Raw genomic sequence first — 72,089 nt, 5'->3', positions numbered from 1 at the left:
TAAAGTTGGATTGGCCCATGTTAGAGCCCACAGCAGAGGTGGGTTAGGAATATAAACCCAATAAATATACATATGTCACTGTCCTTCAACAATTAAAGTTATATGTCCTATAATATACATTACCCATTTAGTTATTGTCATCCAGGTTGACATGTCTGGGTTTTTTTCTCTTCAAGGGAATCCAAACCGAGGTTTTGTCATCTGCAATGACAAGAACAAAACTCCTACCCCCACACCTTTACCATTTCTGGTTTCCATAAATCGTCTTTAACATCTTTCCAATAGATTGGCTACAGCTGCAGTTCTGTTTGGGTTGTACCATTTTTCTTTCCCAAATTACTAAAATGTTGTTCTGCAGGAGTCTGTGATGAATTATCATAAATGTTTAAAAAATTTAAAGTAAACAGTGGTTTTGCTAATTGATCTTTTGGTGTACATATTTTCATAACATCATCCTGATCATCATCTCCCCCTTTTTGTTTCAAGAGCATAGACTTTAGCGTCCAGTTTGCTCATTTAATAATTCCTTGCCTTGAGGGATTATGAGGAATTCCTGTGATATGAGTAATATTAAAAGTAGTACAAAATTTATGAAATTGTTTTCCTGTATAAGCAGAACCATTGTCTGTTTTAATAGATTGAGGGCATCCCATAACAGCAAAAGCATTAAGTAAATGTGATTTAACATGGCAGAAATGCTCTCCAGATTGTGCGGTAGCCCAGATGAAATGAGAACAAGTGTCTATGATAACATGTACATACTGCATTTTATCAAAATATGAAATATGAATAACATCCATTTGCCATAATTTATTTACTTTTTGACCTTGAGGATTAATTCCTGATGCAAATGGGAGTGCATTTAAAGGTCCACAGGTTGGACAAGTGCTGACAACGTCCTGAGCTTGCTGTTTAGATAAAGATGGAAATTTCTTTTGCAGCCCTTTGCTATTGATATCAGTCAATTTGTGAAGTGTTGTGGGATCTTGAATTAAACTCACAAGACTATCTGCTTGCTGATTTTGTAATGACAAAGGACCCAGAAGACTGGTATGAGCTCTTATATGCATGATAAAAAGGATTAATTTGACATCTGACTAATGTTTGTTAATGTAAAAACATTCAGGAGAGTTCATCTCTTTCAAACAAAGAAGCTGTCTCAATGTGAGTAACTGTTTGGCAAACATATTCAAAATCAGAAACAATATTAAGAGATTGTGGAAAACTTTGCAACACTTGAATTACAGCTGCTAATTCAGTTCGCTGGGCTGAGGTATAAGGTATTTTCTAACTTGTTTTCCACTGGGGTGACATATGCAGCCTTCCCATTAATATTATCATCGGTAAAGACAGTAATAGCTAGCGGGGAAGCTGGAACTATTTTAGGCAAAATCCATTGCGTTCATTTTTAAAAATTGTAAAAGTTTTGACATAGCAAATGATTATTCATTTGTCCTTTAAAGTCACTTAATGCTATTTGCCAAGAGGTATTGAAAATATATAGACTTTGAACCACTTCCTTTGTGAGATCACATACTATGCAATTAGGATCATGACTTCTTAATTGATAATATCTTTGGTGACCTTTGGCTATTAAAGAAATAATCTTTTGCAAATATGTATTTAAACATTTTTGTCAATTGTTTGGTAAAAAATAAAAATCCATTTTAAAACACCATCTTGCTAAAATAGGCCTGTGGGAGATTGCAAGGCAAAGAAAATAAAATCAGCAGGCTTTTTTAGATCTATTTGAACAAGCTGTCCTTTTAGAATGCATTGTTCAATTAATTGTAACTCTCATTCAGCTGCAGCTGTTAATTGCCTTTTGCTTAATAAATCAGAATCTCCTTGTAAAACATCAAACAAGTTTTGTAACATATAATTAGGAATCCCTAAAGTGGCAGGTAGCAAAAATGAAAGCAGAGTGTCAATAGTGATATGTACCCATAGTAAATGACCAGATTTTTAAAATTGAATTCATTGGATTGATTGAAAAGGAATGCAGGAATGTGGGTTCTTTATAACTGATTGTGCGTTTTTGCTAATTTTAAATTTATTGCATGCAGTTTTTATGATATTTTCTCACAAAAGTGGCCAAATTCTGATTTGCTTACATGACTGGGCCCAGTTGGGTCCTCTGGGAACTGGCTAGGGACCAAGAGGAGCTTCCTGGGACTTAGAAATCCTTATTCAAGTACACCTCCTTCTGGGAAGATAGCCAGTCCTTCCAGCAAGAGTGCACATTTTAACTATTTCTTACCAAGGTCATGCAATAGCAACATCAGTTGCATGTAATGGCAACATCAGGTGAACAAAAAAGACTCCACAAGTATATTTTTCTTTGCATTCAGCCCTCAAATCTGATCTGCTTCCAATATAAGCCACGGTTATCCTGGGATAAATTTAGTTTATACATATATAGTTTATATAAACATTGGATAAAGCATTAAAGTATCTTGTCTTAAAGGAATTTAGGTATTTATATGATTTGAATATTATTTAGTCAGTAATAGATTCATTTATAGTATATTACTTAGATTAATAGATTAGGCCACCTGGTTTAGGGCAAGAAAAGAAGTTTTTTGCCAGTATAATGATACCCAGGAGAAAATCAGTATTTTTTATACAGATAACAACATGATAAAAGTTAACATAAATTATTTTGATAAAACAGACTTTTTGCTTTTTAACTAATTATTTAGAAAATTTTTTTAAATCTTTCATTAGAACAGGCTAAGAGTCCAAGAAAACATTGTTATTTTAGACTCATTAAATCTTTCTTGATTTTAACCATAATTTCCATTTTTACAAACCCTCAGCAATTATCATATTAGTTTAGGCTTTGTTCCACACTCCTCTTACTCTGCAACAGTCATTCATTTTATCTTAGGATAAAACTACTCTGTCTTCCTACTAATAAAAATACATTCCCCACATCTTTCATGCCCAAGCCATGAGTCCAAACAAATACTTTACCACACACAATTACCAGCAAAATCAAATGCTAGAATGTCAAATACTTAAAACACTTCAGTTAATGCACATTCAAAACACCAATATATAGTTTTTAATGAGAATCTTCAGTCTCAAAGTTCCTAAAATATATCTCTTCTTCAAACATGAATAGGAACTAAACTCATGGCCAGTCTCCAAACCACTGCCTGTCGAGAATTTAAGCCAACAAAAGAAGATGGGGCTACCATTCCCACTCTCTGTCACAAGACTTTACCTGTAGCATTGGTATAAATCTCATAGAATAATCATTCAGACTAAACAAAGGTAACCTAACAGAACACCTTGAGTCAGAACTACAATCCCAAACTGCATACCCCCTTGGGGACCAACCTACCACAGGAACCATCAATGAGCACTGACCCCCATTTGGTATGGCTCCTTTCTCACTGAATACTCTCTGACTCAGGTGCACATGAATCCCTATACAAAGGCAGCCCATCAAGAACAAGCCCAGAAACCAATATTTCTTTATCCTGCTTTGCCAAAGGCACGGCAAAGAAGCAATTTTTAAAATCTATCATAATAAAGCAGTTCTTAGAAATTACAACTGGTGTGGGCAAGCCAGGCTGAAATGACTCCATAGGCTGAACCACAGTATCAACTTTTATCAAATCAGTCAACATTCTCCATTTTCCTGACCTCCCTCCTGCAGTAAATATTGGAGAATTCCATGAACCACAAGACTCCTGTAAACATCCTGCTCCAAACTGTGCCCAAATCAACCGAGTCAGAGCCTCAAACCTCTCTATAGATAAGGGCCACTGCTCAACCCACAAAGGCCCACCTGTAGTATTTGTAGTGGATGTCCCTGGAGCATCTCCTCACTTTATGCTTTAAGAGTTCCCTTATCAGATCCCTGTTTGGGCACCAATTGCCGAGTCCAGCTCAAGCAACTGTCCAAACAGGGTAAGAAGGGGTAGTGGGAGATTGAGAAGAAACACAATTTAGAGTTTAAGACAAAGCATGAGCCAGGTAGTTCATTGCCTGACTGAACACAATAACCAAATAGAAACAGGAATATTTTCCCTGTTTTGTTATGTTCACTGCAAAGCCTTCATAACCAATTTCCATTACTTAAGATTTAAAACATTATGGCCTTAAGGCTGAAACCAAAAACAATGTTTTTGAATGAGATCAAATAAGCTTACTAATTCAGATGTTTTAACAGGCACCCCTGTAGCTTTAACACACACACATACTCCTCCAGCCACCTATTATGATTACCCATTACCCAGATGATCCAAGGAAAATGCTTACTTTACCAATATGACTCGAGTCCTCTTCTGTCAGCTGGACACACGTGCCTCTAATGAGACTTTTCCTTGGTTCCTTAATATTGATTTGGAGTCTTCTTCTTTGAGCCCCATGTTGGGCGCCAAATGTTGCTTCCTATTGAAATGGAACTTGAAGGATATTAAGGAATGATGAGAAAAAAAAAGGAAGAAAGAAAGAAAGACGCAGATGGGCTCAGGGGGTCTGAAGCTTGAGTTTACTTCAGACAGACTTCAGACAATTTTATTCTTAACCAGATCCTGGTTATATACCACAGGATGTCAATAGGCATGCATGCATTTCCTGAGGGAGCAAAGTTCTTATCTTTCAGTGTTCTTCATACTTAACATAACCATTTGGGGTAAACATTCTCTTCCTCCCAGACTGCTCTACATAACAATCTCCACAGTATACTGCCACCATCCTGAGGCCAGCTGCTCCCAACAGAACCTGCAGTTCTTGTTTTAACCCTTGGCTCCTACATTTGCCATGTGCTTTCTCACTTGAGAGAGAAGCCCTGAACTTCATTGGCCTTCTTGAACTAAGGTATCTTTCCCTGGATGGATGCCTTAGATTGGACATTTCTATAGACTGGTTTTAATTGGGACATTTTCTTGGCCTTAGAACTGTAAACTAGCAACTCATTAAATTCCCCCTTTTAAAAAGCCATTCCATTTCTGGTATATTGCATTCCAGAAGCTAGCAAACTAGAACACAAGAGACTCCTCTTAGACACAAGGATACAAATAGATTGAAAGTCAAAGGATGGAAAAAGATATTTCATGCAAGCTGCAATCAAAATAAAGTGGGAGTAGCCATACTAATATCAGACAAGATAGATCTTAAATTTAAAAACATCATAAGAGACAAAGAAGGGCACTATATATTAATGAAAAGGACAATTAACCAAAAAGAAATAGCAACCATAAATATCTATGCTCCCAAACAAGGAAATCCAAAGAACATGAGACAAACATTGTCAAAACTAAAGGGAGCTATAGATGTTTCAACAATAATAGTAGGAGACTTCAAAACACCACTCTCCTCTATAGACAGAAAAACCAGACAGAGGATCAGTAAAGAAATAGAGACCTTCAACAATTTGATAAATGAATTAGACTTAACAGACATACAAAGGTCTGTGCTGGTTTGAAAGGATTATGTACCCTAGAAAAGCCATGTTTTAATCCTGACTCATGTATGGAGGCAGCCTTTTCTTTTAAGTTCTATTCAGCATTGTATGTTGGAAATTTGATTAGGTTATCTTCATGGAGATTTGTCTCACCCAATTGTGGGCATTAAATTAGAGGGAGACATGACTCCACCCATTCCAGGTGGGTCTTGATTAGTTTACTGGAATCCTTTAAAGAGGAAACATTTTGGAGAGAGTCCCTTCAGAATGATGAGAGCCACAAGGAGAGCCCACATAGCCAGAGACCTCTGAAGATGAAGAAAGAAAACACCTCTGGGGAAGCTTCTTGAAGCAAGAAGCCTGGAGAGGAAGCTGGCAGATGTTGCTATGTTTGCCATGTGCTTTTCCAGTCAAGGGAGAAACCCTGAATTTCATCGGCCTTCCTTGAATGAAGGTAAATTCTTGTTGGTACCTTAATTTGGACATTTTTATAGACTTGCTTTAATTGGGACATTTTCTCAGCCTTAGAACTGTAAAGTAGCAACTTATTAAATTCTCCTTTTTAAAAGTCATTCTGTTTCTCGTACTTTGCATTCCAGAAACTAGCAAACTAGATAGAGGAAGGTCATTACACCACAAAACACCAGGGTATACATTCTACTCTAGTGCTCGTGGAATATTCTCCAGGATAGATGATATGCTGGGGCACAACATACATCTCTATAAATTTAAAAACGTTGAAATTATTCAAATAAATTTCTCTGGTCACAATGAAGTGAAGCTTGGAATCAATAATGACCAAAGAATAAGACCTTTCACAAATATATAGAAATTAAATAATGGTATCTGAATGAGCAGGCCAAAGAAGTTACTAGAGAAATCAGTAGCTATCTGAGACAAATGAAAATGAGAATACAATATATCAGGACTTCTGTGATGTGGAAAAGACTGTGCTGAGAGGGAAATTTATTGCCCTAAATGCCTATGTTAAAAAAAAGAAGCAGGTAGACCATGGTGGCTCAGCAGGCAGAGTTCTCACCTGCCATGCCAGAGACCTGGATTACATTCCCAGTGCCTGGTCATGCAAAAAAATAAAAAATTTAAAAATGAAGAAGAAAGAGCAAAAATTGATGGACTACCTGCTCACCTGGAGGAACTTGAGAAAGAACAGAAAACTAACCCCAAAGCAAATAGAAGAAGAGAAATAATGAAAATTAAAAGCACAGTTGAATGGGAGAACAAAAGAATAATAGAAAGAATAAATAAAACCAAAAGATTTATTTGAGAAAACCAATAAAATTGATGGGCCATTAGCAAGACTGACAAAGAAAAAAAGATAGAGTTTGCAAATAAACAAAATCAGTAATGAGAGGGGGGGTCTTTACCACAGACCCTGAAGAAAGAAAAAATATCATGAGGATACTATGAATAGCTATATACCAACAAACTAGACAACATAGATGAAAATAGGCAAATTCCTGGGAACTCAAAAACAAGCTATACTGACTAAATAAGAAATAGAAGATCTAAACAAAGAAGCCAGAAGTAAACAGATTCAAATGATCATCAAAAATCTTCTTACAAAGAAAACCCCAGGGTCAGATGGCTTTACAAGGGAATTTCATCAAACATTCCAAAAGAACTAACACCAATCCTGCTCAAACTTTCAAAAAAATTGAGGAAAAAGGAACACCACCTAACTCATTTTATAAGGTAACATCATTTTAATACCCAAACCAGGTAAAGATGCTACAAGAAAAGAAAACTACAGGCCAAACTCCCTAATGAACATACATGCAAAAATTCTCAACAAAATACTAGAAAATCAAATCCCACCACACATTAAAAGAATTATACACCATGACCAAGTTGGGTTTATACTAGGAATGCAAGGATGGTTCAATACCAGAAATTCAATTAATGTAAAACAATTAACAAATCAAAAAGGAAAAAAATCAAATGATCATCTCGATTGATGCTGAAAAAAGCATTCAACAAAATTCAATGTGCTTTTCTGATAAAAACACTTCAAAAGGTAGGAATCAGAAGTAACTTCCTCAACATGATAAAAGGCATATCCGACAAACCCATAGACAGCATTGTACTCAGTGGAGAAAGACAGAAAGCTTTCTATCCTAAGATAGGGAAAGAGATAAGGATGCCCTCTGTCACCACTACTGTTCAACATTGTGCTAGAAGTTCTTGCAAGAGGAATCAGGCAGGAAAAAGAAATAAAGCACACCCAAATTGGAAAGGAGGAAGTAAAACTTTCATTATTTGCAGATAACATGATATTATGCTTGGAAAATCCTGAGAAATCTACAAAAAAGTTACTAGAGCTAATAAATGAATTCAGCAAGGTGACAGGCTATAAAATTAATGTGCAAATATCAATAATGTTTCTATACACAAGCAAAGACCTGAGGAGTCAATTAAGGGAAAAAAAATCCATTCAAAATAGCAACTGAAAGAATCAAGTATCTAGGAATGAACTTAACTAGGGATGTATAGGACCTGTACACAGAGAACTACATAATACTGTTAAAAGAAATAAAAAAAAGATCTAAATAGGTGGAAAGACCTTCCATGCTCATGAATAGGAAACTTAAATGTGGTTAAGATGTCAATTCTACCCAAATTCATCTACAGATATAACACAGTACCAGTCAAAATTCTATCAACCTACTTTGAAGACTTGGAAAGCTAGTTACAAAATTCATCTGGAAGGGAAAGAGACCCTGAATAGTTAAAAGCATCCTGGAAAAGAGGATTTTAGTTGGGTGATTAACACTCCCCAATTTTAAAATTTGTTATAAAGCCATAGTGGTCAAAACAGCATGGTACTGGCATAAGGGCAGAAGTATTGACCAATGGAATCAAATTGAGAATGCAAAGAGAGACTGCTATATCAACAATAAACTGATATTTGACAAGGCTCCCAAATTCACTGAACTGGGACAAAATAATCTTTTCAATTAATGGGCATGGGAGACCTGGATATCAATAGCCAGAGGAATGAAAGAAGACCCTTACCTTACACCCTATACAACAATTAACTAGAACTGGATCAAGTATCTAAATTTAAGAGTCAGTACCATAAAGCTCCTATAAGAAAATGTAGGAAACATCTTCAAGACCTAGTTATAGCAGGTAGCTTCCTAAACCTTACAACCAAAGCACAAGCAACAACAGAAAAAATAGATAAATGGGAACTCCTCAATATCAAAAGACTTTGTCAAAAAGGTGAAAAGGCAGCCAATTCAATGGGAGAAAATATTCAGAAATCACATATCAGAGAAAGATTTAATATCCTGCATACATAAAAAATACAGAGAGAGGGCCATGGGGCTCAGCAGGCAGAGTTCTCGCCTGCCATGCCAGAGACCCAGGTTCAATTCCTGGTGCTTGCCCATGCAAATAGAAATAAAATAGAGGGTGGTGCAATGGTGGCTCAGTGGCAGAATTCTCACCTACCATGCTAGAGACCCAAGTTCAATTCCCAGAGCTTGCTCATGTCCAAAACGAAAACAAACAAACAGAACTCAACAATGAAAGAGCAAACAACCTAATTATAAAGTGGGTTAAAGATATGAATAGACATTTTTTCTGAAGAGCCAATACAGACAGCTAAAAAGTGCATGAAGAGATGTTCATTCTCATAAGGTATAAGGGAATTACAGATCAAGACTTCAATGAAATACCACCTCACTGTTGCTTCCTATGAAATGGAGCTCAAAGGATATTAAGGAATGATGAAAGAAAGAAGAAAGAAAGAAAGAAATAAAAGAAAGAAGAAAGAAAGAAAGAAAAGAAAGAAAAAGAAAGAAAGAAAGAAAGAAAGAAAGAAAGAAAGAAAGAAAGAAAGAAAGAAAGAAAGAAAGAAAGAAAGAAAGAAAGAAAGAAAGAAAGAAAGAAAGAAAGATACAGGCAGATGGGTTCAGGGGGTCTGAAGCTTAGCAATAAAGACAACAGACAACTTTATTCTTAACTAGTTCCTGCTTATATACTGCAGGGTTTAGGTGACTAAAAGCATGCATACATTTCATGAAAAAACAGAGTGCCTACTTATCAGTATATTACTCCCTACATACAAGAGATAGCTAACAAGGTCTTGGGGCTTAAGAAAAAACAAACATTCTCTCCCTCTCAGACTGTCCTCCAATTAAGCAGATAGCAGTTTCAACAGTTTATTGCCGATGTCACTCCAAAGCCAGTTGCTCCCAATAAATTCCGCAGGTTTTCCATTAACCCTGGCTCCTACATTTCCCCCTTTTTATTTTATAAGCCAGGGTGACTGTGCCTGTCCTAGGTTGCCCTTAGGACCTGAAGTAAGGGTCTTAGCTGTCATTGGCTACTAGTCAAGCTCTCTGACTTCGTTTTGGGAGGGAGCCAAGGGCTTTCACCAGAATCACACTGTAAGTGTGGCTCTGCTTAGTGGCATGGCTTGCTGCTTTGAACACTTGTTGTTTAACACAGCTGAGGAGGAAGAGAAAGAGTATAAACAGTCCCAAACCTAAGCCTATAGTAGTCAAAAAATTATGTGATTTTCACCAGTAAACAGGATTAAGATTTTTTAGCTTTGGGTAAGTGATTGTATAACATCACCTCCATTAGTTATATGTAAATTACTTTGAGATGTTTCTAAAACCCACTTTTGTAATTTTAAAATATCAAGACTTAAATTATCCAAATGTCCCAAAATATGCCTCTTTACCTTTTCCTATTCTATCACAGAATGATTATATCTTAAAGGGGTAGTACAAAAATTGCTCTCATTCCAGTCACATTTAAACTTCATAAAAAATGTAAATTATACATTTGATCTACTATATGAACCAATGCTGTCTCTATATCATTTAGTCTATTATTAATTTGCTCATCAATATGAGATTGACTATGCCACAGTTCACTGGTGTTTTTATGCCATCCTCTAACATAATGCTGCATCTGTAGAATTTGATGCAACACAGTTCTAGCAACCGCAGCCACTGTGATAATTCCAATGATTTTAATAACAGCTGCAATAATGAGTCCAATTAGTTTCTTAGTCCTTTTCAGATATTCTTTTGCCAAATGGATCAGGATCTGTGTTTCTGGAGAGGATTGCAAAGATCTTGACATCTGCACTGGCAGACAAACACCTCTTCTTCTCCTTGCTGTTATAATCACCTCATTTTCCTGTAACATAAATGCTTGGAGACAAGTGAATAGAGAACAATTCTCACAATTAAAAGTTTTATTTCTTATATGCATATGACTTTAAACAAATACATATGGATCTCTAGTACATATTTGCGAATAATGTTTATGGCTGCTATTTAAAGAGAAGTTATAGTTATTAGAATTTGCTATAAAAATTCATCCTGGTACTAGGAAATTTTTCCATAAATTTCTCTGATTTATGTTATATTTATCATCCCATGGATTTGGCACAAATCATTCTCTATGTATTAAACTCTGATACACATATAGGTATATACATATAGGTAATTATGAGAATCATTCTGAATCTTAAACCATGTAGTTTAATTATTTATTGTCATACACAGTAATTCATTACCTATATATGTGGGTCTTTCTAAAAATGGAAGAGCTAAATTTGACACCATTTTTCTTCTTCTTTAAGTAGTTTTGGAAGTCTTAAATCTTCTGGACCTGGGAATCCTAAACTAGTATTCCAATATTTTGGTAAAGCTGGATCTGCCCATGTTAGGGCCCACAGCAAAGGTGGGTTAGGAATATAAACCCAATAAATATAAATATGTACCTGTCCTTCAGCAATTAAAGTTATATGTCTTATAATATACATTACCCATTTAGTTATTTTCATCCAGGTTGACATGTCTGGGTTTTTTTCTCTTCAAGGGAATCCAAACTGAGGTTTTGTCATCTGCAATGACAAGAACAAAACCCCTACCCCCACACCTTTACCATTTCTGGTTTCCATAAATCGTCTTTAACATCTTTCCAATAGATTGGCTACAGCTGCAGTTCTGTTTGGGTTGTACCATTTTTCTTTCCCAAATTACTAAAATGTTGTTCTGCAGGAGTCTGTGATGAATTATCATAAATGTTTAAAAAATTTAAAGTAAACAGTGGTTTTGCTAATTGATCTTTTGGTGTACATATTTTCATAACATCATCCTGATCATCATCTCCCCCTTTTTGTTTCAAGAGCATAGACTTTAGTGTCTGGTTTGCTCATTCAATAATTCCTTGCCCAGAGGGATTATGTGGAATTCCTGTGATATGAGTAATATGAAAAGAAGTACAAAATTTAGAAATTACTTCCCTGTAAAGTAGGACCATTGTTCATTTTAATAGATTGAGGGCATCCCATAACAGCAAAAGCATTAAGTAAATGGGATCGAACATGGCAGAAACATTCTCCAGATTGTGCGGTAGCCCAGAAGAAATGAGAACAGATGTCTATGATAACATGTACATACTGCATTTTATCAAAATGTGAAATATGAGTAACATCCATTTGCCATAATTCATTTGCTTTTTGACCTTGAAGATTAACCCCTGATGCAAATGGGAGTGCATTTAAAGGTCCACAGGTTGGACAAGTCCTAACAATGTCCTGAGCTTGCTGTTAAGATAAAGATGGAAATTTCTTTTGCAGCCCTTTGGTATTGATATGAGTCAATTTGTGAAATGCTGTGGGATCCTGAATTATACCCACAAGAGTATCTGCTTGCTGATTTTGTAATGACAAAGACTTTATTAATATGAGCTCTTATAAGCATGATAAAAAGAGGATTAATTCCACTTCTGACTAATGTTTGTAAATGTAAAAACATTCAGGACAGTTCATCTCCTTCAAACAAAGAAACTGTCTCAATGTAAGCAACTGGCAGACATACTTAGAATTAGAAACAATATTAAGAGATTTGGGAAATTTTGCAATACCTGAATTACAGCTGCTAATTCAGTACATTGGGCTGAGGTATAAGGTGCTTTTTAACTTGTTTTTTCTTGGGGTGACACACGCAACCTGCCTATTATTACTACTATTAGTAAAGGCAGTAAATGCTCTTTCTAGTGGGGAATCCTGAACTACTCTAGTAGCAAAATCCATTGTGTTCTTTTTAGAAATTGTAAAAGTTTGTTTATTTATTTATTTATTTTTAAAAAACTTAACAACAAATGAACAAAAACATTTCCAACATATTATTATTTCGTTCTATATATATAATCAGTAATTCATAATATCATCATATAGTTGCATATTCATTATTATCATTAAGAAATTATAAAAGTTTTGACATTGGCAAATATTATATTTGTTTTTTAAAATCACTTAATGCTATTTGCCAAGAGGTATTGAGGATAAATAGACTTTGAGCCTCTCCCTTTGTGAGATCACACACTATGCGATTAGGATCTTGACCTCTTAATTGATAATATCTTTAGCGACGTTTGGCTACTAAAGAAATGATTTTTTGCAGATATATATTTAAATGTTTTTGTCAATTATTTGGCAAAAAAATCTATTTTAAAACATTATTTTGCTAAAATAGGCCTGTGGGATATTGCAAGGTAAAGAAAATAATAAAATTAACAGGTTTTTCTAAATCTATTTGAATAAGCTGCCCTTTTTGAATGCGTTGTTCAATTAATTGTAATTCTTGTCCAGCCACTGTTGTTAACTGCCTTCTGCTTAATAAATCAGAATCTCCTTGTAAAATATCAAACAAGTTCTGCAACATATAATTAAGAATCTTTAAAGTGGCAGGTAGTAAAAATGAAAGCAGAGTGTCAATAATGACATATACCCTTAGTAAATGACCAGATTTTGTAAAATGAATTCATTAGATTGATTGAAAATGAATGCAGGAATGTGAATTCTTTATAATTAGCTGTGCATTTTTTGGTAATTTTAAATTTATTGCATGCAGTTTTTATGATATTTTCCCATAATAGTGACCAAATTCCAATTTGCTTACATGACCAGGCCCAGTTAGGTCCTCTGGGAACTGGCTAGGGACCAAGAGGAGCTTCCTGAGACTTAGATATTTTTATTAAAGTACACCTCCTTCTGGGAGGATAGCCAGTCCTCCCAGCTAGAGTGCACATTTTAATTGTTTCTTACCAAGGTCATGTGACAGCAACATCAGTTGCATTTAATGGCAACATCAGGTGAACAGAACAGACTCTACAAGTATATTTTTTCCCTGCATTCAGCCCTCAAATCTGATCTGCTCCCAACATCAGTCATGGTTATTTTGGGATAAATTTAGTTTATACTTTTGTAGTTTATACAAACACTAGGCAAAGCATTAAAATATTTTGGCTTAAAGGAATTTAGGTATTTATATGATTTGAATATTATTTAGTGAGTAATAGATTCATTTATAGCAGTATTATTTAGATTAATAGGTTAAGCCACCTGGCTTAGGGCAAGAAAAGAAATAGTTTCTTGCCAGTATAATGATACCCAGGAGAAAATCAGAATTTTTTTATATAGATAACAACATGATAAAAGTTAACATAAGTTATTTTTGATAAAACACAGACTCTTTGCTTTTTTACACTGATTATTTAGAAAAAAAATTTTTATATTTTTTCATTAAAACAGGCTGAGTCCAAGAAAACATTGTCATTTTATACTTATTAAATCTTTGTTGATTTTGATTATAATTTTTATTTTTACAAACTTTTAGCAATATTATATTATATTAGCTTTGTCCTGCATTTTTCTCATTTTGTAACAGTTATTCATTTTATCTTAGGATAAAACTATTCTGTTTTTCCTATTAATAAAAATATATCTTTTAGATTTTTCATACTTAAATCATTATTTTAAACAAATATTTTACCACATATAATTACCATCAAAATTAAATTTGTTAAAATAATGTTAAATACTTAAAATATTTTAGTTAATGCATATTTGAAACATCAATATATAGTTTTTAACAAGAATTTTCTGTTTTAAAGTTCTGAAGATATATTTCCTTTTCAAATATGAATAGGAGCTAAACTCATGGCCAGTTTCCAAATTGCTGTTTGTTGAGGATCTAAGTTAACAAAAGGACATGGGGCTGCCATTCCCATTCCTTGTCACAAGATTTTATTTGTAGCATTGGTATAAATTTCAGTAGAACTTAACAGAACACTCCAAGTCAGAACTACAATCCTGAATTATATGCCTTTTAGGGGACCAATCTGTTACAATTCAATAGGAACCATTAAAGATTACTGACTTTTGTTCAGCATGGCATTGTTCCTATTGAATATTTTCTGACTCAGGTGTATATGAATTTTTATATAAAGGCAGCTCATTAAGAACAAGCTCAGAAATTAATTTTTCTTTATCTTGCTCTGCTAAAAGTATGGTAAAGAAGCAACTTTTAAATCTATTATAATAATAGAGCAGTTTTTAGGAATTATAACTGGTGTGGGCAAGCCAGGTTGTAAAGACTCCATAGGTTGAATTACAGCATTAACTTTTATCAAATCAGTTAACATCTCCATTTTCCTGATTTCTTTTTTATAATAAATACTGGAGAATTCCAGGGACTATGAGATTTTTCTATATGTCCTGCTTTAAACTGTTCTTGAACTAACTGAGTTAGAGCCTCTAACTATTCTATAGATAAGGGCCACTGCTCAACCCACAAAGATTCATTTGTATTACTTGTAGTGGACATCCCTGGAACATCTCCTCACTTTATGCTTAAAGAGTTCCCCTATCAGATCCTTATCTGGGCACCAATTACCAAGTCCAGCTCAAGCAACTGTCCAAACAGGTTCAGAAGGGGCAGTGGGAGATTGGGAAAAAACACAACTCAGAGTTTAAAAGAAAGTGCAGGCTAGGTGGTTCATTGCCTGATTGAACACAATGACCAAATAGAAACAGGAATATCTCCCTGTTTTGTTATGCTCACTGCAAATGCTTCATAACTAATTTCCATTACTTAAGATTTAAAACATTATGGTCTTAAGGCTGAAACCAATAACAATGCTTTTGAATGAGATCAAATAAGCTTAATAATTCAGATGTTTTAACAGGCACCCCAGTAGCTTCTAACAATGTTTTCAACACACACACACACATACTCCTCCAGCTGCCTATTGTGATTACCTGTTACCCTGATGCTCCAAGGAAAATGCTTACTTTACCAATATGACTTACTTTACTAATATGACTCGAGTCCTCTTCTATCAGCTGGACACATGTCCCTCTAATGGAGACCTTTCCTTGGTTCCTTAATATTGTCTTGGGGTATTCATTTTCTTCTTCGAGCCCCACATTGGGTGCCAGATGTTGCTTCCTATGAAACAGAGCTCGAAGGATATTAAGGAATGATGAGAAAGAAAGAAAGAAAGAGAGAGAGAGAGAGAGGGAGGGAGGGAGGGAGGGAGGGAGGGAGGGAGGGTGGGAGGGAGGAAGGGAGGAAGGAAGGAAGGAAGGAAGGAAGGAAGGAAGGAAGGAAGGAAGGAAGGAAGGAAGGAAGGAAAGAAGAAGGAAAGAAGGAAAGAGAGAAAGAGAGAAGAAAGAAAGAAAGAAAGAAAGAAAGAAAGAAAGAAAGAAAGAAAGAAAGAAAGAAAGAAAGAAAGAAAGAAAGAAAGAAAGAAAGAAAGAAAGAAAGAAAGAAAGAAAGAAAGAAAGACATAGATAGATGGGTTCAGGGGGTCTGAAGCTTAGCAATAAAGACAACAGACAACTTTATTCTTAACTAGTTCCTGCTTATATACTGCAGGGTTTAGGTGACTAAAAGCATGCATACATTTCATGAAAAAACAGAGTGCTTACTTATCAGTATATTACTCCCTACATACATGAGATAGCTAACAAGATCTTGGGGCTTAAGAAAAAACAAACATTCTCTCCCTCTCAGACTGTCCTCTAATTAATCAGATAGCAGTCTCCACAGTTTATTGCTGATGTCTCTCTGAAGCCAGTTGCTCCCAATAAATTCCGCAGGTTTTTTTTTTCCTTTTCTTTCTTTTTTTTTTTTTAATACATGAGCAGGCATGGGGAATCGAACCAGGGTCCTCTGGCATGGCAGGCAAGTATTCTTGCCTGCTGAGCCACCGTGTCCCTTCCATGGGTTTTCCATTAACCCTGGCTCCTACACCTCACACCTATAAAAATGGCTGCTATTAAACAAACAGGAAACTACCAATGTGGAGGAGGATGTGGAGAAATTGGGCCACTTATGCACTGCTGGTGGGAATGTATAATGGGCAGCCACTATGGAAGATAGTCTGAAATTTCCTCAGAAAACTAAATATTGAGTTGTCCGATGACCCGGCAATACAACTACTTGGTATATATCCAGGAGAGTTGAAAGTGACACAAACAGAGATTTGCACACCGATGTTCATGGCAGCATTACTCACAATTGCTAAAAGTTGGAAACAATCCAACGTACCCATCAACAGATAAGTGGATTAACAAAATGTGTATTTACACATGATGGAATATTATGCAGCAATAAGATGAAATGATGTCCTGAAGCACATGACAAGATGGATGAGTCTTGAGGACATAATGCTGAGTGAAATAAATCAGACACAAAATGACAGATACTGCATGATTCCACTTTTATGACCATGGTAAAGGTAAAATCAGAAGCTTATAATACTGAATATAGGGGACCTAGAGATACACAGAAGCTTGAAATGAGTGAACAGTTAGCTAATTAGGTTGAACTTAATTGTAAGGGAATAGACAGAAGGGAGGGCTGTTTACTAGTGGTTCTATAAGTAGTATTAGCATATTGAAGGTGAATATGATTGAAAGGGGTTGTATAGATGCATGTGTCCCATCAATTAACACTACAAATATATATACTATATATATATATTGCATGAACTATTGTGAAGGTATGATTCTTGTACAAAAAGTGTACAATTTCAGGGTATGGGGGAAATGGTATTGCATGCTCCAGGTGGTGTTCTACAGAGAAACATCAACAGTATCACAGCAATACCAGGGGTACATGATGAGAGGAAGGACAAGAGTTAGAGGAAGGTTTGGATTTTCTATTTGGTGAAGGTGTGCTATTGGCTATCTTTCTCTTGGGAACAATGAAATTATCTAAAACTGAGAGTGTTGATGGACTGTTGACTTTGAACATTATATGAGGCCCAGTAGACAGAGGTTGCTGAAAGATGCAACTGAGAAGTAGATCAGCAAATGATGATATGAGCATATGATCAAACACAGTGCTGCTAAAAGTTGTGAGGCATGCAACCATGTGAATAACCCTGTGTGACATTTGTGAGCCAAAATAAGACAGAAATAAAAGAGCAAATATTGTATGATCTCATTTAGAAAATAGGAGAAAACTGGAGCCTGTAAGTTCCTATAGCAGTCACATTTAGTTTGGAGTAGTAATTGTTAATTTTGGATTTTGAAGGGCTGTCTTATATATGTATAACCTGGTATTTACAGATAAGTGTGAAGCCTATTGGGGAGGGGGTAACAAGATGATGATAGAAACGGTGGAGCTCCATAAGCTGAAGAGCACTACTTAAAGTTTTGGAAGTCACAGATATCTTTGAAGCTCTGAACTAAAGTAGGAGTGTCCTGCTCATGGTTTGGAAACTGAGGGAATAAAACAAGATCTCATCAACAGGGTCTAGACATATCTTGAAGAGCATGCTGAAGAGGAGGCAAATGAAGAAGATGTACTGCAAAATGAAACAGAGGAAGAACAAAGCCCTTAGAAATGCCTGTCAAAGAGGAAGACCCCTCCCCCCTGAAAAAACTATTGATGTGTAACTATTCCTTTTCTATAATATGCATACATAGTGCACAATTCTGGTCTTGCACCTTTGTGTTTAGTGTTAGGTTTAGTGTTTCACTCTGTGTACCTCAAGCGTTCCCCTGTCCTTTTCATTTATGATTAGATCATACATGTTCAGATGAGTCTATTTCACCCCAAGTACATAGTCCCACTGAAGCAAAGCAGTTGGTCTCTGGTTGTAGTTGATAACTAGGACCAGGTGACTGAAAGTCCAGACAGAAGTTTAGTTCTCCTAGCCTTTGTGTTCTTTTGTGGTATCACCATAATAGATGGTTCATATCTAAGGAGTTTTGTAAGGGAGAATGGTGTTTGGCAGATGTTGTGTCTATCAAATAACATTGTATTCTCCCTGCTTTTTTGTTTACAATGGAGGAGGAGAGGACAAAGTACTAGAGTGGAATGTAGATCCCTATTCAAACTATCCCAACAAGGTCAATCATGACATCTTTTATTTTGGGCTTTTTCCATAAAAGTTTGGCTATTTAATACTCCAGCACTTTAAGAACAGTTGAGTCCCTTTTAAAATATTTATTCTTTATAGCTGTAGTAATTCATTTAATTATAAAAGACAGTGGATGTGCTACTAAAAAAATCCAACAGTACAGAAGAGTATAGAGGAGTTTGAAAAGTAAGTACTTCTTGTCCCTTCCTCTATATCTCACTTCCCAGAGGTTTTTAGTATATCCTCCTGGAATATTTTTTATATGATGGGTGTATATACATGCATATTTTGAGGTATACATGTGTAGATGTCTATATATGTGTATGTATGGTGTATGCATATAACCACACAGATAAACATACACACACTATGTTATTGTTTCTTGATTTTTTCAACATCCGAAGATCTTTCTGTATCATCATCATAATAATAATAATTCTTTATTTAAATATTGTTTGATAACTTGCTAGATATGGTCCTGCACTTTTTAAAGTCTGTTCTTATTTAATCCTCATGTTACCCCTCTGAAATGGGGATAATTATCTTAGTAAGTGGTAGATTTTTTAATAGTTTGTTATTATGGAAAATTATAAGTAAATAGTATATAGACCTTCATAGACCCATTATTCAGATTTAGTAGTTATTAACTTGGAATCTTATTATTTCTAACAGCTAATAGTATCCCACTCTGTGGATTAGCTGTGATTTATACAGATTCCTGATAATGGACATTTAGATTATCCATAATAGCAAAAAAGTGCATTGTTGTCCAACCTTTTAAAATTTATTTTATTGTGGTTACATATTCAACATGTAATTTCCCATCTTAACTACCTATATGCATACAATTCAGTGGTATTACAGTCATAGTGTTGTGCTACCATCACTACATCCATTACCAAACCTTTTTCTCACCCAAACAGAGAGGCTGCACCCACAAAACACTAACTCCCATTTCCCCCATGCCCACTCCTTTTAAAAATTTATTAAATTAAAAAAGTAAATTTGCTTAGTTTTACATATTTTATATAAATGAAATCATACAATAAAAAAAGAATAAAGTCAACTGGGTTGGGTTTAAGGTAATTTAGAAAATAGGGGTAAGGAAGACATTGCCTGTATATTAGAACTTCACCTACCCTTTGAGACCAAAGGAAGAAAATTTTAGTATTTCCAGAACCTAGGTTCTCTTTCACACATTATTTAACTCAGCCTGTCTGGATAGATCATTTAAACAATCCAAACACAGGGATCCCAGAGTAAGATTGAGAGCCTTGAGTCCTGTATAGTTTTATGTAATGCCTGGATACATCCCAGTGTATATAAGCAGACAATAAAAAAATATTGGCAGGGTGAGCAACAGTGGCTCAGTGGCAGAGTCCTCAGCTGTCATGCTGGAGACCTGGGTTTAATTCCCAGTGCCTGCCCACATAAAAAATAAAATAAAAAATGCAAAAAAAAAAATTTTTAAGTACTGGCAAAGTCCTTTGAGGGGTGGGAGAAAAGCATGGAACTATTGAACTTTACCACCATGGAAACCCCAGATACTGTGCCAAACATTAGGGTCACCCAACTCAATAGGCTAAGTCCTTAATCTTGAGGCTTGCTCTTGTGAAGTTTATGTATGTGGTAGAGAAATTAAGCCTACCTATAAGTATACCTAAGACTCACCTCCAGAAGACCTCTTTTGTTGCTCAATTGTGGCCTTTCTCTTTCTAAGCCCAACTCTGCAAGTGAAATCTTTGCCCTGCCACCTACATGGGACATGACATCCAGGGATGAAAGTTTCCCTGGCAGCATGGGAGATGACTCCCAAGGATGGGTCTGGCTCTGGCACTGAGAGATCAACAATGTCATCCTAAGAAAAAGTGGGAAAAGAAGTATAATAAATAAGGTATCTGTGGCTGAGAGAATTCAAATAGAGTCAAGAGGCTACTCTGGAGGTTTCTCTTACACACACTTCTATCTATCATAACTTGTCAAACCCCAACCAAAACCATTCCTGCCAATCCCAAAGAATACCTAAGGCATTACATAAGGTTCTACAAAGGTTCCATGCACTAGGTTAACTTTCCAAAACCTGCATCCTCCAGATGGGTCCCTGGACCAGAAAACATCTGAAATGCAGAGGGGGAAGTTCTCCTAGAACATCAACTAGCTCCACCCCCCTATCCTTTATTATCAACAGCCCCTTCCAACATGAAAAAGTTAGAATGGGCACAGGCCAAATCCCCTAAAGAAAGGGATAAAGATCAAAGTTGATGGTGGAGTTATATAGAGAAGGTCGGGTTTAACAAATGAATATGAGTTCTGAATCATTATATTGATATTTCTTTTAGACTCCAATACTTTAGAGCAGCTAGAAATAAAAACCAAAATTGTAGAATTGTAACCCATACCAAACTCTGAAATCTGCCCTACCACTAATTGTTGTGATATACTTTGAAATTTATTGCTTTTATGTATATATGCTATTTAAAGAGAAGGAGAAGTATAACAGAAAAGATAGGATTTAACAAATGATTATGACTGCTGACATTTGTATTTCTATTGGTGTCCAGTGTCTTGGAACAGCTAGAAGAAAAAGTGAAAAACTTTTATCTGTTCTATAACTACTTCTTAAAATGTACTTAGAAATTTGTTGCTTTTTGTATATATTTCACAATAAAAATGTTAAATTGTTTTTAAAAACACAATGAGATAGCATCTTACACCCATTAGAGTTGCCATTATGAAACAAACAGGAAACTACAAGTGTTGGGGAGAATGTGGACAAATGCAAACACTTATTCACTGCTGGTGGAAATGTAAAATGGCACAGCCTCTGTGAAAGGTGGTTTGGAGATTCCTCAGAAAATGAAGTATTTAGTTGCTGAATACCTAGCAATTATGCTACTCAGTATATATCTAGAAGGTCTGAAAGCAGGGACATGAACAGACACTTACACATGGCTGTTCATAATGGCATTATTCACAACTGCCAAAAGATGGAAACAATCCAAGTGTCCATCAACTGAAGAATGGGTAAACAAAATGTGGTATATAACCATAAGTACATGGAACCTTGAGAAGGACATGAGATTTTGTTGGTTTGTCCAGAGTGATGCCCTGATAAATCCCAGAGTGATTTGAACAGTGAATAAAAAAGTAGTTGCAAAGTCTCCTTTGGGGAATGATGAGAAAGAGGGAAAATTCAATTTCCCCAAGTTGAATTCTTGATACGCTCACAAGCAATGCAGACAATCAAAGCTATAGGCTGAGCCCCCAATTTTGGGATTTGTCCATATGAAACTTAACCCCACAAACGATAGGTCAAGCCTACTTAAAATTAGGCCTAAGAGTCACCTCCAAGTGAACCTCTTTTGTTGCTCAGAGGTAGCCTCTCTCTCCAGCCAACACAACAAGCAAACTCGCCACCCTCCCCCTGTCTACATGGGACATGTCTCCCAGAGGTGTGGACCTTCCTGGCAACATGGGACAGAAATCCTAGAATGAACTGAGATTCAGCATCAAGGGATTGAGAAAAACCTCAGAATGAGCTGAGACTCAGCATCAGGGGATTGAGAAAACCTTCTTGGTCAAAAGGGGGAAGGGTGAAATGAGACAAAATAAAGGGTCAATGGCTGAGAGATTCCAAATAGAGTCGAGAGGTTATCCTGGAGGTTATTTTTAATGCATTAAATAGATATCACCTTGTTAGTCAAGATGTAGTGGAAGAGCTGGAGGGAACTGCCTGAAAATGTGGAGTTGTGTTCCAGTAGCCATGTTTCTTGAAGATGATTGCATAATGATATAGCTTTCACAATGTAACTGTGTGATTGTGAAAACCTTGTGTCTGATGCTCCTTTTATCTACATTATTAACAGATGAGTAAAACACATGGAATAAACATAGGGAAACAAATGTTAAAATAAATTTAGAGTGAAATGCTGGTGGTTGGTGAGGAGGAGGGGTGGGGGTATGATATGTATGAATTTTTTTCTGTTTCTTTTTATTTCTTTTTCTGAATAGATACAAATGTTCCAAGAAATGATCATGATGATGAATATGCAACTATGTGATGATATTGTGAATTACTGATTATATATGTAGAACGGAATGATCAAAAGTCATGAATGTTTGCATTTGTCTGGTGCTTTTTTTGTATTTAAAAAAAATTTAATGGAATGATTTCTAAATGTTGTGTTAGTTAATTTTTTTAATTAATAAAAAAACACATGCCAAAAAAAATTTTTAAATTAATTTAAAAACATGCTATATACATATGATGGAATATTACTCCATAGTAAGAAGGAATGAAGTCCTGAAGCATGCAATAACATGGATGAATCTTTACATAATGGTGAGTGGCATGTCAGACACAAAATGACAAATATTGTATGATTTCACTAATATGAACAAATTAGAATATGTAAACTCATAGTGGAAAAACTTAGAATATAGGTTACCAAGAGATAGAATGAAGCTAGAGAATACGTAGAAATTGCCTAATATATGAAGAATGTTTAATGAGATTGAACTTAAATGTTTGGAAATGGATAGATGTGATGGTAGCTCACAGTGATGACTAGGTTCTTGTGTCAATTTGGCCAAGTGATTATGCTCAGTTGCCTGGTCAGGCAAGCACTGCCTGACCACTGCTGCAAGGATACTCTGTGACTGGTTGATAAAACAGAAGGCTTGCTGATGTGAGGGGAAGGGCCAAGATGGTGGCTTAGCAATGTGCACATTTTAGTTCGAACTCCAGAACAACTACTAAATAACCAGAAATAGTACAGAACAGCTCCCAGAGCCACGTCAGTGACCGGATATACAGCGTACCCCAGTCTGGACCAGCTGGACTGGCTGCAAGCCTCCCAGAACCGTGAGTTCGCCAAGCCATGGTGTCTGGCACCCAGCGCCCCTCCCCCACAGGTGGCTTCCCAGTGGGAAAGGAAAGAGACTCTAAACCTGGTCAAGGTGGAGGTCACTCATTGGGCTCACAGAAAAAGAGGAAAGGGGAGGAAACAGAGGTTTTGTGGCTGTGTTTCTATGGAGACTTGGCTGCTGCTGGATTCAGCACTGGGACTTAGGCATAGGCAGAAAGGGACTGCTTTCAGGGCTGTCTCACACCTGTGCCTTCCCTAGGGGAGGGTGAAGCCCAACTCAGGTGGAATCCCTCCCTCAATGAATTCAGACCCCAGGGCTTGGCAATGTGAAGCCATTAAAACCAGCCTACAACCTCTCCTCTGTCTCCACCATGCCCTCAGCAGGGAGAGCCTTCCAAAGTTAAAGGTGCAGCAACATCTTTTGCTGGTGGGACCCACAGGAAGACAAGAGCCACATACTGGGCAGGATGAGAAAAACAGAGCCCAGAAACTTCACAGGAAAGTCTTTCAACCTGCTGGGCCTCACACTCAGGGAAAACTGATGCAGGTGACTCCTTCCCCCTGATAGGAGGCCAGTTTAGTCCGGGAAAACCTGGCTAGAGTCTATAATACCTATGTAGGCCCTCCTGAGGCTGGGGAGGGAAAAGGCACCATACAAGCAGGGCAAGAAACAAGAACACAAGAACTGAAAAATTATCCTCTGTTAAACAAAACTTAAGCTAGAGGCCCAGGAAAAGCTGAACTGAAGGTCAAAGAACAGATAGACAACAAATTCATCTAGTAAGAAATCTAGGTAGGAGAAGTGAAAGCAATCTCCAGAATAAACTAATTAAGGTAATTAAATGTCTAGATGCCAGCAATAAATAACAAATCACACCAGGAAAATTGAAGATATGGCCCAGTCAAAGGAACAAATCAATAGTTCAAATGAGATACAGGAGCTGAAACAATTAATTCAGAATATACAAACAGACATGGAAAACCTCATCAAAAACCAAATCAATGAATTGAGGGAGGATATGAAGAAGGCAAGGAATGAATAAAAAGAAGAAATGGAAAGTCTGAAAAAACAAATCACCGAACTTATGGGAATGAAACATACAGTAGAAGAGATGAAAAAAAAACACAATGGAATCCTACAATGGTAGATTTCAAGAGACAGAGGTAAGGATTAGTGAACTGGAGGATGAACATCTGAAATCCAAAAAGAAACAGAAAATAGAGGGAAAAAAATGGAAAAATATGAGCAGGGACTCAGGGTATTGAATGATAATATGAAGCACACAAATATACGTGTTGTGGGTGTCCCATAAGGAGAAGAGAAGGGAAAAGGAGGAGAAAAACTAATGGAAGAAATTATCAGTGAAAATTTCCCAACTCTTATGAAAGACCTAAAATTACAGATCCAAGAAGTGCAGCATACCCAAAAGAGAATAGATCCAAACAGACGTTCTCCAAGACACCTACCAGTTAGAATGTCAGAGGTCAAAGAGAAAGAGAGGATCTTGAAAGCAGCAAGAGAAAATCAAGTCATCACATACAAGGGAAACCCAATAAGACTATGTGTAGATTTCTCAACAGAAACCATGGAGGCAAGAAGACAGTGGGATGATATATTTAAATTACTGAAAGAGAAAAACTGCCAACCAAGAATTCTATACCCAGGAAAATTGTACTTCAAAAATGAAGGAGAAATTAAAACATTTGCAGAGAAAAAAATCACTGAGAGAATTTGTGACCAAGAGACCAGCTCTGCAAGAAATACAAAAGGGAGCACTAGAGACAGATTCAAAAAGACAGAAGAGAGAGGTGTGGAGAACAGTGTAGAAAGAAGGAAAATTAGATATGACATATAAAATACAAAAGGCAAAATTGTAGAAGAAAGTACTACCTGTACAGTAATAACACTAAATGTTAATGGATTGAACTCCCCAATCAAAAGACATAGACTGGCAGAATGGATTTTTAAAAAATGGGATCCTACTATATGCTGTCTACAGGAAACACATCTTAGACCCAAAGATAAACATAGGTTGAAAGTGAAATGTTGGGAAAAGATATTTCATGCAAATAACAACCAGAAAAGAGCAGGAGTAGCTATACCAATATCCAACAAATTAGACTTCAAATGTAAAACAGTTAAAAGACACAAGGATACGATGTACTAATAAAAGGAACAATTCAACATGAAGACATAACAATCATAAATATTTATGAACCAAACCAGAATGCCCCAAAATATGTGAGGCAAACACCACAAACACTGAAAAGGGAAATAGACACATCTACCATAATAGTTGGAGACTTCAATTCACCACTCTCATCAATGGACAGAACATCTAGACAGAGGATCAATAAAGAAACAGAGAATTTGAATATTATAATAAATGAGCTAGACTTAACAGACATTTATAGGACATTACACCCCACAACAGCAGGATACACCTTTTTCTCAAGTGCTCATGGATCATTCTCAAAGATAGACCATATGCTGGGTCACAAAGTAAGTCTCAACAAATTTAAAAAGATTGATTTCATACAAAACACTTTCTCAGATCATAAAGGAATGAAGTTGGAAATCAATAATAGGCAAAGCGCCAGAAAATTCACAAATATGTGGAGGCTCAAAAACACACTCTTAAACAACCAGTGGGTCAAGGAAGAAATTACAAGAGAAATCAATAAATATCTTGAGACAAATGAAAATGAAAACACAACATATCAAAACCTATGGGATGCAGCAACGGCAGTGCTAAGAGGGAAATTTATTGCCCTAAATGCCTATATCAAAAAAGAAGAAAGGGCAAAAATTCGGGAATTAACTGTCCACTTGGAGGAACTGGAGAAAGAACAGCAAACTAATCCCAAAGCAAGCAAAAGGAAAGAAATAACAAAGATTAGAGCAGAAATAAATGAAATTGAGAACACGAAAACAATTGAGAAAATCAATAAAACCAGAAGTTGGTTCTATGAGAAAATCAACAAGATTGATGGGCCCTTATCAGGATTGACAAAAAGAAGAAGAGAGAGGACGCAAATAAATAAGATCAGAAATGGAAGAGGAGACATAACCACTGACCCCACAGAAATAAAGGAGGTAATAACAGGATACTATGAACAACTTTATGCTAATAAATACAACAATGTAGATGCAATGGACAACATCCTAGAAAGGCATGAACAACCAACTTTGACTCAAGAAGAAATAGATGTCCTCAACAAACCAATCACAAGTAAAGAAATTGAATCAGTCATTAAAAAGCGTCCCAAAAAGAAAAGTCCAGGACCAGACAGCTTCACATGTGAATTCTACCAAACATTCCAGAAATAATTAGTAACAATCCTGCTCAAACTCTTCAAAAAAATTGAAGTGGAGGGAAAGCTACCTAACTCAATCTACAAAGCCAACATCACCCTCATACAAAAACCAGACAAAGGCATTACAAAAAAAGAAAACTACAGATCAATCTTTCTAATGAATATAGATGCAAAAATCCTCAACAAAATTCTAGCAAATCGAGTCCAGCAACACATTAAAAGAATTATACATCACGACCAAGTAGGATTCATCCCAGGTATGCAAGGATGGTTCAACATAAGAAAATCAATTAATGTAATACACCATATCAACAAATCAAAGCAGAAAAATCACATGATCATCTCGATTGATGCAGAAAAGGCATTTGACAAGATTCAACATCCTTTCCTGTTGAAAACACTTCAAAGGATAGGAGTAGAAGGGAACTTCCTCAACATAATAACGGGAATATATGAAAAACCCACAGCTGACATCATCCTCAAAGGGGAAAAACTGAAAACTTTCCCCCTAAGATCAGGAAAAAGACAAGGATGTCCACTATCACCACTGTTATTCAACATTGTGTTGGAAGTTCTAGCCAGAGCAATTAGACAAGAAAAAGAAATAAAAGTATCAAAATTGGAAAGGAAGAAGTAAAACTATCACTGTTTGCAGATGATATGATACTATAAGTCGAAAACCCTGAAAAATCTACAGCAAAACTACTAGAGCTAATAAACGAGTACAGCAAAGTGGCAGGTACAAGATCAACATTCAAAAATCTGTAGTGTTTCTATACACTACTAGTGAACAATCTGAGAGGGAAATCAAGAAACGAATCCCATTTACAATTGCAACTAAAAGAATAAAATACTTAGGAATAAATTTAACTAAAGAGACAAAAGACCTATACAAAGAAAACTACAAGAAACTGTTAAAAGAAATCACAGAAAACCTACATAGATGGAAGGGCATACTGTGTTCATGGATTGGAAGACTAAATATAGTTAAGATGTCAATTCTACCTAAATTGATTTACAGATTCAACGCAATATCAATCAAAATACCAACAACTTACTTTTCAGAAATAGAAAAACCAATAAGCAAATTTATCTGGAAGAAGAGTGGCCCACAGTGGCTCAGTGGCAGAGCTCTTGCCTGCCATGCCAGAGACCCGGGTTCGATTCCTGGTGCCTGCCCATGTATTAAAAAATAATAATAGAAACACATAAAAAAAACAATTTATCTGGAAGGGCAGGGTGCCCCAAATTGCTAAAAGTATCTTGAGGAAAAAAAACGAAGCTGGAGGTCTCATGCTGCCTGGCTTTAAGGCATATTATGAAGCCACAGTGGTCAAAACAGCATGGTACTGGCATCAAGATAGATATATTGACCGCTGGAATCGAATATATTGCTCTGATATAGACCCTCTCATCTATGGACATTTGACCTTTGATAAGGCAGTCAAGCCAACTCACCTGGGACAGAACAGTCTCTTCAATAAATGGTGCCTAGAGAACTGGATAACTATATGCAAAGTAATGAAAGAGGACCGTATCTCACACCCTATACAAAAGTTAACTCAAAATGGATCAAATTTCTAAACATTAGGTTTAAGACCATAAAAGAGTTAGAGGAAAATGTAGGGAAATATCTTATAAATCATAAAATTGGAGGTGGTTTTATAGACCTTACACCCAAACAAGAGCTTTTTTGTGCACCAAAGAACTTCATCAAGAAAGTAAAAAGACAGCCTATGCAATGGGAGACAATATTTGGAAACGACACATCAGATAAAGGTCTAGTATCCAGAATTTATAAAGAGATTGTTCAACTCAACAACAAAAACACAGCCAATCCAATTACAAAATGGGAAAAAGACTTGAACAGACACTTCTCAGAAGAGGAAATACAAATGGCCAAAAGGCACATGAAGAGATGCTCAACATCCCTGGCCATTAGAGAAATGCAAATCAAAACCACAATGAGACATCATCTCACACCCACCAGAATGGCCATTATCAACAAAACAGAAAATGACAAGTGCTGGAGAGGATGTGGAGAAAGAGGCACACTTATTCATTGTTGGTGGGAATGTCAAATGGTGTAACCACTGTGGAAGGCAGTTTGGCAGTTCCTCAAAAAGCTGAATATAGAATTGCCATATGACCCAGCAATATCATTGCTAGGTATCTACTCAGAGGACATAAGGGCAAAGACACAAACGGACACTTGCACACCAATGTTTATAGTAGCATTATTTACAATTGTCAAGAGATGGAAACAGCCAAAATATCCATCAACAGATGAGTGGGTAAACAAACTGTGATATATATATATATATATGATGGAACATTATGCAGCTTTAAGACAGAATAAACTTATGAAGTATGTAACAACATGGATGGACCTTGAGAACATTATGCTGAGTGAGACTAGCCAAAACTAAAGGACAAATACTGTATGGTCTCACTGATATGAACTGACAGTGAATACATTTGGAATATTTTGTTGGTAACAGAGACCATCAGGAAATAGAAATAGGGTAAGATATTGGGTAATTGGAGCTGAAGGGATACAGACTGTGCAACAGGACTGGATACAAAAGCTCAGAAATGGACACCACAATACTACCTAACTCTGATACAATTATGCTAAAACACTGAATGGAGCTGCATGTGAGGATGATAGAGAGAGGAGGGCTGGGGACATAAATGAAATAGGAAAGAAAGATAGATGTTAAAGATTGAGATGGTATAATCTAGGAATGCCTAGAGTGTATAATAATAGTAAAATGTACAACGTATAAATTTAAAAAATGTTTTTGCGTGAGGAAGAACAAAGGAATGTCATTATTGCAGGGTGCTGAAAATAGATGGTAATTAATATTTTAAAATGTCACCTTATTGTGAGACTAAAGCAAAAAATGTTTATTTGGTAAAAAAATTTATATTTTGACTAGTGCATCTCGTATTATAACTTATGCAGATAGTTGGTTGAACAACATAAGTACATGGAACCTTGGGCAGGATATGAGATTTTGTTGGTTTGTCCAGAGTGATGCCCCAATGAATCCCAGAGTGATTTGATCAGTGAGTGGTAAAATATTTGCAAAGTCCCCTTTGGGGAATGGTGAGAACGGGGGAAAATTCAACCTCCCCAGTTGAATTCTTGATACTCTCACAAGCAGTGTGGAGAACCAAAGCTATAGACTGAGCCTCCAGTCTTGGGGTTTTTTCATGTGAAACTTAACCCCACAAAGGATAGGTCAAGCCTATTTAAAATTAGGACTAAGAGTCACCCCCAATATAACCTCTTTTGTTGCTCAGATGTGGCCTCTCTCTCCAGCCAACACAACAAGCAAACTCACCACCTCTCCCCTGTCTATGTGGGGCATGACTCCCGGCAGTGTGGACGTTCCTGGCAACGTGGGACAGAAATCCTAGAATGAGCTGAGACTCAGCATCGAGGGATTGAGAAAAACTCTAGAATGAGCTGAGACCCAGCATCAAGGGATTGAGAAAACCTTCTCGACCAAAAGGGGGAAGAGGGAAATGAGGCAAAGTGTCAATGGTTGAGAGATACCAAACAGAGATGAGAAGTTATCCTGGAGGTTACTCTTACACATTAAGTAGATATCACCCTGTTATCCAAGATGTAATGGAGAGGCTGGAGGGAACTGCCTGAAAATGTAAAGCTGTGTTCCAGTAGCCATGTTTCTTAATGATGATTGTATAATGATATAGCTTTCACAATGTGACCGTGTGATTGTGAAAATCTTGTGTCTGATGCTCCTGTTATCTACCTTGTCAACAGATGAGTAAACATAAATAACAGGGGGAACAAATGTTGAATTTAGTTTGAAATGCTAGCGATCAGTGAAAGGGAGGGGTAAGCGGTATGGTATGTATAATTTTTTTCTGTTTTAGTTTTATTTTTCTCTTGTCTTTTTATTTCTTTTTCTGAATTCATGCAAATGTTCTAAGAAATGATTATGATGATGAATATGCACCTATGTGATGATATTGTGAATTACTGATTATATATGTAGAATGGAATGAGCATATGTTAAAAATGTTTGTGCTTCTTTCTTATATTTTCTTAAAATTAATAAAAAATAATATGTGAAATAAAATATAGAAAATGAGTGAAATATGATATGAAATATTTTTAAAATTTAAATTAAAAAACAATTATATTACTAATAAATAAAAATATATAGAAAGAATATGTTTTAAAGGGGAGGGAAATAAAAAAGGAATAACAAGAAGAAAAAAAGTTTTAATGAAATAAAAAATAAAACGGGGTACGAGGATAGTTTAGTAGAATTCTTGCCTGCCATGCGGGAGACCCGTGTTGGATTCCCTGCCCATGCACTTCTCAAAGAAACCAACAAAAACAAACAGAAAAACTCAACAAATGGTGCTGCAATAACGGGATACTCACATGGAAAAACAATGAAATGTGACCCCGCCATACAGCAAACAAAAAAAAGTAAGAATCAAAAAATTTAAAAAAATAAAGACTTAGGCAGATAGGGAGTTAGCTTGCCTACACTTACCACCTCTCCCCAGGACTTTGCGGCCATGAGACCCCTCCTCCCTGGAGCTTTCCTCTCCCTGTCTGGTGCAGCTGACCTGCACTTACCATATTTGGTTAGCAGGTGACGCTCTGGAGTCTCTTCCTTCCTCAGCCCCACCTCTCCCAGCCGGAGCAACTAGAGGTCGGTGGGCTTAGCAAGGAGACTGCTCCAGCAGAGGGGCTGCTCCGCCAGGGGCAGCTGACCAATAGGTTTCTGCTGGGGGACTGGGGAGCCAACCAGCAGCGCATGTGGAATCAGTTGATTTGTAGCGCTGGTGGGCCTGTCAGACAGCGGGGCTGCAGGCCGCTTTTCCTGCACCCTATGGGGGTCACGCTCCCCACACCGAGGCCCGTCCTGCGGTGGACAATGGCTGGCCTCCAGGCTCCCTGCAAGTGCTGCCCACCACAACCACGTAGGGTCAGTTCCCTCCTATTGCAACTCCCTCGTGCACTGCAACCTGCCTGGTGGGGATCCCAGACTCTGGTCCCACTCGCTCTCCCCTAATCATCCTCCCCCTCAAAACTGCCTAAAGACACTCCTAGACTACTCAGACCCTGGGACCTGCAGTCCTAGACATTTTCTCCCCGTCTTCTATCTTGTTTCACGGAGCAGGAGTGAACTCACTCCACTCCGTCTGCCATTTTCCTGAAACCATTGCTTAAGTCTTGATCTTACTCATCATTTTAAAATGTCTCTTTCCTGTGTAGCCTCTCTTGAATGTGAAACGTTAATAATTGGATTTCTCTTCTGTATGTTCTCTTGATAATTGTAACAATTAGACCTCTGCTTGAAGCACTGGCCATATTCCAACAACAATAGGTTTTTTTCAGTAGAACTGATCACTGGACAACTCAACTCATTCTTGAATTTTTAACGCTTTCAAATATATTCTTTGCTGTGTGGATTTTCTGATGAAAATGAGAACCCTAAGTTCTGAACCACACCTTTACCACACTCATTTTGTGTATTGGTTTTATCACCTTTAAGTACTCTCTGATGAACTTGAACACATGCTGACTAATATAAAACTTTTGTATGGTTTTCCTCCAGTATGGACACCCCAAAAGACTTGGAGTTGTGAACTTCAGCTGAAGCCCTTACCACAGGTCTCACTTTTGTAGGGTTTCTCTCCCATATAGATTCTCTGATGAACATGAAGATAAATATTCAAAATGAAGCTTTTCTCAAACTCTTCACATTTGTATGGTTTCTCTCCTGTATGAACTCTCTGATGAGCATGAAGATTTGAAATCCAATTGAGGGCTGTTCCACATGTGTGATGGTTTGAAATGGTTATGTACCCCAGAAAAGCCATACTCTTTTAATCCAATCGTGTGGGTGCAAACTCATTTTGGGTGGGATCTTCTGATTAGGCTGAATCCATGGAGATGTGACCCCATCTATTCAAGGTGGGTCTTAATCCACTCACTGGAGTCCTTTAAGAGAGGGACATTTTGGAGAGGACACAGACACTTGGAGATGCAGACAAGAATGCCCTGAGAGATTCTAAGCAAGGACCTATAGTAAATGAAAGAGCCAGAACCTGGACAAAGCCAATACAGAAAAAACAGAGATTAAATCCAGAGTTTGCCCCCAGAAGAGCTAAAACAGGATCCACAGATGCTTAGAGAGAGAGAGAGCCACTGGAAACAGAAACTGAATGCATTGAACCAGGAGCAAGAACTAGCAGATGCCAGCCACATGACTGCCCAGCTGACAGAGATATTCCAAATGCCAGTGGTCTTTCTTCAAAGTCTAGGTATCATCTTGTTGATACCTTAATTTGGACATTTTCACCACCTTAGAACTGTAAATTTGTAACCAAATAAATGTTTGTAAAAGCCAATCCATTCTGGTATATTGCATCTGGCAGCTTTAGCAAACTGACACAACATGTCTTGCATTTGTAGGGTTTCTCTCCTGTGTAGACTCTCTGATGGTCTTGAAGATGTGAATTCCAGCTGAAGTCTATATACATGCATGGCATTTGTATGGCTTTTCTCCTCTGTGAACTCTCTGATGAGCATGAAGTTTTGAAGTCCTTATCACATATCTCACATTTGTATGCTTTCTCTCCAGTATGGACTCTCTGATGAAATTGAGAATTCTGATTAAATATCCTGTCACATGTTTCCCATCTATATGTTTTATCTCCACTGTGGACTCTCTTATGAGCATGAAGTTGTCATATCTGACCAAAACCTTTATTATACATATCACATTTATAGGATTTCTCTCAATTTGTCCACAAAGTGAATGTTAAGATTTAAGGCTGAAGCCTTTCCCACACCTGTCACATTTATACAGCTTCTCTCCTTGTGAATAAGTTCATACACAGGACAGGAAGAGCTCTGATTGAAACTCTTAACACACACCTGACATTTGTAGGGTTTCTCTCATGTGCTCGCTTTCTGATGGGTTTGAAATTGTGACCTCTAACTGAGGACCTCACAACACCCATCATTCCTACAGTATATCTTTCCTGTGTGACACCTTGATGAATGGGAAGCACCGAGCTATAATTAATGCCCTTTCCACACTCAATACATGTATGAAGCTTCTCTCACAAATGCAATTGTTGATGAAATTCAAGACTGGAGCCACCGCTGATGCCTTTTCCATTCTCATCAGAGGTTGCTCTTCTGAATGGATTACACTTTGCTGTGATGATTTCAAGTCTTTTCCCAATTATTGTGGCTAAATGCTTTCTCTCTTCTAGGTACTCTGTGACAATCATGGTGACAACAGAACCTTATTACAATACATTGATCACATTTGCACAGTTTATACTTACATCCATTTGATAGTTTTGTGACTCAGGTATGTTTTCCTCTAAAAATCCCTGGTGGTTTTATTTGGAAACTGATTATTTTTATTTCTACTGAAACTATCCTCTGAAGCAAACATAGTTCTCATATTCAGAAACCCGAATGGATTACCCTGCCCACATCTGAGATGGGGAATCCCCTTGCTTTTTAGCAACTTTGAACTCTTACCTTGAGCATTTATTGTTGCATCTGGATTTCTGGCTAATTTGCTTGTAAATTGCTCCAACATCTGCCAGCATGTAAGAAGTTCATGTAAGAGGGATCTTAATGCTACTTCCTGAAGAGTCTCTATTTCCTTTTGATTCAGAGATGATAATCAGGACAAGTGGTTGCTCAGAGATAAAAAGAAATTACACATGGTGGTTCGGTGGTAGAATGCTTGCTTTCCATGTTGGAGACTGGGATTCAATTCCTGGACCATGCACCATCAAAATAAAAAAGACTACACATGTTATCCACATTAGGAGACCATATTCAGCCACTAGGAAATCCAGCTGACATTATCATTGATTTTCCATGCCTATGGAAGCAAAGATGTTGTCACTAGGCTCCTACCCACTAAGTGTTTCATGGGATTTGTTTAGAACTACACTAAGTCTTAAGTATGTGGTCAAAGTTAGAAATAAGGAGACTGAATTGTAATTAAAAAAAAAAGTCCTGCAGACTGACCAGTCCAAGATAGCAGCTTAGTGAGGTGTGCAATTTAGTTCATCCTCCAGAGCAGCTAGTAAATAGCCAGGAACAGTACAGAACAACTGCTGGGGCCATATCAGTGACTGGACACAGCATACACCAGTCTGGACAAGCTAGACCAGCTGCGATCCCCCAGAACTGTGAATCTCCCAAGACCCAGAAGCTGGCACCCCTCCTCCACAGGCTGGTTCCCAGAGGGAAAAGGAAAGAGACTACTAACAGCAAGGGGCTGAGCTCAATCAAGCTCCAATTGTAGAATTAATTAACAAATTCTGACTACTAAGGATAGACCTCCAGCTCAGCTGAACCTAGAGTAAAAGCTGAGGTTGCTGGGTATTGTCCCAGTACAGAGGGGGCAGGGCCGATGGAAAAAGAAAAAAAGAGAGAGATTTTTCTGCATTGGACAGCACAAAATACTTGAAAGGGTCTGGGCCCTGAAGGAAAGGAGGGGGCACATAGAACCTAGCAATGTACCAACTTAAGCTCTTGATTGGCAAGCCCGAGGAACAGGAGTCCTTCTCTGAAAAATATTTTTTTTCTTTTCTTTTGTGTGGCTGTGTATCTACAGCTTGACTGCACTTTGGATATAACTGTAAGACTGCCCAGGCTCCAACTGCAACCAAGGAAGGGCAGAATTAAGCTTGTCTGAGACCTTGTCTGGAGGCTATATCTTACCCAGGAGGGAGGTGGGGCCCAGCTCAGGTGGAATCCCTCCCTCAAGGAACTCAGACCCCAGGGTCTGGAAAACTGAAGTGATTAAAGCCAGCCTACAACATCTCCTCTGTCTCAACCACACCCCCAGCAGGGAGAGGGGTGTGCTGAAGTTAAAAGTACCACATCACTTTATGCTGGTGGGACCCCAGGCAGACAAGTGCCACATACTGGGCAGAATAGGAAAAACACTGTCAGGAAGCTTCATAGGAAAGTCTTTCAACCTGCTGGGTCTCACCCTCAGGGAAAACTGATGCAAGTGACTCTTTCCTCCTGAGAGGAGTCCAGTCTCCTCTGGAAAAATTTGACTGGGATCTATAAAAATTAATATCTAAGTAGACCCTCCTAAGGGGGAAAAAAGGCACCATACAGGCAGGGCAAGAAACAAGAAAACAAGAACTGAAAAAATCTGATCTGTTAAACAAAACCTAAGCTAGAGGTCTAGAATAAGCTGAACTGAATGTCAAAGAACAGATAGACAACAAAGTCATCCAGCAAGAAAATCCTAGGTAAAAAAATAAAAAAAGTGAAAACAATCTCCAGAATAAATTAATTAAGGAAATTAAATGTCAAGACACAAGCAAAACATAACAAATCATACTAGGAAATTTGAAGATATGGCCCAGACAAATAAACAAACCAACAATTCAAGTGAGATACAGGAGTTGAAACAATTAATTCAGGATGTTTGAACAGACATGAAAACCTCATCAAAAAATTGAATAAATGAATTCAGGGAAGACATAAAGAAGGCAAGGAATGAACAAAAAGAAGAAAACGAAAGTCTGAAAAAACAAACCACAGAACTTATGGGAATGAAAGTCACAGTAGAAGAGATGAAAAAAATGGAACCCTACAATATTAGATTTCAAGAGGCAGAAGATAGGATTAGTGAACTGGAGGATGGAACATCTGAAATCCGACAAGTAAAGCAAAATATAGGGAAAAGAATGGAAACTTATGAGCAGGGACTCAGGAAACTGAATGACAACATGAAGCGCATGAATATACATGTTGTGGGTGTCCCAGATGGAGAAGAGAAGGGAAAAGGAGGAGAAAAACTAATGGAGGAAACTATCACTGCAAATTTCCCAACTCTTATGAAAGACTTAAAATTACCAAGAAGTGCAGAGTACCCCAAAGAGAATAGATCTAAACAGACATACTCCAAGACACTTACTAATCAGAATCCAGATGTCAAAGAGAAAGAGAGAATTTTGAAAGCAGCAAGATAAAAGCAACCCATCACATACAAGGGAAGTCCAATAAGACTCTGCATAGATTTTTCAGCAGAAATGATGAAGGCAAGAAGACAGTGGTATGATATATATAAGACAATAAAATAGAAAAACTGCCAACCGAGAATTCTATATCCAGCAAAACTGTCCTTCAAAAATGAGGGGGGAAATGAAGGGGAAATTAAAACATTCTCAGTCAAAAAACCATTGAGAGAATTTGTGATCAAGAGACTGGCTCCGCAAGAAATACAGAAGTGACAGAACAGTCTTGTCAATAAATGATGGCTAGAGAACTGGATTTCCATATGCAAAAGAATGAAAGAGGATCCATATCTCACACCTTATTCAAAAATTACTCAAAATGAATCAAAGACCTAAACATTAGATCTAAGACCATAAAACTTTAAGAAAATGTAGGGAAATATCTTATAAATCTTATAATAAGTGGTGGTTTCCTAGATCTTACACCCAAAGCATGAGCATTGAAGAAAGAAAGAAAGAAATGGGAACACCTCAAAATTAAATACTTTTGTGCAGCAAAGAACTTCACCAAGAAAGGAAAAAGATAGCCTACACAATGGGAGACAATATTTGAAAATGATATGTCAGATAAAAGTCTAGTATCTGGAATATATAAAGAAATTGTTCAACTCAACACAAAAAAAACAAACAACCCAATTACAAAATGGGCAAAAGACATGAACAGACACTTCTCAGAAGAGGAAATACAAATTGCCAAAGGGCACATGAAAAGATGCTCAACTTCCCTGGCTATTAGGGAACTGCAAATCAAAACCACAATGAGATATCATCTCACACCCACCAAAATGGCCATTATCAATAAAACAAAAAATGACAAATACTGGAGAGGATGTGGAGAAAGAGGTACACTTATCCACTATTGGTGGGAATGTCAAATGGTACAACCACTGTGGAAAGTAGTTTGGCAGTTCCTCAGGAAGCTAAGTATAGAATTGCCATATGATCCAGCAATACCATTGCTAGGTATCTACTCAGAGGACATGAAGGCAAGGACACAGACATTTTTAAACAAATGTTTATAAGCAGCATTATTTACAGTTGCCAAGAGATGGAGACAGTCCAAATGTCCATCAACAGAGGAGTGGCTAAACAAGCTGTGATATATACATATGATGGAATATTATACAGCGGTAAGACAAAATAAAGTTATGAAGTATTTAACAACATAGATGGACCTTGAGGACATTATGCTGAGATTAGCCAGAAGCAAAAGAACAAATACTGTATGGTCTCACTGATATGAACTAACATTAATGAATGAACCTGGAGAATTTCAGTTAAGAAGAGAGGCCATCAGGAGATAGAAATAGGGTAGCTATTGGGTAATTGGAGCTGAAGGAATACAGATTGTGCAATAGGACTGATTGTAAGAATTCAGAAATGGATAGCACAATACTACCTAACTACTGTACAATAATGTTAGTACACTGAATGAAGCTGAATGTGAGAATGATAGAGGAAGGAGTTCTGGGGGCACAAATGAAATGAGAAGGAAAGATGGATGATAAAGACTGAGATGGTATAATCTAGGAATGTCTAGAGTATAAAATGATAGTGACTAAACGTATGTTCTAGTTTGCTAGCTGACAGAATGCAACACACCAGAGATGGACTGGCTTTTAATAAAAGGGGATTTATTTTGTTGGTTCTTCAGAGGAAAGGTAGCTAACTTTCCACTGAGGTTCTTTCTTACGTGGAAGGTACAGGATGGTCTCTGCTGGTCTTCTCTCCAGGCCCCTGGGTTCCAACAACTTTCCCCGGGGTGACTTCTTTCTGCATCTCCAAAGGCCTGGGCTGAGCTGTGAGTGCTGAGATGAGGAATGCTAAGCTGCTAGGCTGTGCTACATTGCTTTCTCTCATTTAAGCACCAGCCAATTAAGTTAAACGTCACTCATTGCAGCAGACAGGCCTCCTAGCCGACTGCAGATGTAATTAGCAACAGATGAGATTCATGTACCATTGGTTTGTGTCCACAGCAACAGAACTAGGTATGCTCACCTGGCCAAGTTGACAACTGAATCTAACTAGCATAACATACAAATTTTAAAATGTTTTTGCATGAGGAAGAGCAAAGGAATGTCAATATTGCAGGATGTTGAAAATAGATAGTAATTAATATTTTAAAACTTTAACTTATGTGTGAGACTAAAGCAAAAAAAAGTTTATTTGGTACAAAATTTATATTTTGACTAGTACATCTCCTAATAGAACTTGTATGGACACTTTAATTGAACACCATAAACACATGGGATCTTGAGTAGGGCATGAGATTTTGTAGGTTTGTCCAGAGTGATGCCCCAATAAATTACAGAGTAATTTGAACAGTGAATAAAAAAGTATTTGCAAAGTCCCCTTGGGGAAATGGTGAGAAAGGGGGAAAATTCAATTTCCCCATTTGGAGAAGTCCTAATATGAGGACAACAAAATCAATAGGTTTAACTCTCAATCTTGGGGGTTGTTCATATGAAACTTATCCCCTCAAATGATAGGCCAAACCTACTTAAAATTAGGCCTAAGAGTCACCCCCAGGGAACCTCTTTTTTTTTTGCTCAGATGTGGCTTATCTCTCAGCCAACACAGCAAACAAACTCATTGCCCTCCCCTCTCTATGTGGGACATGACTCCCAGGCATGTATACCTCCCTGGAAACATGGGACAGAAGTCCTAAAATGAGCTGGGACTCAACATCAAGGGATTGAGAAAATCTTCTCAACTGAAAGGGAGAAGAATGAAATGAGACAAAATAAAGTGTCAGTGGCTAAGAGATTTCAAATAGAGTCAAGAGGTTACCCTGGATGTTATTCTTATGCATTGTATAGATTTCCCCTTTTTAATTTAAGGTGTATTCGAGAGGCTAGAGGGAAGTGTCTGAAACTGTAGAGCTGTGTTCCAGTAGCCATGTTTCTTGAACATTAATGTATAATGATATAGCTTTTGCAAAGTGGCTGTGTGATTGTGAAAACCTTGTTCTTATGCTCTTTTATCTGCAGTATGAACAGATGAGTAAAAAATATGGATTAAAAATAAACAAATAATATGGGGAGCCAATGTTAATATAAATTGGGGAAAGGGAAACACTAGTGGTTAATAAAAGGGAGTGGTAAAGGGCAAGATATATATGAGTTTTTTATTTTTTATTTTTATTTCTTTTTCTGAAGTGATGTAAATGTTCTGAGAAATTATCATGGTGATGAATATACAACTATGTGATAATATCATGAGCCATTGATTGCACATGAAGTATCAAATGTTCAGATGTTAAGAATGTTTGTTTTGTATGCTAATTGGCTTTACTAATAAAAAATTTTTTTAAATAATTTTTAAATGACAAAAAAATGTCCTACAAGGATTTAATTGAGAAGAAGTCTTACCTCCTTGTCCACAGAATAATCACTTAAAAATTCCTTCCTCAAAAAAAAAAAAAAAAACAGATAAATTGGACTTAATTAAATGTAAAAGCAAAAAAAAAAAAAAAACCCTCTTTTTGCAGCAGGTTTATGAGATCTATATAATCCTGGCTAGTTATAAACCTCAAATCCAGGACTGCTTAGTACAACCTCCTCATCTGTATTGGCAAACAAGTGCAAAATATCTAGAAAAGCCTGAATTGATCTTTTAGTGTATACAGGTGGTTTATCATGGATGCCAAGTTTCCCAAGGAGAAAAGGGGAGATGTTCTCAAAAAAGGTGAAAATCCATTTGCAAAGGAAAATCTCTCTTCTATCCCATAATGAACCCATAAGATGGTGCATTTATTTCCTTAATTTAGTCATCAAAGCAACATGTCAAATGAACTACATTTGAGAGAATTTACCCTTGATTTCAATGAATTCCTACAATATTCAATTAGTGATATTCTTCAGCACTTGAAACAAACTCTTTACCCATTAAGCAATAACTCCCCATTGCCCTTCTCCCCAGCCTCTGCTAACTCTCCAGTCTACTTTGTATTATTCTGATTATTCTAGATATTTCATGTAAGGGGAATCAAACAATATTTATTCATTTGGCCTGGGTTATTTCATTTTGCATAATGTTCCCAAGTTTCATCTATATTGTAGGCTCTCCTCTTACTTCAATCCTTTTTATGGATGAATAGAAAGTATATCCATTGTATGAATATATCACATTTTGTTTCATTCAACTGTGGATGAACATTTCATTTGTTTCTATATTTTTGGCTGCTGTGAAAAAATGTTGCAATGAATATTTTATCTGTATGAGCAACTATGACTTTTTCTTATTTCCATTTTTGCTACTGTAGTATTTTAAACCATACACCTGACATCATGCCATTTCCCCCTAAGTATTTCCATATGTGTCTCTATAGAATAGACATGTATTGCTTAACCACAAGTACTAAATTACCACAAACAAAATTTAAAATAATTTTAACATTACATAAAACCCAGTCCTTGTTCAAATTACCAATGATTTTTCTTAAAAAATGCTTTTTATAGACAATGTTTAAATCAATATTTAAAACTCCATTCATATTATTATGTCTGTTGAGTCTTTTTAGTCTAGAACAGTCTCTCCAGTAACCTGTAACCATGGGATTGACTTATTGAATAACCTAGGACAGTTATCATGTAAAATGACCCACATTCTAGATTTATCTAATTTCTTCCTTGGTGATATTTAACTTTTATCATTGTTGGGAAAGAAAATTTGCCATGGGCCTTATATTCTTGAACATGCTTGTTATGCATGCCAAATATGCAAGCCCTTCAACAATTTTTTTAAAAAACATTTTATTGTAAATATAAAATATATACCTACAACTAAAAATTTCCCCATTTGAACCTCTTTCAAGTGTTAGGCTTAGTGAAGTTAATCACATTCATAATGTTGTGCTAATATCATCACCATCCATTATCAAGAGTTTTTCATAAGAGAAACCAAACTCTATAATCCATTCCGCACCCTGGATCCCCAACCACTAGTAACCTGTAATACTTTCTGACTCTATGAATTTGCATATTTGCATAGTTATTTCAAATAAGTAAAATCATACAGTATTTATCCTTTTGTGTCTGCTTTATTTCACTCAACATGATAGCTTTAAGATTCAATCATCTTGTAGCATGGATCAGAATGTTATTTCTTTTTATGGATGAATGGTCTAACATTCTATTTATATATCACATTTTGTTTATCTATTCATCTGTTAAAGGACATTTAGGTTGCTTCTACCTTTTGCCTACTGTGAATAATGCTGCTATGAACACTAGTGGTATACAAACATCAGTTATGATTTCGTGTTTTCAATATTCTGGGGTATATACCTAGAGGTGTGTTGTCAGGTCATATGATAATTCCATGTTCAACTTTCTGAGGAATCACCAAACTTTTCCAAAGCAGCTGCACAATTTTACATTCCTACCAAAAATGTATAAGAGTTCAAGTTTTTCTGCTTCCTTGGCAACCCTTGTTATTTTCCTTTTTAAAAAAATGAATAATAGACTCCCCCCATGGGTGTGAGTTGGTATCTGTTTTGGTTTGTTAAAGCTTCTGGAATGCTATATACCAGAAATGGATCAGCTTTTATAAGGGGAATTTATTAAGTTACACGTTTGCAGTTCTAAGGCCATAAAAATGTCCAAACTAAGGCATCTAGAGAAAGATTCCTTGACTTCAAAGAAAGGGCCAGGTGGCAACCAGGTTTCCTCTGCCACATGGGAAGGCATCTGGTAGTCCATTTTCAGATCCTCTGGGGCAAATCTCTGGGTTCCGGCTTGCTTCACATTTCATGGGAAGATATATGTCAACATCTGCTGGGCTTCTCCTGGCTTCTGGTTTCAAACAACTCTCACAGACCCTGTGGGTCCCCCTGGCATTTTCCTCTGCTTCTCCAAATATCTGCATCTGAGCTCTGTGTCAGCTCTTTTAAGAACGTCCATAAACTAATCAAGACCCATAATGAATGGGTGGAGTCTCATCTCCATTTAATCAAAAGATCACATGGACAATTGGGTGTGTCACATCTCCATGGAAACAAGCCAACTAAGAGGTCCCACCAGAAAGTAGGTCTGTCCCCAAAAGATTGGATTCAGATTAAAAGAATGTGGCTTTTCTGGGGGTACATAACAATTTCAAACCGGCGAAGCATCTTATTCTGATATCCATTTCCTTGATACCTAATGATTTTGGCATCTTTTCATGTGCTTATTGGCCATTTGTATATCTTCTTTGGAGAAATGTTTATTAAGTCCTCTGCCCATTTTTAAATTGGATGTTTGCATTTTTTATTTTTTTATTTTTGCTAAGTTGTGGAGATTCTTTATATATTCTGAAAATTAAAACCTTAACAGATATAGTATATCCAACTATTTTTTTCTATTCTGTGGGTTTTTTCACTTTCTTCATAATATCCTTTGATGTACAAAAGTTTTTATTTTGATGAAGTCCATTTTATTTTTTTTTCTTTTGTTTCTCGTGCTTTGGGTGATATACTTAAGAAAGCACTGTCAAACTGACAGCAATGAAGGCCTCCCCTATGTTTACTCCTTAAGAGTTTTATGGTTTTACTAATCTTTAGATTCTTGATCGATTTTTAGTTAATTTATGTATATGGTGTGAGGTTCTTTTTTTTTTTTTCCTTTTTTCTTTACCTGTGGGTATCCAATTGTCCCGGCACCATTTGTTGAAGAAACTAGTCTTTCCTTATTTAATGTATTTGGCATCCATGAAAAAAATCAATTGGCTGTACAGAAAAAGAATGAGAGCCTTTAATCCTGTACAACTTAATGTTAACGTCTAGATACATCCCCGAGTACATAAGCAGATAATCAAAAAGTATTGGCAAAGTCCCTAGAGGAATTGGAAAGAAAATATGGAACTGTTAAACTTTACCACCAGGGAAACCTAGGATACTGTGCCAAACATTAAGGACATACAAACAATAGGCCAAGCCCTTGATATGGGGCTTGCTCTTGTGAAGTTTATGTATGTAGCAGAGAAGCTTAGCCTATGTCATGGTCAGGTTCATGTGTCAACTTGGCCAAGTGGTGTTACCTGTTTGTCTGGTTGGGCAAGTGCTGGTCTGTCTGTTGCAATGAAGACATTTCATAGAATTAAATCCTGACCATGTCAGCTGCATCCACAGCTGATTTCATTTGTAATCAGCCAAGGGGAGTGTCTTCTGCAATGAGTGATGCTTAATCGAATCACTGGAAGTCTTTTAAGGAGGATTCAGAAGAGAAAGGCTCTCTTCCTGCTTCAGCTGGCTAGTCTCTTCTGTGGAGCTCATCCAGACCCTCCAACGGAATCGTCGGCTTCACAGCCTGCCCCTAGGATTTTGGACTTTGCATTCCCATGGTCACATGAGGCACTTTCATAAATTTTATATTTGCAAGTGTTCCTGTTGATTCTGTTTCTCTAGAGAACCCTAACTAATACAGCCTACCTATAGGTATGCCTAAAAGTCACCTCTGGAGGATCTCTTTTGCTGCGCAGATGTGGCCTCTGTCTAAGCCCAACTCTTCAAGTGAAATCATTTCCCTCCCCTATAGGAGGAAAAGACAACCAAGGGTGAAAGTCTCCCTGGCAGCATGGGAGATGACCCCCAGAGATGAATCTGGTCCTGGCACCATGGGATCAATAATACTATCCTGACCAAAAAGGGGGAAAGAATTATAACAAATAAGGTATCAGTGGCTGAGAGAGTTCAAATAGAGTTGAGAGGCTACTTTGGAGGTCACTCATGCAAGCTTCAGTTAGACATTGTTACCTATCATAGCTTGCCAAATCCCAAACAAAACCATTCCTGCCAACCCTAAAGAACACCTAGGGCATTACATAAGATTCTACAAAGGTTCCATGCACTAGAGTAACTTTCCAGAAACCTACAACCTCCAGATGGGTCCCTGGACTAGATAAGTCCTGAAATGCAGAGGGGCCAGCCCTTCGAGAACATCAACTAGTTCCATTCCCCTACCCCATATTACTGACAGCCACTTCCAACGTGAAAAAGTTAGAATGGGCATAGCCCAAATACCCCTAAAGAGTGGGAGAAAGATCAAATGTGATAGTATAGTTATACGGAGAAGGTCAGGTTTAGCAAATGAGTATGGATGCTGAATCATATTACTGATATTTCTTTTAGTGTCCAGTATCTTAGAGCAGCTAGAAGTAAAAACCTAAAATTATGGACTTGTAACCCATGCAAAATTCTGAAATCTGTTCTACAACTAATTGTTGCAATGTGCTTCGAAATTTATTGCTTTTTTGTATATGTTATTTTTCACAAAAAGAAAAAGTCAATTGTGATGATAAATGCACAACTATGATGATATTATGAGCCACTGATTGTTCACTTTGGATTATTACATTGTATGTGAATATATATCAATAAAAAAGAAAATATATTTAAAAATCATTGCTACTGGATTACAGTTCAACAATTTCAGATATTTTCTTCTGGTTATCCTAATACCCTAAAAACTAAAAAGAAATAAATATATAATGAGCCAGTTGTAATAATCATGTATTAAATACTAATTTCTCAGTTAAACCTCCTCCCTCTCATTTGATCATTCTCTCAATCTTTAGGGATATATGGTTAATGACCATTTTAACTTCATGATAAAAATAAGTGTTGACTTTATCAGGTAGAGGACTGAAACTGGGTGATGTCCTTTGAGAGACTGGTAACTGGATTTCAGGGATTCTCAGGCATAGAAACAATCTGGAAGCCTTAAGTTTCTAAAGGAAAAAAAACTTATTAAGTAAACCTTTATAGAGTTTTCATCTCAATTCTATTGGAAATCTCTTAGCCACTGAAACTTTGCTTCATTTCTTTTACCCCTTTGGTTCAAGAAGGAATTGCTAATCCCACAGTGCCAGATCCAGGCTTATCCTTGGGAGTCATATCTCATGTTGCCAGGGAGACTTACATGCTGGGAGTCCTGTAGCATGTATGGGAGAGGGTAGTGAATTTACCTACAGAATTGGCTTAGAGAGAGATGCTACATCTAAGTAACAAAAGAGGTCCTCTGGGGGTAACTCTTAGGCATAATTAAAAGTAGGCTTAACTTTGCCATTGCAGAAATAAGTTCCACAGGGGCAAGCCACAAGTAAATACTAGAGTATTAAAACATACTTTACTGTTATATATATTATATTATACATAATATATATAACAGTAAAGCCTCAAGTAAATAGTAAATGTAAACAGGGTTGAGATTAAGCTAGAACAACCATTGCAATGCTAAATATACACAAGGCTGAGATTAGTTTAGTTTTAGTGATTTCAAGTATTAACTTCTGCCTATGCTGCAATATAGAAAGAAAAAAATCTATATAATGATTCAGTAATCACAATCATTCATTAATTACTAATTTCTTGTTACAAAACCTATTAACTTGTGGCATATTTCCTTCCAAAATAGAATCCCTTTCTATTTATTTCAAACTTGAAACCAAATATATTTAAAATATATCTTTATTATAAATTATTATTATAATATACTAATTCAAATATATTTTATATTAGAAGACATTTACACAAAAGGATACTTTGCGACTGGTTTAGCCCCTTAACCTAGATAACAACAAAGAGTATCATACAGTCATTAAATAGCATGTTACACTTCATCCTAGTTTTAGGGTCTTGGTTTATTCCAGTTGTAATTCCTTTGGAAAAAGGAATTACATAGCTGCTATGTTTTACTTTAGTATCATGTTGTGATGTCAGCAAACTTGTGTTTACCAAGGAATAATCTCCAGAGATGTAATGTCATGAAGCAGAATGGTGTAATCTAAGTCAATCAAGTCACTTGCTTGACAATTTTTATTTTTACCATTTTATACTATGTACTTTCAGTGATTTCTGCTACACTATCTAACCACATGCAACCCAGACTAAAGGTTGAACTGGTTTCATTTTTGGAAACACATTTCCAAAACTGGAATATTTTGTGCTTCTGGTAGTTCCTTTACGTGCTTGAGTATTTGATAAAATGTGTTATCTTTTTCCCAATAATACCTTTGCACTGGTAACCACAATAAACAAATCATTATCAAAATATAAATAGTCTTTGTTTTAGTTTGTTAGCTGCTGGAATGCAACACACCAGAGACGGATTGGCTTTTAATAAATGGGGATTTATTTTTGTTACTTCTTCAGAGGAAAGGCAGCTAACTTTCAACTGAGGTTCTTTCTTATGCAGGAAGGCACAGGATGATTTCTGCTGGCCTTCTCTTCAGGGATCTGGGTTCCAACAACTTTCCCCGGGGTGATTTCTTTCTGCATCTCCAAAGGCCTGGGCTGAGCTGCTGAGTGCTGAGATGAGGTATGCTGAGCTTCTCAGGCTGTGTTATGTTGAGCTCTCTCATTCAAGCACCAGCCAATTAAATCAAACATCATTCATTACAGCAGGCACACCTCTTAGCCGACTGCAGATGTGATGAGCAACAGATGAGGTTCACATACCACTGGCTCATGTCCACAGCAACAGAACTAGGTACCTTCACCTGGCCAAGTTGACAACTGAATCTAACTACCACAGTCTTGGATAGGGGTAACTGAATAAGATCTAATTGCCAAATTTCACTAAGTAAAAGAAAATGTCCTTGAGATATATGGAAAAGTTTTTCTGGATTTATGCTTGAGATAAATTTAACAATTTTATTTTCCAGAGTTCGACATTTTTGAGGTTGTTCATAACTTTGGGTTATTATGGAAATAAAGAGATTTTGTAACCTCCAATAGAAAAAGGCAACCACAGCTGCAAAAATGCCATGACAAAGTCTAGTCCTGTTCACGTTTTTATGATAACTTTTGAATCAAACAAATAAAATTTTATTCTACTGGAATAAATTTGGTTCTTCCTAAATTTATGCGTGTTTATTGATAAAATAACCTAACATTATATCCATTAGATCTTTAAGATGGTTTAAAATGTAAGTTTGCATTTAATGAAATTAAATTATCTTGACAAACTATTTTTTAAACAGTTATGTTTGTAGGATGTTTAAAGATAGTATCAAAGATTTTTTTGGTAACTTAAGGTATAATGGTATGTAAAGCACACAGTGCTTTGTTAAAGAAAGGCATGTAATTTTGTCCTCACCAGGACAAAGCCTGGGTGAATATGGAAATTTGTCAGTCAGTACTGACTAAAATTTGATAAACTTGTCTAACAGAGTGTAGTTTTGACCTAAAGTAAAATGTCTAGTTTTTATGTGTAAGACAAGACCTGAACAGATATGAAAAGTTGGAGAAGGCTTGTAAAAGTAAATTCTTTTTGTCATAGTCAATGCTGACCAAAAATTTGATGGGCTTGCATGGTGGTTTGAATCTGTTATGTCCCCCAGAAAATGTTCTTTCAATCTACCCCTGTAGGTGCAGACCTAGTGTGGGTGGGACCTTTTCTTTAGGCTGTTTCCATGGAGATGTGACCCAGGACATTCAAGGTGGGTCTTAATACATTGCTGCAGTCCTTTATGATAGAATTTTAAAAAAGAAATTTTGGAGAGAGCTTAGAGAAGCTAAGAGAGAAATAACCAGTGACATTTTGGAGTTAAGGATCAGCAGACATCACCATATCCCTTCCCACGTGATAGAGGAACCCCAGAAACCAGCATACTTTCTTGAAAGGAGGTATCTTCTTCCTGATGACTAAATTTGGACATTTTCATGGCTTTAAAATGTAAATTTAAGGTGGTCTACAGTGGCTCAGCAGGCAGAGTTCTCACCTGCCATGCCAGAGACCCAGGTTCAATTCCCACTGCCTGCCCATGCAAAAAAAAAAAATATATATATATATAACCTAATAAATCCTCTTCATAAGAGCCAACTCATTTCTGGTGTATTGCACCCCAGCAGCTTTAACAAACGGAAACAGCTTGTTTTCAAAACACTTTCGTAAAAGCTTTTGGTGTCAAATTGTATGTTGACACAAAACTATAGTTTTCTCTTCGTTCAAATAATGCATATTGGTCTGCTCTTAATGAAAGGTTATGTTTTTCTTAACCTTTGCATATCCTATGTAAAGGACAAAATTCTACATCATATCAGAATAATATCCTTGTTTATGTTGACCTTATTTATTACCCTTTATTTCAGAAGGCAAATCTTGCCAAGAAAGTGGGACGCTGCAATTGCAAATACCAAAAAATGCTGGAAATGTTTTTTAAATGCATAAGGACAAGATTCTAGAAGAACTGTGACGTATTTCATAATAAAGACCCAGGATGCTTTGAAGAGATTGTTAGGAGAAATAGACTCTAAAGTTACTTCTGATGAGGACTTAGACAGAAATGATGAATGTGTCATTGTCAACTGGAAGAAAGGTGATCCTTCTTTTAAGATGGCACTCAAATTCAGAAAAGTTGAGCCTTGGTGTTGGATGGAAGGTAGAATTTGAAAATGATGAGCTCAGATATTTAGCTGCAGAAATAAATGTGGAAAACCTTGCAGCTTATAGTAAAATTCAAGAGGAAAAGTTAAAATTGAGACCCACACTCTTGGTTTAAAAAAAAAAGGAAAGAAAGAAATTGATGGTTTGGAAAACCCTGTGCTTTGGGAAATGAGGCCCCAGAGAATATGTCCCACATGAGGATGTAACTAAACATGGAACCACCTAGCTGTATCAGCACAAGCCAGGATTGGAAATGGAGTTATCCAGGAAAGTCCTTTGATGATTTTGACCCTGTATGCTGCTTGCCAAGTCAAAAATTTATTTATTTTTTTTGGCAATATCTGTATGAACAGAACCATAGAAAAGGGACAGACTGAAGGAAAAATAACTTCTAGTTCAAGCCACTGCTCTCTCTCTCACCTGGATTACCAGAGTACCCTCTTGTTCTGTTTCTGGTTTAGTTCCTCCCCAAATCCATTCTCCACACAGAAACCAGTGCTTTTTTTTCTCAAATCACAAATCAGATTATCATTCTTTTGTTTAAAAACCCCTTACAGGACCCTACAAATCCCAGCATAATCTTGTCCCCAACTGTGGCAGTTAGATTGAGTTGTCAACTTGGCCAAGTGAAGACACCTAGTTGCTGCAGACATGAGTCAATGGTATGTGAACCTCATCTGTTGCTGATTACATCCACAGTTGACTAGGAGGTGTGCCTGCTGCAATGAATGATGTTTGACTTAATTGGCTGGTGCTTAAATAAGAGACTCAATGTAGCACAGCCCAAGCAGCTCAGCATACCTCATTTCAGCACTCGCAGCTCAGCCCAGGCCTTTGGAGATGCAGAAAGAAATCACCCCGGGGAAAGCTGTTGGAACACAGAGGCCTGGAGAGAAGGCCAGCAGAGATCACCCTGTGCCTTCCCACATAAGAAAGAACCTCAGTTGAAAGTTAGCTACCTTTTCTTTGAAGAACTAATGAAATGAACCCCCTTTTATTAAAAGCCAAACCATCTCTGGTGTGTTGCATCCAGCAGCTAGCAAACCAGAACACCAACTTTTGTAGTTATCTATCGCCGACTAAAAAACTACCTCTAAATTTATTGGTTCACAATGATCATTTAACCATACTTATGATTTTATGGGTGGGGAATTCAAGTCGGGCTCAGCAGGGTTAGTTATCTGCTTTGCATGGCACCCATTGACTTCACTCACATGCCTTTGGCAGGTATGGCAGAGCTTGGTCAGCCACACATGGAGGTTCATGTCTCCATGAAACAAGTGTTTCAGAAGACAAGAAGTAGATATCAAGGCTTCGACATAAAAACTAGCAAACTGTAACTTCTGTCATTGTCTGTTGGTCAAGTTAGGAATGCCAGACCAGATTCAGGGGGTGGGAACTACCATATCAACTTACTTGTTTTTCCTCATCAGGTACACCCTTTCTCCATATTCAGTACGTTTCCATTGCATTGGCTTCTTTCTGTTGCCCTAAAACAGTATCCTACTTTAGGTCCTTTGCACTTTTCATTCTTCCCCTAGCTTTCCGAATGCTTGGATTTTTCTCATTCTTCAGGTTGTAATTCAAATATCATCCCTAAGGGTGAATATTACTCTTTTTCTTACCTTCAACGCACTTAGTACATTCTGAAATATAGTAACTTGTCTTTCTCCATATTTTCACCAAAAGTAAAAAACCATATCTATGAGAGCTTAATGGCTGTACCCCATTGCTTAAACAGATCCTTGCGTGAAATATTTTTTAATTGGCCAAACGCCAGTAAGTAGTAAGAATTCAAGATGTTGAAAACATGTAGGTATTTCTGATGGTGAAAATGCATATCATGTTACACTGTGACTCTGGAGTTCAAGGTAATAACAGGTTTAGGTATTTTCAGTGATCATGGCACCACATATGGATACAAGAGAACTTCTGAGAATGAATAGCTATCTCCCAAGGATAAATTATTCCACATTTATTGCCACAAGGCTATGCATTCTGAATGTGATACTTACAAATTCTTTTTTTAAAAAAGACTAACAATTTTCATTCTCACTAACAGTGCATGAGTTCCTATTTCCATTTAAAATAGCATTTCTCATTTTTAAAAATATTCTAGCATTTCTCCTCTATGGAAAAAAAGTATGAGATGAATGGGGTCAGTTGAAATGTTATATTCATAACAGTAATTTAAAAATTCATAGAAATATACTTAAGAATATTCAGAACCTATTTTAGAACTCTAAAAAAGATTACCAAGGGGTCATAAAAAATACTCAAGTGGAAACAATATTTTCAAAATGGAAAGAAAACCAAATTTCAAAGATGAAAATTCTTTGTAAATTAACCTATACCCTCAATGCAATTCCAATTAAAAGCCCAATATTACTGCTTTTTACACTTGATTGATTAAAATATTCCTGAAGTTTCCAAAAGCTTTCTATGAGAGGTTTACCTTCATGAGGTAATATGCAATAAGAAAAACATGAAGAAAGTGGAGATACATCACTCAGACTTGCCAAGGGAAACACTTCTGCTATAACTGTTCCAGGCCTTCTAAAAGTTACTTGTGTCAAAAAATGCTAATACATCTTTAAAATTTTATAAAACCATCTCTAAAAAAGTACATATGATCTCGGTTTCAGGAAGGTAACCATTTTTTCCTATATCTGTCCCATTTATAAGTATTTCCCCCCACAAGGAATCCAGAATGTCCATAATTTCACCTTTGACATATTCTCACTGTTCCTACCATTTGTAAAAGCTTCCTGAGGCTGACTCTGATGAAAGCAGTGATTTTTACTTATGCCATTAACACTCCATTTCCTGAAGAATAATCCTGCAATTCTGCCATGTATCAGACACTTGTTGAAGACTGAAATGCTTAAGCTATTTACCAAATTTTCAGATCTTTGATTCCTATGTAGACTAGCTGGTGGGTATGAAAAATTCAGCTGCTACACAGCTCTTTACACGTATTATTTCCATAGGTTTTCTCCTATTGACTCTCAGATGAAAATGGTTTTGAATTCTAGCTAGAGGTACTCAACTCACATCTACTTGCATGGTTCCCCACTTAAATGCACTCTCTGATGATTTTGCAGACCTGAGCTATAACTGAAGCCTTTCCCACACTCCTCACACTTATAGGGTTTCTCTCCAGTGTGGACTCTCTGATGAACATGAAGACAGGAACTTCGACCAAAGCCCTTCCCACATTTATCACATTTATAAGGTTTCTCTCCAGTGTGGACCCTCTGATGACCTTGAAGATGTGAGCTCTGACTGTAGCCCTTTCCACAAACTTCACACTTGTATGGTTTCTCTCCAGTGTGGACTCTCTTATGACTAAGGAGACCTGAGCCATATCTGAAGCCCTTTCCACATTCATAACATGTAGGGTTTCTCTCTTGTATGCAATCTTTGGTGGGTGTGAAGGTTTGAGCCATAGCTGAAACTCTTGCCACACTCCTCCACGTATATGGTTTGTTTCCTGTGTGGACCCGCTGATGTTTGTGAAGACTTGAAGTGCATCTAAAGCCCTTCCCACACACCTCACATTTATATGGTTTCTCACCTGTGTGGACTCTATGGTGAATGAGAAGCCCTGAGCTATAACTGAAGCCTTTGCCACACTCAGCACACTTATATCTTACATCTTCCTTGGACACTCCATGGCTCACTGACAAAGGCTTTCAACCAAGATTCGTTAGTGGAAACCAGTCCTACAGCTTTCCAGGCTGGAAACTCTTCAGTTTCTAAATTGATGAGACCATTCCCTTGAAGACTGTTCACCAAATTTTCAATTTGAGAACCCCAACTAGAGGCTCCATCCCATCCTTGAAAGGGAGAAACATCCTCTGAGAAATGGAAAACTTTCCCTTGAAAATTTATTCTATAGTCCTGATTCTCAGTTAATTCACCAGCCACCTGTTCCCAGATTTTCCAATAGGAGAGATTTTTGTGTGAAGAGAACCTTAATTTTTTTTCTTGAGTATACTCCATACCTTTTTCATTCTTGTCACATATGGAGTTAAAGACAATTCAGAGATGAGAATAAGTTAATGATTGGCTCAGGGATTTTATGTTTTCAGACTTTGACCATGTTTTGCTCAAGACCATAATGGCAACAGAAAAAAAAACTTAGCTTTATATATCCTATCAAATCATTTATTTTTATGTCTGAGAAAAGGAAGAGGTTCCTATTAACAAGTGTTGAAGCTAAATGTCAGTATGATCCGAACAGTGAAAAACTATGCTTCATCACAGAGCTTCCCAACAACAAAAAAAAATCTGGGCAGGTTTTTACAGAGAAAATTCACTTCTCTTTTTAATAATGTTTTTGTTGCTAACAATAATAATAATAATAGCTAATTATTATTGTAATACTTCCTATGTATAAACAATGTACACATATTAACTTCTTCAATTTTCAGAATAATAAGGAGGTAGGAACCATTATTATCTTCACTTTACAGATGAGTAAACCAAGGCACAGGGGTGAGTGCTCATCTAAGTTACTCCACCACTTTTAAGGTAGAGCTGAACTTTGAACACAGGAAGACTGGTTTTAGAGCCCACAACTCTTTTTAGTGCTCTAAGTACACCATCTCCTAGGAGTAACTATATTCTGAACTTGGGAGAAGCAACAAGGCACCAAATCCTCCAAGGAGCACCAGCCATACCTGTGTATTCTGTGAGCAGGTTAAATAGGAATCCAGATGACATTATGCACAATACTGGTTGCAAGTTATCAAACTGTCATATTTATCATACAGTTTGATTTAAATAATATTTCCATTTCTTCAGATATTCTTTGTTGGCTATTTTTATCTTTTAGGGCTGAGGTACAAGAATCTGTTTATAACAAGGGACTTCAAGGATACTGAAGATAAGTTTCACATTAAATGAGAAATGCATCATAGGGCTCTCAATATTCTGGGACGGTCTCTCTGCCATTGGTTTGCCTTCTGCAGCCTGGCTGTCTCTATCAGAGAAAAGAAAGTCCAGAGATCACTCACTCACTCACTCTGAGTATGCCATTCTCTAAAAAAGCATGAAGAATCCATGAGAAGGTGGAGATGGAAAAGTAGAATTGAGATTTCAGAACTACTATTTTCAATAGCACCACCAGCAGCCAAAGGCAAGATCAAAGGCAGGGAATGGGGTCTCTGTGTAGCAAACTTACCCACTCACTGCCTAGTCAGGATCTTAACTCAAGGAATCTTGGCTCCATCATTCTCACCTGTATATGCATTCCTTGGCACTTCTCTCTCTGTCACCCAAGTCTCTCTCTCTTGTCCCAAAGGGGATATCTTACCAGGTTTGAAAGGTTGTTGCCCTGAAGATACAAGAAAATGCTAGGTTTAGGCTCATTATTTGAATGAAAAAATAACCTGAAAATGTATTCTTAATCCAATGACCTTCAGGTCTTTGAAGGACAGACAAAGAAAAAGATGCAGGACCAGACAAATGAAGCAACATTATAACAATCCTATAAATAAGGGCTTTAATCTGGGTACTAAGACCAAAACACCCTCTCTCCAGGGAAAAGGAACACTCTAGTTAGTTAAGCTTTAACTACCCAGACAGGTTCCCCTTACCCACAAAGACCAGGTTCCTGAAGTTCTCCAGCATCACATCTCTGTATAGGATCCTCTGGGCAGAGTCCAGCAGCCCCAGCTCCTCCTTGGTGAAGACCACAGCCACATCCTTGAAGGTCAATGTTTCCTAAAATGTGAAGCACTATTTACCATAAATATCCACTATTAGATGAAAGGTAAATTTGACATCACTATAAAAACTAGATTATAAAAAGAGAAATGGTTCCGTTTAGAGAGTCAAATCAAGTATTATTAAAAGGTTTAATGTCAATCATTTCTATTCTAATCAATTGATGTTCCACGGTTTTCCAAAGAGGAAAATGAGTAACATCCTTTGTTCAGTGTGAGTACATCTGAAAGTAATTTCCTAGAACTGAATTGGCTGACTCATAAGGTCTGCACATTTTACAATTTGACAACTTGTAGATTACCAACTTTTCCTCCAATAAGACTGTGACAACTTAAGGTTCCAACAGGCTAATCAAGAGTGGCCATGTCTACTACGCATACCCTGAAATGAGTATTATCACTTTTTTCTGCTAGAATGATAGTTCTTCACCAATCATCCCCTCATCCCACAACAGCAGTTGCTCTTTGCTGCTCCAGGCCTACATTTTTTTATTGGCTTCCATGTCGGCATTTGGCAAAAAGCAACTAATCTGTGTTTACAACCATATCCTCAACCAGATGAGACTTTTAAAGCAGAAGTTCAAACCATGGAGTTTCAAACCATGCTGTCATTCTCAATTATGAAGTGTGGCACAAATTTTTTAACCTAATGGCTCTAGTGAAGAAGAATGACAGTTTTGCATGTTGAAATAAAGCAATCAACTCTATTCCTATAATTTCATCAAATTCAGTCACTGAAATTGTAATATACTTTCTTGAGACAGAGGCAATTGTAGACGTGGGCTTTCAGAATTACACTTTACCTTCAGCCTTGCCTAGGATATCTGCGGCAAACTATTACAAGGTAAGAGTGAGTTGTGATCCACAGGTACTTCACTTCTTTTTTTTAAGCCATGGATACATTTTAATAAGATGGAAGGCAAGGTAGCTAATGAAAAGTTTAGTTCCTACATGTGAATATATCACCCATTTGAGAAATAGTACCCTCAAAACAGTGTTTGGCACCAGGGATTATAGATATAAGCAAGAAAGACACAGCCCTCCCTTGAAGACCACATCCAGGTTTGATGATTTGCTAGGACGACTCATATAGCTAGGCTATGAGCATATACTCATGGCTATCATTTATTACAGTAAAAAAACACAAAGCAAAATCAGTAAAGGGAAAAGGCATATGGAGCGAAGTCCAGAGAAAACTAGGTACAAGCTTCCCAGAGTCCTCTACCCATAGTCACACAGAATGCATTTAATTCCTCCAGCACTGAGGTATGACAACACGCATGAAATGTTCATTAGAGACTCAGTGTCCAGGGTTTTAATTGAATGCTGGTCATATAGGGATCCTCAGCCTAACATGTACCAAAATTCCAGACTCTCAGAATAAAGGCAGGCATTCAGCATAAACCATGTTGTTTGCAAACACAGTCTAGGCACAATGAACTATTCTTACTAGGGTGGAAACCCTCCCAAAACTAAGTTCCCCTAATTCAGTCAAGGGCCAACCTTGTGACTAGGCCCGAAGTACAGCAGTCTCAGGCCTGCTGTTAACTCTTCTCTGCACAGGTCTTAAATTACTGAAGGAGGAAAGAAAAACATTAAGCATTTAAAGTCACATTTATGGTCGAGCTATGATGGAGATATTCACGATCTTAAAAATATTATGTAACAAACGTAAAATACTTTCTTGACAAAGTAAAACTGCTATGTTCTAAAGTGCAAGTAGAAGTTAACTGAGGGAGAATGAAGGTTTTCCCAAAGAATACCGATTAATTCTAAGACCAGAAGCAGGATGAGTTGGGAGAAAGCGTGGGACAGAGGAGGTCAGCTGGGCATTCCCAAATCTTTATATTCAGCCCTGCCTTGTACAGTGAGTTCCAACATAGCCAACTGTCCCTTAGATTGGCTAAAAGGTATCTCAAACCAGAATTGATTCTTTCCCCAAAAATTATTCTCCCCTAGTCTCCCCTATCTGGATAAAAAGAAGCCCCATTTACTCTGTTATTCAGGTTGAAAACCTTAGAGTCATCCTTGATTCTTCCCCTTCTCTCATTTCTCACATTTGATTCTTTTCCTAGAAATATCTGATTCTAAAACATAGTTCATCTGCAAAGACTTTCTCTCATTCATGTTATATTCTGTAGAATACTCATGTTAAAATCTTGTTTTTAACTTACTTCCTATCTGTTTCCCTCTTCTAGTTATCAGTTCCATGAGGACAAAGATTTTGTTTATCTTATCTCTGCTATATCACTAGTGCCTAGAATAACATTTGGCCTGAAGTAGGTACCAAACAAATATTTGCTGAGTGAATATATGAAAGTAAACTTGAATACACCAACAGCCTCTAAAATAACTGAAAAAAGTTGTTCAAGATCTACCATGACAAAGGGCACCTGGTTTGGGATAGTATTACAGCTAAGTCTTAGCCAAATTTGAATTCCAACATTCTTTTTCCCTTCATAATTTTAAATTTCAAAAGTATGTGTCCATCGTATATGTAGAATGGAATGATTTCTAAATGTTGTGTTAATTAATAAAAAAAAAAAAGTATGTGTCCACTATAAACAGTAAAACAATGCAGAGATGTGCAGGTAATTTGGGGGACAAGAGTATGGAATCCAGATACATATGAAATATGAATCGACTGACATCTCTCTACACAGAGAGAGAGAGAGAAAGAGAGAGTTTATGTATGTAAACACATAAATAAATACATAAATGATAAGGGTGGTATTTTGGTTACTGGAAAAGAATGTTTAATTGGATTTAATAATAGGCATTGTCAAAATTGACTATCCATCTTGAAGAAAATGGAGTTGAACATCAACTTCATACTATTTACAAAAATAGTTAAATTAGACATTCAAAATTTAAATCTAAAATATTTTTTAAAATTTAGGTGCCTTTTTTATTACACTTAGGATAGGTAAGACCTCACTAAATTACACATGAAACAGATTTTCAAAAGAGAAGTAATAAATCATTATACTATGGAAAATTAATAAATTTTGTTGTCAAGCCACCATTAAGAAAGTAAAGATTGAGAGAAAATAACTGTGATACTTTTGATAGGCAAGTTAACATCCCTTCTATTGAAACAGTTCTGAAAAATGGGATAAGAAATAAATAAATGAAAAAAATGGGCAAGAGTGTTTCATAAGCAATTCAAAGATGGGAAAATACAAATACAGCCCAACATATGAAAAATGCTTATCACATCTGATACTCAGGGAAATGCAAAATAAAATGGGAGAACTTTGCCACATCAAATGCAGCTCTCCTATACCAGATCAGCAAAAGTTTCCTACTGATATATCCTGGGGTTAAAGACATGGGCAAACAGCATGAATTGCTAGGATATTCTGTCAAATACTCTGGTAATAATCTATTAAGGTTTTTTAAAGGAAATGCATTCCTTTTGTCCCAGTAGTATTTAAGAATCTTTCCTATAGACTTTAAAGATTAGTATTATTTTATTGGTATTACACGGGCTTTTTTAAAAAATATTTTTATTGAGAAATATCCACATACATACTGTCCAACCATATTATACAATAAATGGCTCACAATATCATCACATAGTTGTGTACTTTTCACCATGATCATTTTTAGAACATTTGCATCACTCCAGAAAAAGAAATAAAAGAAAAAAAAAGAACTCATAAATCCCATATTCCTTATCCCTCCCTCTCACTGACCCCCAGTATTTCAATCTACCCAATTTTTACCCTATATCTCCCCCTATTCTTTACTTATTTTTAATCTTTTTTTCTTAACTCATCTGTCCATACCTTGGACAAAACGAGCATCATGCACAAGATTTTCACAATCACACAGTCACATTATAAAAGCTATATAGTTATACAGTCTTCTTCAAGAATCAGGGTCACTGGAGTACAGTTCAACAGTTTCAGGTACTTCCCTCTAGCCACTCCAACACATCATAAAACTAAAAAGGGATATCTATATAATACATAAGAATAATCTCCCAGATAACCTCTCAACTCTGAAGTCTCTCAGTCACTAAGACTTTATTTTGTCTCCTTTCTCTCTTCCCCCTTTTGCTCAAGAAGGCTATACAGGCTTTTAGCCCTGTAAGTTCATAAGGTGGACAATCTAAAAACATCTCTATGATGGTTCCGCATAAAAGGTGAGCCAAGCAGGAGGAAAGTCTCATAGTTGTGAACAGGTAGCTTTGGAAGAGGTTAAAAGGACAACTTTAACACACAGGACTCAAAAGCTGTATTTATGAGATTTCCTGGGAGAGAACAGGGAAGAGAAAAAGCTCTGTATAAAAACAAATACATCAGAGTTCTTAGAAATGTAAAAAAAAAAAACAAAAAAACTGCTACCATCAAAAAACAAACTTCAACAGATGAGCTAAAGAACAGAATAAAACAATTCGCTGAAGAAAATGCTAATAAATTGGAACCAGAGCAGACTCCTGGAGTACAACAAAATTTCAAAGAAGAGAATAACAGAAAAGTTAAAAAATGGGGAATACAGATCCGGAAATTATGCTGTTTATCTAATAGGAGTTCCGGTAGGACAAATTGATAAAATAATAGTAATAAGAATTTAGACATCCAGGCTGAAGAACTGATGAATGCCAGAAGATAATGGAGCAAGTGAAATAAAGTGTGACCCATGAAAATGACACCTAGCCAAGGTGTTGTCAAAAAATAAGCATATCTTGCCTTTCTGGAGCCATACTGACCTGGGTTCAAATCCAGAATTCACCACTTGCTTCTTCAATTCTAAAATAGATCATACCACCTATCTCACAGCTATTTTGAAGATAAATACAACAAGTAATGTAATGTACTTACCCAGTAACTAGAATGAAAAGTGCACTAAAAAACGAATGGAGGCTCAATGCCGGAAGAAAACGCAGCAATGTACAAAAAGTCCTGAGTACAAGTGTGACTGAAGAATTTTAAGTGTAGGCAATTTGCCTTTTGGGTATAAACGCAATAGATGTTCTTTTTTTTTTTTTCCTAAGAATGAGGATATTTATTTATGTAACCACCTTATCTACAGTTACCAAGTTCAAGAACTTTAACACTGATACAAAGCTGCAACAGATATTCTTAAGCATAGAAAACTCAGAGTTTATTTATTGCACAAATAAATCTTCAATGGAAAAACTATGTATGAAGAAGAAATAAGCCAACTAACTTTTTTTATTTATCAAAATAAAAAAGTCAGGAATGGACAAACTGGTAAAAGAGTAGGGAGTGAGCAATGACTTACATACTTAGATCTAACACCGTACAACAGTGGGAATTGATTATAAATTGGAAGCTGATAATGACAATAATAATATTATAATATCAAGAGTTGGTGGGAAGTAAAAATGTTAAATGTTTTCAGTTCTCATAGCAGGAAGTCAATCAATAATATCTAAAATTGAAGCATATGGTTTAAAAAGCAACTTAAACCTTTGAAATTTTTTATAATCTCTTCGTAAGATTGAAATCTAGAAAATTATCTCACATGTAGTAAAAACTGTACTTCATTTCTGCAATTGCTTTTTTATTTTGTCAATTTACAGGAAAACTCAACTAATATACATGCACAAGATACTGGGAGAAAGCAAGAGAGCATATATCCTTGTCCTAATAGTTTCAATCACTTTATCACACTTGATAACAGCAGAGGATCTACACAATGGAATAAATGAATGAATACATTTCACCAATCCAGTGGATTGTACATAGAATCTCCCTCCATTTGTTTTTGCTGTTAGGAAGAATGCTGTAATGATCATTCTTTAAATACTTATTCTGATTTAGAATAAATTCTCAGAGTAGAAAATACCAAATCAGAGGTACACAGAACTTCCAGAAAGCCTGAACTGATTTTACTTTCCCTCCCTCTGCAAATATACGGATACACTCATTTCTCTGTACCCTGCCAAACAGTGGATACTTATCTGTCAAATCTTTGGCCATCAGCTAGGGAAACAATTTTACCTTATTTCACTCTCTATCACTGTGAATAATTGTGAGGCTGGTCATCTTTTCATATAATCACCGGTAACTTGTTTTCTTCCTTTCCTTCTTCCTGAACACAAATGCTCAGGTCTTTCTTTGTACCTCTCTTTTAAAGTAAGGCTATTAAACTTTTGTGCGGATGAAACCTTTTGCCCCCAGTAGGCTGTCTTTTAATTCCGTTTCTGGCCTAATTTTTATTAAGGATGTATTACTTGGAGAATATTACATCTATAAATATTATATATAAAACATAAAGAGTACATCTATAAATTTACATTATGTATATTATAAATAGACATAAATATCACACCTATAAATTCATCTCAAAATAAGAGAAAAGCCCACAAAGGAGAAAATCCCTGGCAGAGAAGGATTTATTATTTGTAGTGTCACCTCTCTGCATAAGTTGGGCTAAGCCCCTAAATGAAACTATTACCAATAGGCAGCATGTAGAGCAGAAAGGCAAATTTCAGAGTCTTACTGACATGGATTCAAATCCAGGATTCACCATTTGTTTCTTCATTTCTAAAACAGGTTCATATCACCTACCTCACAGTTATTTTATGGACAAATCCAATGAATAACGTAATGTCCTCACCTAATATATTTTTCATTCTTTTTGCTTTTATCCAGGAAGGGAGGTACGTTTACTGTCTGATACCTGAGGTGGTATTTCTACAGGGAAAAGAAAACTCAACCCACCTGAAACTTGGTCTTGTCCTCTCCCTCTTGGGAAAGGGCTGAGGCCTGGGAATGAAGAGCTGTGGGGAGGAGAAAGCAGCCATGAGGAAGAGGTGGTCCTAGCCTTGTGCTCTCAAATTACCTACCTGGAAGATAATCTTAGGAAGGTGTGCAGCTTTCACGTGAGTTTCTTCCCACGTGAGGCAATCCTCATTCACTCAACTTCTTCTCTCTCTACACTCAGCTCAGATTCTCCCTAAACCCACACTCTTCATTAACTCTTACCTCTCTCCCCATGCCTTGAGGTCAAAGTTTCCATGGTCTCCTCTTCTGGGTTTTCTGAAAGCTGCAGTGATTTAATTTATTTGCTGATCTTTCTAAGGTGGGAAAGCAGAATATCCAGGGCTTCTTAATTCTTGAGACCCTCTAAGCTTTGGCAAGGAGTGTCAGATGGACATCTGAGGTCAAAAGTACCAGCTTCCACCTTCACTTGCCACAGCCAGGTTGGTTTCCATGTAGTAAGGACCTGTATGCTCAAGAGTCCTTGAGTCCTTTCTTCTGGCCCCCAAAGTTCTCTGTCTCCAGTAGGGATCACACCTTCTGAAAACTATTCCAGGGACATTTCCTAAGTAGCTGTATTTAGAGACCCTGCACTGAAAGGGCCCACACTCCAGAGAGCTGAGAATGCAGCAAATGGCTGGGACAGTTAGAGAAGTGTCCACGTAGAGGGCCCAGCAGCTGGAGTCTCACAGTGACATTCAGGATCTTCAGAAATGTGGGAAGATCCCACAAATATATAGGACCTGTGCCCTGTGAAAGAAAATCTAGAGTATAAAAGCTTTATTAATGTAATGCTATGGAAATTGCAAAAACATAAAAATAAAAATATAATATATCCTGACCTCAAGGATCCTAAAAATCAGGGTATAGGTTAGAAAATGTCTTCTAAATGAGCGTTTTCTAACCTGTTTTGTGCCAAGGTCCTCTTTGGCAGTCTGTCAATACTTACAGATTCCTACTCTAAATGATGTTTTTATTTTGTTTTGTCTTTCAACATTTTTTATTGTAAAAGATAACATGTATACAAAGCAAAGAAAGAAAAAGCAATAATGTTCAAAGCACATTTCAACAAGTAATTACAGAACAGATCCCAGAGTTTGTCATGGGCTACCTACCATTCCACCATCTCAGCTTTTTCCTTCTAGTTGCTCTAAAACACTGGAGGCTAGAAGGAATATTAATATGGTGATTCAGTAGTCATACTTATTTGTTATATCCTATTTTCTCTGTTATACCTCCTCTTCTGATCCCTCTGTCAATCTATAGGGATCTTTAGGGAATGACCATTCTAACTATTTCATGTTGAGAAGGGGTGATGACACTAAAGGATATGGGGATGTAATCAACTGGTAATCTTGGAGAGGACAGTCCCTTTGGGTTTTGGGCTTTAAATGCATAAAATAAAATACACCGGATTATTTAAAAAGCCAATTATAGTGAAATACAATTTTTAAAAATATTAAATCACCAAGTGTTGTTTCTTTATTAATACATTAAATATCAAGGAAGAATTAACTACTGTATTTCAAAACAGTAATTAGTATAAACAGTATTTTGAAATAACCACACCAAGTATAATATACCAAAACAGCTCTGATTTATATGGATAACAAAATCACAGTAATACTACTGTGGTATCTTGCCTACATTATAAATTGAAGGACATGTTCATTTTCAGTTAGACTAGATAAGCATAAATTTTGTTCCCCACTCAAGCACATGGACCTGTTGAATTATTCCCATATATTCTAGCACAAGGACAACTTTTTTCTCAATAAAGCCTTCTCTGGCCATCGGCAGACAATCTGGGATTCAACAATGCCTTATTTAAACTCCTGGCTTATCACCTTTCAAATCCCATCAAGATGTCGATATCACCAAGGGACTGAGTCTTTTTTCTTTACTTACCTTCTCCATCTTGTACAGGTGTAGCACCCTGGATACACTTAAGTAACTCCATTAACAGCATCTGATATACAGAGATAAACAACTCTTGGAATCAGTTCTTAGCTAGTCAGTAGTTGTGCAAAGACATCATTCGTGAGCTCTCTCCTTTCTCTCCCAAGCCTGATCTTTTCGTCTTCAGATCCAAAGCACAGGGCAAGTTCAGACACATAAGTACACCAGCACTTGGGTTGTCCACTTGGAAAATTTCCCTCAATTTTACTGCTTCAACAGCTCAAGCCTCCATCTATTCTCCAACCATAGATCCCAGACCTTTGCATAGCCCACTCTTACAAGCACCCTTCCATCTCACCCAGTTCAACTAAGGACTGCTCTCTGAACACATACTAACCCTACAAGGAGAGGTGCAACAGCCCCTCTACAGAAATGCTATTTAAACGAAAATCTTCAGCATCCTCTAGACAGTGCTGCAAAAACTTAAACATGCTTAAAAACCACCAGAAGAGACTGTTAAAACAGATTGCTGGAGTCCCCTGCACTGCGCCTCCACTCCCACCCCCACCCCAGGCCTCTGAGTCAGTGGCTCTGCAGTGAAGCCTATGTATTTGCATTCTGAATAAGTTTCCAAGCAATGATGGGTGACCCAAGGACTACACTTAAAGTAACTAGCTGCCTCTGACTGGCTGATTTTCCGTGCTTCCAGAGGCCTCCAGTCCATACAAAATTTTGTTGAGGTTCCTCTTCATATCCCTGGCCTCTAAAAGTTAGGACTGCCTTGAGACCTAGTCCATGTAGTTCTCCTCAACCTATACTCATTCATGCCCTTGATGATCACATCCAGTCTCACAGCTTCAAACATCTAAATGCCCACGACTCAAATTTACGTCTCCACCCAGAACACGTTTCCTGAACTCTAGACTCTAATAGCCAACCTGACATCTCCACATGTATGTCTAAAAGGTGTCCCAAATGTAACATGTCAAAACTAAATTCTTTCTGGCCCTAGAAGTATTCTCTTTTTTCTGAACAGGTCAGACATTTTAGAATGATCCTTGATTTCTCCCTTTTTTATTCTCCACATCCAACTCATCAGCAGATATCTTTAAATTATAGCCAGAATCTGACCAATTCTTATTATTGCCACCATCCCGTCTCACCTGAATTACTGCAACAGCCGCCCAATTGGTTTCTGCTTCTATCTTTGTCCCCATACAGTCTATTTCCTACTCAGCAGCCAGAGTGATCCTTATGAAATAGTCATGTTACTCCTCTATCCAAAATCTTCACTCAAAACCTTCAACTAAGTCTTTTCAGTGGCCAAAAGACCTTACACAATCTGACACCCCAACACCTAATTTCTTATGGGATAAGCAGATGAATAATTACATATGGAGATGAAAAAGTGAGAGAAATCAACTATGAGTCTGAGGTTGAAGTTTGAGAAAATTGGGAAGATTATGAAGTTATTTATCAAGACAGCCTAAGGAGCAGGGCTCGGGGAGAAGACAGGTTGAAACTTTCAGATTCCTCTCTCTTAATAGTCGAGCTGCCAAAAAGCTTGGGTTCAAATTCTGCCTCTGCCATTTTGCATTTGTATTCCCAATGGAAAAGTGACACAAATCTCTGCAAGTGTCTCTTCTTTTTTATGTTAAATGAAGATAATTCTTACCTGTAGGGTTATCAAGTCTGTCTGTCTGTCTCTCTCTCTCTCTCTTTTCCCCTGGATCTCATACACACAGTTATCTGAATAAAGCATCTAAAGATAGCTCAATATAGAAAATCCTCAATAAACTATTATCATTGCTGTTATTGATTCATCTCAGTACCCAGCACAACAGTCATTCATTTAACACATATACCCCTCAGTGCTTAACTACATCTCCCCCTATAACAAAAACTGGGAATACAGTAAATAAGATGAACAAGGCATTTGTTGTTACTGTGTTTGGATTCTGGTGGGTTAACAAGTCTACAAATAAGATGATCTTAGGTTGCAAAAAGATCTTAGATTGCTATGAAGAACATAAAATGAATGTAATATACCTCTGTTCACCAACTAGAATATAACTTCCATCAGGAAGAACATTGATGGCATGTGTGGGGGGACAACATTAAATCAGGTTGTCAGCAACCATCTCTAGGACCTCAATGAAAATAAATCAGCCGTACAAAGATCAGAGGAGAAAAGAGTGCAGATGGAAGTGCAAATTACCAAAGCTCTGACTGTTCTGTAAGACTTCCTGGCCAGATGACACTTGTTAAGTTCCTTAAACTTTCTGCGCCTCAGCATTCTCATCTGTAACATGGTGCTAATATCTAATTTGCAATGCTGTGGAGCAAATTAAAAAGAAATCAATTTATTCATTCAATTATCTGAGGAACTACTATATGCCAGGCATTCTTCTAGGCACCAGAGATACAGCAGAGAAAGCCCTCAGCATGATACTTGGCATATAAGTACTCAGGTAATGCATTCCATTACAATTACTGTGATTATTTCTTCTCCTCATCTAACACAGCCCTGGAACAGTGTAAGTTTGAATGATTTACAGATCACATGAACTACTTAGGGACCAGAGAAAAAATACACTAAATAAAGACAGCAAGAAATTCCTAAGCCTTAAAAGAAACCATTTTCTGGGGAAAGGTAGCTTAGATAAGATGCCTGGATGGGTTATCTGTGAAAAACACCAGGTCAGGAAAGCTGGCCTCCCTTTGAGAATTGAGTAGACATTGCCATTAAAATGCAACACCAAACAAACAAAAAACCCAACACTCTACTCACCTGGAACTCTTAATGGCAAGAGACCAGGGTTTATTTCTTCCTCTTTAGTACTCTCTGGGAAAGGAAAAGTCCCAAAAAGGCAAGGCTGTGAAAGAAAAATGAGCCATGAGCTCATATGGTTTTATCACAACTCCTAACACACATCACAGAGGAAAATCTCTGAGAACCAGTTGGATGTAACCTACACCTCCCTGAAAAAAAAAAAAAAGTTAGTACCTCTCGAGGGGACTCATAGATGAGAAGGGACCACAGCATTGATGCTTGGGGCTATGTCCATAGTCTGCACTCACTGTAGCCTCTGGGACACAATGAGAATCAGGGCTCATTCTCAAGATCTGAATTCAGGGCTCTCACTCTTTCATTCTGCACGATATCTAAAGTGGAATGCAACCTGTGTGTGCGTGCTTCAAACATTACAAAAGCCCGCGAAAGCATTTTTTACAACTTGAGCGTGCTTAATAACACAGGCCTATATACAGAACGTGAGGAGCCAAATACTGCAGCTATTTATAAAAATAACTTTCCTGACAAGAAAACTCTCTTTTCTCCCAAACTGAAAGACGTGCGTCTCAAAGCCGCAGCTGCCGGTTACCTCTCTTCCCAAACCTAGGGGAACCGGGTGCAGCCCACTCCAGACCCGGGCCTGCCCTGTACGAGCCCCGCCCCCATCCCCACCCGGGATGCTCAGTGCAGCCTCTCCTAAATCCTTCCTTCGACAAGCTGAGGCTCCTCGAAATCCCTGGACTCAATCCATCCGCCACTTGCCATCCCTTCCCCAAATCTTAGAGGGTCAGGCCCTGCGCCTGCGACCCAAACGAGGATGCCAAAACTTACTCCCCCTAACCAGTCCACCACCGCGCCAAGCTACCACTCGAGTAGTGCGATATCCGGAACCGGAAATGGTCGTGCCTGGAGGAACAGGACTACATTTCCCACAACCCTACCCACTGCAGTGCGCGTTCCTGTTCGGCGTTCGAATGACGTAATGCAGCGTCCACCTGGAGTCCTGTTCCCTGCCAGGAGACAAAGCCGCACAGCGACTAAAAGGACCCGGAGGTTCCTTCCTAACAGAGCTTCATTACGCCTTTATTTTCTCTCCTGGCGGGAAAAAGTCGTTAGTACTACTATATGCACGTTGTAGTAAATGACAGTATTCTCAGACAGACAAATCCATAATCCCACCACCAGGGAATATAAAGCATTATTGATATTTTGATGTAAATTTTTAAAAATTTCTTTACCTCGAAAGTAGTACATGTTCATTGTGAAGGTAAGAAAAATAAATATGTAAAGAACGAAATTAAAGTTCCCTGAAATTCTAGCACCCATACTCAAGCATCATTAATATGTTGGTTCATGTATTTTCTAACCTGTGTAGTGAATATGAATTTCTAAACATTTTTTCCCAAAAATTTCGGTATGATATTTTTTTTTATTAATTAAAAAAAGAATTAACAAAACAATTAGAAATTATTCCAATCTACATGTACAATCAGTAATTCTTAATAACATCACATAGTTGCATATTCATCATTTCTTAGTACATTTCCATCGATTTAGAAAAAGAAATAAAAAGACAACAGAATAAGAATTAAAACAATAATAGAAAGAAAAAAAACAAAAACAAAAAACCTATACCTCACATGCAGCTTCATTCAGTGTTTTAACATAATTGCATTACAATTGGGTAGTATTGTGCTGTCCATTTCTGAGTTTTTATATCCAGTCCCGTTGTACAGTCTGTATTCCTTCAGCTCCAATTATCCCTTCTCTTTTTTTTTTTTTTTAATTAACGGAAAAAAAGAAATTAACCCAACATTTAGAGATCATACCATTCTACATATGCAATCATTAATTCTTAACATCATCACATAGATGCATGATCATCATTTCTTAGTACATTTGCATTGGTTTAGAGGAACTAGCAACATAACCGAAAAAGATATAGAATGTTAATATAGAGAAAAAAATAAAAGTAATAATAGTAAAATCAAAACAAAACAAAACATAACAAAACAAAAACCTATAGCTCAGATGCAGCTTCATTCAGTGTTTTAACATGATTACTTTACAATTAGGTATTATTGTGCTGTCCATTTTTGAGTTTTTGTATCTAGTTCTGTTGCACAGTCTGTATCCCTTCAGCTTCAATTACCCATTGTCTTACCCTGTTTCTAACTCCTGCTGAACTCTGTTACCAATGACATATTTCAAGTTTATTCTCGAATGTCCGTTCACATCAGTGGGACCATACAGTATTTGTCCTTTAGTTTTTGGCTGGATTCACTCAGCATAATATTCTCTAGGTCCATCCATGTTATTACATGGTTCATAAGTTTATCTTGTCTTAAAGCTGCATAATATTCCATCGTATGTATATACCACAGTTTGTTTAGCCACTCTTCTGTTGATGGAGATTTTGGCTGTTTCCAACTCTTTGCAATTGTAAATAATGCTGCTATAAACGTTGGTGTGCAAATGTCCGTTTGTGTCTTTGCCCTTAAGTCCTTTGAGTAGATACCTAGCAATGGTATTGCTGGGTCGTATGGCAATTCTATATTCACCTTTTTGAGGAACCGCCAAACTGCCTTCCACAGTGGTTGCACCCTTTGACATTCCCACCAACAGTGGATAAGTGTGCCTCTTTCTCCGCATCCTCTCCAGCACTTGTCATTTTCTGTTTTGTTGATAATGGCCATTCTGGTGGGTGTGAGATGATATCTCATTGTGGTTTTGATTTGCATTTCTCTAATGGCCAGGGACATTGAGCATCTCTTCATGTGCCTCTTGGCCATCCGTATTTCCTCTTCTGAGAGGTGTCTGTTCAAGTCTTTTTCCCATTTTGTAATTGGGTTGGCTGTCTTTTTGTTGTTGAGATGAACAATCTCTTTATAAATTCTGGATACTAGACCTTTATCTGATATATCATTTCCAAATATTGTCTCCCATTGTGAAGGCTGTCTTTCTACTTTCTTGATGAAGTTCTTTGATGCACAAAAGTGTTTAATTTTGAGGAGTTCCCATTTATTTATTTCCTTCTTCAGTGCTCTTGCTTTAGGTTTAAGGTCCATAAAACCGCCTCCAGTTGTAAGATCCATAAGATATCTCCCAACATTTTCCTCTAACTGTTTTATGGTCTTAGACCTAATGTTTAGATCTTTGATCCATTTTGAGTTAACTTTTGTATAGGGTGTGAGAGATGGGTCTTCTTTCATTCTTTTGCATATGGATATCCAGTTCTCTAGGCACCATTTATTGAAGAGACTGCTCTGTCCCAGGTGAGTTGGCTTGACTGCCTTATCAAAGATCAAATGTCCATAGATGAGAGGGTCTATATCTGAGCACTCTATTCGATTCCATTGGTCGATATATCTATCTTTATGCCAATACCATGCTGTTTTGACCACTGTGGCTTCATAATATGCCTTAAAGTCAGGCAGCGCGAGACCTCCAGCTTCGTTTTTTTTCCTCAAGATACTTTTAGCAATTCGGGGCACCCTGCCCTTCCAGATAAATTTGCTTATTGGTTTTTCTATTTCTGAAAAATAAGTTGTTGGGATTTTGATTGGTATTGCATTGAATCTGTAAATCAATTTAGGTAGGATTGACATCTTAACTATATTTAGTCTTCCAATCCATGAACACGGTATGCCCTTCCATCTATTTAGGTCTTCTGTGATTTCTTTTAGCAGTTTTTTGTAGTTTTCTTTATAGAGGTTTTTTGTCTCTTTTGTTAAATTTATTCCTAGGTATTTTATTCTTTTAGTTGCGATTGTAAATGGGATTCGTTTCTTGATTTCCCCCTCAGCTTGTTCATTACTACTGTATAGAAATGCTACAGATTTTTGAATGTTGATCTTGTAACCTGCTACTTTGCTGTACTCATTTATTAGCTCTAGTAGTTTTGTTGTGGATTTTTCCGGGTTTTCGACGTATAGTATCATATCGTCTGCAAACAGTGATAGTTTTACTTCTTCCTTTCCAATTTTGATGCCTTGTATTTCTTTTTCTTGTCTAATTGCTCTGGCTAGAACCTCCAACACAATGTTGAATAATAGTGGTGATAGTGGACATCCTTGTCTTGTTCCTGATCTTAGGGGGAAAGTTTTCAATTTTTCCCCATTGAGGATGATATTAGCTGTGGGTTTTTTGTATATTCCCTCTATCATTTTAAGGAAGTTCCCTTGTATTCCTATCTTTTGAAGTGTTTTCAACAGGAAAGGATGTTGAATCTTGTCGAATGCCTTCTCTGCATCAATTGAGATGATCATGTGATTTTTCTGCTTTGATTTGTTGATATGGTGTATTATATTAATTGATTTTCTTATGTTGAACCATCCTTGCATACCTGGGATGAATCCTACTTGGTCATGATGTATAATTCTTTTAATGTGTTGTTGGATACGATTTGCTAGAATTTTATTGAGGATTTTTGCATCTGTATTCATTAGAGAGATTGGTCTGTAGTTTTCTTTTTCTGTAATATCTTTGCCTGGTTTTGGTATGAGGGTGATGTTGGCTTCATAGAATGAATTAGGTAGTTTTCCCTCCACTTCGATTTTTTTGAAGAGTTTGAAGAGAATTGGTACTAATTCTTTCTGGAACGTTTGGTAGAATTCACATGTGAAGCCATCTGGTCCTGGACTTTTCTTTTTAGGAAGCTTTTGAATGACTAATTCAATTTCTTTACTTGTGATTGGTTTGTTGAGGTCATCTATGTCTTCTTGAGTCAAAGTTGGTTGTTCATGTCTTTCCAGGAACCCGTCCATTTCCTCTAAATTGTTGTATTTATTAGCGTAAAGTTGTTCATAGTATCCTGTTATTACCTCCTTTATTTCTGTGAGGTCAGTAGTTATGTCTCCTCTTCCATTTCTGATCTTATTTATTTGCATCCTCTCTCTTCTTCTTTTTGTCAATCTTGATAGGGGCCCATCAATCTTATTGATTTTCTCATAGAACCAACTTCTGGTCTTATTGATTTTCTCTACTGTTTTCATATTTTCAATTTCATTTATTTCTGCTCTGATCTTTGTTATTTCTTTCCTTTTGCTTGCTTTGGGATTAGTTTGCTGTTCTTTCTCCAGTTCTTCCAATTGAACAGTTAATTCCTGCATTTTTGCCTTTTCTTCTTTTCTGATATAGGCATTTAGGGCAATAAATTTCCCTCTTAGCACTGCCTTTGCTGCATCCCATAAGTTTTGATATGTTGTGTTTTCATTTTCATTTGCCTCGAGGTATTTACTAATTTCTCTTGCAATTTCTTCTTTGACCCACTCGTTGTTTAAGAGTGTGTTGTTGAGCCTCCAGGTATTTGTGAATTTTCTGGCATTCTGCCTATTATTGATTTCCAACTTCATTCCTTTATGATCCGAGAAAGTGTTGTGTATGATTTCAATCTTTTTAAATTTGTTAAGACTTGCTTTGTGACCCAGCATATGGTCTATCTTTGAGAATGATCCATGAGCACTTGAGAAAAAGGTGTATCCTGCTGTTGTGGGATGTAATGTCCTATAAATGTCTGTTAAGTCTAGCTCATTTATATTAATATTCAGATTCTCTATTTCTTTATTGATCCTCTGTCTAGATGTTCTGTCCATTGATGAGAGTGGGGAATTGAAGTCTCCAACTATTATGGTATTTGTGTCTATTTCCCTTTTCAGTGTTTGCAGTGTATTCC

General features: G+C 37.0%; 1 long non-coding RNA gene and 2 pseudogenes across 2 annotated transcripts in view; all 3 read right to left on the bottom strand.

Moving 5' to 3' along the window:
- Positions 1-5,010, bottom strand: part of LOC143659023 (uncharacterized) — a 6,706-nt gene extending 1,696 nt beyond the window's left edge. The window contains exons 1-2 of the long non-coding RNA XR_013163407.1: positions 4,273-5,010; positions 124-201 (exon numbers count right to left, since the gene is read on the bottom strand). This is a non-coding gene — a long non-coding RNA (uncharacterized LOC143659023). The remainder of the gene's footprint in view (positions 1-123; positions 202-4,272) is intronic.
- Positions 5,011-31,133: 26,123 nt separating this feature from the next.
- Positions 31,134-34,505, bottom strand: LOC143658328 (uncharacterized; annotated as a pseudogene).
- Positions 34,506-51,488: 16,983 nt separating this feature from the next.
- Positions 51,489-64,086, bottom strand: LOC143658327 (uncharacterized; annotated as a pseudogene). The gene is made up of 6 exons (XR_013163222.1): positions 61,948-64,086; positions 61,684-61,742; positions 54,857-54,983; positions 54,499-54,594; positions 54,182-54,240; positions 51,489-52,945 (listed from the first exon to the last, which is right to left on the bottom strand). The product of XR_013163222.1 is annotated as an uncharacterized LOC143658327 (transcript).
- Positions 64,087-72,089: the final 8,003 nt, after the last annotated feature.

The sequence above is a fragment of the Tamandua tetradactyla genome, chromosome 16 (assembly GCF_023851605.1).
Source record: "Tamandua tetradactyla isolate mTamTet1 chromosome 16, mTamTet1.pri, whole genome shotgun sequence".
In the NCBI taxonomy this organism is placed as follows: Eukaryota; Metazoa; Chordata; class Mammalia; order Pilosa; family Myrmecophagidae; genus Tamandua; species Tamandua tetradactyla.
This window is presented reverse-complemented; position numbering and strand designations above follow the sequence as displayed.